The 72,089-nt window shown below is 46.2% G+C and overlaps 1 protein-coding gene across 1 annotated transcript; it reads right to left on the minus strand.

The window, feature by feature from the left end:
- Positions 1–1,010: 1,010 nt before the first annotated feature.
- On the minus strand, positions 1,011–23,287 carry LOC142580052 (cell death-inducing p53-target protein 1-like). Its single transcript, XM_075690820.1, has 4 exons — positions 23,242–23,287; positions 16,228–16,318; positions 3,946–4,216; positions 1,011–2,464 (listed from the first exon to the last, which is right to left on the minus strand). Exons 2-4 carry the CDS (start codon positions 16,313–16,315, stop codon positions 2,356–2,358), a joined length of 468 nt encoding a protein of 155 aa, XP_075546935.1. The 5' UTR covers positions 16,316–16,318; positions 23,242–23,287; the 3' UTR covers positions 1,011–2,355.
- Positions 23,288–72,089: the final 48,802 nt, after the last annotated feature.

Here is a 72,089-nt window from a genome sequence, read left to right on the forward strand (position 1 = left end):
TATTTATGTGTCCTAGTAGAACCCTGGGAGCGTTAAGCCAGCGCCATCACTCACATACCTTGGCGGCGGACGTGGAACGTCCTTTTTGCCGCAGGCGTCACGAGAACGTGATCTTTTTGGGTGAAGACAACTGGTCAATAAACCCACACATGCTACCTGAAGGCATCAATGTTGCCGGATTTGAGACCCTCGTTATGTAATCAACGACAAGAGAGGGGGTTAACCGAGGGTCCCGATTTTTATTAGTCGTATCATGAGAAGCCAACAAACACTGACACCAAGGACAACATAGGGGAAATTACTTGTGCTTAATAAATGAAATAAAGAAACGATAAATTAATGGAAATTAAAGTGGATGAAAAAACAACTTGCCGCTGGTGGGAACCGAACCCGCCATTAATTGTCCATTAATTTATGGTTCATTTCATTTATTAAGCAGAAGTAATTTCCCCTACGTTGTCCTTGGTGTCAGTGCTTCTTGGCTTCTGATATGACTAAAAATCGGGCCCCTCGGTTAACCCCCTTTTTTCTCGTTCATTACATAACGAGGGTCTCGAATCCGGCTACATTAATGCCTTCAGGTAGCATATGTGGGTTTATTGACCAGTTGCCTTCACACCCCCCCCCCCCCAAAAAAAATCACGTTTTCGTGACGCCTGCGGCAAGAAGGACGTCCACGTCCGCCAAGGTCTGCGAGTGGTGGCACTGGCTAACACTCCCAGGGTTCTACTAGGTCACATAAATACCCAAGAAAGTGGATGGTGAAACGGCGCCGCGGCAGCTCAATTTGTAGAGCATCGCACGCGAAATGCGGAGGTTGTGGGTTCGGTTCCCACCTGCGGCAAGTTGTTTTTTCATCCACTTCAATTTCCATTAATTGATCGTTTATTTCATTTATTAAGAACAATTAAATTCCCCTATGTTGTCCTTGGTGTCAGTGTTTGTTGGCTTTTTGCGATATACCACAGTGAAGGCACACAGTTTGTGGGTGCAACAGTCAGGCATGTTGGTGCAAATCAAAAATACTTTTGCTTTATTAAACCACAGTACGGAAACTAACGTCTCTGTCTACAACATACAAGTGCAATAGCAACTCATGAAAGTTGGGATGTGTGATCGTGGGTACACAAAACTGTAAAAGAAAAGAAAGAAAAGGTTAAACAGAACGGTCTTTTCAAGAGATTAAGGCATAGCCATAACATCATTTCACATGTGTGAGCATGTCACCAATCAACTAAATTCTGCAAGGTCCTATTAATCACTTCCAAGTGCCACAGAAGCAGTTGCACTGTGCAACAAGGTTCTTCACCGGTGAACTTCATGATGTGCACATTCCATTTGCCCTCATGTTTCAACTGCTAGCCTGGCAATATAGCCCTTTGTTGTTTGTAGACGATTCTTGCAGTCGCAACATGAGGATCCGTACTTCTGCACTGAAAAAAAAAATGCCTAAGTTCTATCTTTGCTCTCTTGACTTTTCTTGTTTCCATCATTTGTTGCAAATGCTGAGGCACTCCATTTGCAAGAAGAACAAAATTTGGTGCTACCAGTTGATGCTAGTTGCACTGAGTAACTAGGTCCTGGATATGTTGGAAAGAGCATAAATGTTCTGCTGGAACCGTATCATGCTCATTTTGCATCACAATGAAACAGCTTGGTCATTTCAGTGACAAGCACATGAAGTCATATAAAGAAAAAAAAAAGCTTTGCAAGCAAACTAGCACAGACACGGTTCCAAGTTTTCGACGATTCCTTCAAGCCGATTTTCTGCATCTGAAGGTGCCAGTCTCCCTAGGTTCACAAACTTGCAGGCTACGAGACAGCGGCTCCATGCTTCATTCGGGGTAAAAATAAATGCCTTTCAAAAACCCTCTTGCAGCTCTTCAGACTTTTGGATGACACCTACTTATGATGTGCTGTGTGAGGAGTTGGAAAGAACATCATTTTATGCACCTTAGAGTCTCTACACATCTTTTGAAAGACAGACTTCAGTTTCTTATTTTTCCAACCGTCTGTTTCACGAGAAAAATAAGGGCGCACATGGCCACGAAGACTGCCGAAAGGAAGGGGGGTCCTGCCACATGCACCGATGGGCTGGGGAGTTTTACGAAACGGCAAGCGACAAAAAAAATCGCCTATGTTCAGCAAGCACTGTCGTTCAGGTGCAAATTTCTAGTGGCTACCATTTGGTGCTGTTGGGGGGAGAGGGGTGAGCATGGGTTCACGCGGAAGGCTCCCAGCAGCAGCAGCACGACTGAGGTGCGCAAAAATGCTGGAAGGAAGCTGCTGGGTGGCTGTTGATGGTCCCCGTGGTTGCCAGACTGCGGTAAAGTGTCCTAGCTGGACGGACATGCCTCAGAGTCTGCGGTAAGTGCACAGGTGCCGCTTGCAACTCGGGCAGTGGTGGTCCACGTCCTGACACTCGGGGATGCAGCAAGGGATCAGGCAGCACCCCAACCAGCAGCTGAACATGCACCGAGACGAACACCCAAGTCAGTTTCAACATCACGAAAAAGCAAATGGTTCTATCCTACTGGAGCAGAAAAAAAACTTTTTTCTTTAGTGCAGGGATAGTATAAAAGACATCGACAATGGGCTTTTATTACGTCCCTGCATTTTCTTGTGTACTAATAGGCTAAATCAAATACCAACGTGCCCAAACATGCTTTCTTTAAAACTACTCACTTAGTATTGCAAAGTAGTGGGCTGCAATATCTTGAACATTTTAGCATAGCATTACTATTCTACTCACCTATAGATAATTTGTACATTTTGGCAAAATACAAGAATGCTTGTGTACTTAGATTTAGGTACATGCTAAAGTATCCCATGGTGTGAAAATTAATCCGGAGTCTGCCACTATGTCATGACTCATAATCCGATTGTGGTTTTGGCATGCACAGCACTATAATTCAATTAAGGTTTCGGAATTCTGCCATGATGCAATGTGCCGTGTGAGGCAACGACAATGCTAACCTTCTCGGAGGTTATGATAACAATGGCACACGACACCACCTTGAGCAAACACGTCTTGCTGTGTGTTCAGTGCACTACCCAGACAAACAGCAGTGGCGAATGCAAGGTAACGTAACTCACCACTAATCATCCTTAATCAAATTGAACAGCACAGAAAGCTTTGCTTACATCGACTGCCACATAGCATCGGATCCCAGAATTTTTCTTTTATTTCTTTTTCGCCCGGCGATTTAACTCTTTTTTTTTTTTCCTTCGAGCTGAAACATCGACTGCCCACATTTAATTGTTATAACCAAAAATGCGGCATGAGAAAATTGTACTAAGTTCATTTTACCATAGAACACAGAGAAGTTCATGGTGCTGTGGCTGCTCACTGTTAATCTGATATATTGTAAAAACTGGTATTGTAATAAGTGGGTTTGTCTGTGCTGTGTTTGTGCAGCGTTAATAAATATATGGAGGAAAGTAAAATAAAAGTCTTAGTTGAAACATCTAACATCTTAGTTGAAATCAAGAAAAAGAAATGGGCATGGGCAGGACATGTAATGAGGAGGCAAGATAACCGATGGTCATTAAGGGTTACGGACTGGATCCCAAGGGAAGGGAAGCGTAGCAGGGGGCGGCAGAAAGTTAGGTGGGCGGATGAGATTAAGAAGTTTGCAGGGACAGCATGGCCACAATTAGTACATGACCGGGGTTATTGGAGAAGTATGGGAGAGGCCTTTGCCCTGCAGTGGGCGTAACCAGGCTGATGATGATGATGATGATGAAAATAAAAGTAATTGATTTATTGCTTTTTAGCAATTGCTCAACTACTTTCCTGGGGCAGTAATCGGTAACCGTAATTGTACTTTTGAAAGAAGTGTAATTGGTTACTTTTTTTTTCTCTAACATATAAAGTCTTGTGCTGCTTTGGGACACCAAACATCACTGGTCAAGCGAGCGTTATCGCAATGAAGCAGCACTCACCCAAAGAGGACACAGGCACCCGACAGCAGCCAGGTGAGCAGGCCTGGACGTGTTGAAGTGGCCGTCAGCACGTGTGCTCCGCAGTTGGGGCACGTCAGCTGCACAGGGTAGGGCCCCCATTCGGCCACATTGACCACCACGGTGGGCACGGCCGTGCCCTGCGGCAGCCATGTTGCATAGGGGGCGGGGCCGCCATGAGCACCGCCAGGGGGAGCCGACGCTGCAAATCCTGGTGGCGGAGGCTGCGTACCTGTCGGAGGGAAGCCAGAGCCTGCGCACGGAGAGCACAATGTGAAATTTAAAGCGAACTTTCCAGTACTGCAATATAGTACCAACACAGTACTCGACGAAAAGTTTTGTTTTTTACTTTCACAAGACTCTTTTCCATAAGTTATTTTTGTGTAAACAACTGATAATTTCATTGTGCATAAACATCAATGAAACATTGCGTGCCCCTATCTTGCTCTGAAATGAACTAGGACAATTAAAGTTTTCAGACATTTAATTTTACGATGTTTAATTTGAAACATCACCATCCTAAGGCCAGTTGTTTTCTTTACTACTATAGTAATTCACTTAGCACAAATCAGACAGAAAGCTTTCCAGTTTATTCTAGAGCTTGCTATTTGACCGTATTTGTGCCAGCATTTCACATTCATATACTTTACTTGCAGGTTATGAGCTTATGGCCATTGGCACAGCATGCACTATCGTTTTTTTTTTCACCAGTAAAATGCTTAATTTTGAGATTTTACATATTTTTGTACACCTGAACAGCCTTTCAAACTGCCCTCTAGAAGACAGATGTTAAAATAATTTTCATGTCAGAACCAAACATCTTTTTCAGAAATGTTTTTCTTACTCATTAGGGCCTCGACTCTGGAAGCCTTGGTGCCTCTAGGTAGCACATGTAAGCCTATTGCCCAGATGTTTACTCCTAAGTTGACGTACCATGCAACACCTGCAGTGGTCGAAAGAATGTTCCACATCCGCCACCACTGCCATGATTGGCACTGCCTGGCAACCACTGTCTACTAAATGTACACAAATATTCCAAAAAGTAGACAGGGGGTCAGTCACTGCCATAGCTCAAATGGTAGAGAGAGAGAGAGAAATTTATTTACAGAAAGGCAGAGAGGTCGGCCTGAGCTATAACTTGCTCTGGCCTGCTACTCTACTCTGGGGAAAAGGGACGGGGAGGGAAAGGGTTGATGAATGATGATGGTATAAGGAAGAGATGCGTATATACAAATTCACAGAGTTGTGGTATCTCTAAAGGCGTGCGTCCAGCCCAGTGGCTTGGAGAAAAGCTACAGCGGCTTACAAGCATTGCACATGCCATGTGGAGGTTATGGGCTTGGCTCCCGATAATGAAAAGTTGTCTGTTCTTTCACATTAGTTTCCATTTTCCTTCGCAAAAAGCAAGCCTTAGCTTAGGGCCAGCTCCAACTTCCCTATACAAATACATGTGAAATGCAAAAATGGTTACTATTTGTAATGTGGAACACTTTTCAAATAATTTTTAATTCAAATCAACTTTGTAATAAATTCCATCCCGGCAACACCAGCAGCAGCAGACATTAAAGACATCAAGTTGCACAGTGGAGCACACTGCACAACTACGTAGTGTGCCTCCACTCGTAACTCGTAGCGTGGCAACTGCACTACATGGTGGAGTCATGCAGGGAGTCTGGACTTTTCTGGCTAAACCTAGATCGTTCACACTCACCGGTGACTTGTATGTGAAAAAAAAAAAAAAGTGTTTTCTCCTAATGCTCCATTTGCGCTTTCAGTAAACTAAGCGCACTTCATGATGAGCAGCGTAATGACAGAAACTAGGTCACACTGTCAATATATCTAGAATGTGAATACTGATGCCACAAATGGATTGCTCATTGTGCAAGAACTACAAAAAATATATTCAATATTCGATCTGATTAAGTCTAAAAAATTACTATTTGCACACTCCTAAAAATATGCATTTAAATCAGCACAATATGTTGACAAAAAAAAGCACAACACAATGAAATAGGTGCACGTAATAGGCAACAACACAGTTTATGCAGGACAATTTCCGTTGGCAGTCTGTAGATTTCGACAGAGAAACTAAGGTAGCAAGTTGAGTTGAAGTTGTGTTCCCTCAAATTATTTAAATAGCACTGACGGGAATGTGTAATTTATGGACTGTCTACCATAATTTGCACTGTGGGAACAAATATGTCTTTGTGGGGGTTTTCCCTTCCCGAATCCTTGCCAGTAAAAGAATTTCGTTCAGGTTATATTTTAATTACATAGCAGTAACAGTATTGTATTTACTTGTCTAAGGGCCAAATCCAGCCAAAATCCGAAAAAAAAGTCCGACACTTACACAAGGCAAGCTTACGGCTACCCACTGAAGCCTCAAACTGTGCACAAACTGCTACCCTGGCAGCAGTCTATTATGAACACATTAACATTCACTGCCTGATTTCTTGAACATAGACTAGTGTTCTTCCAAAAAAGAAGACTAAAATCTTCCAAAAGATCAACCTGGAAAACATTTGGTGGATGTGTTGCCTGTTCAGGCCTTTCTACGGCAGGCATGATGCATCCAGGGAAGCCAGTGACAAAATGCAATTTCTTTTCTAACCTCATTAATGAAGTGCCCTGTTTTTTTACCAAAATGTTTGTGGTCTACACACAAAATTTTGATAGTTCTACAAGAACATGCTAGCCTGCTCATACCATGTTATTTACCTCAAAGAAAACAGAATCATTGAGGTGGCAAGAAAAATGTTGTGCCTTGCAAAACCAGGTGAAATGCATAAGGCGTAGAGAGACAGTGATGCATATATCATCTCTTTCCCTGCCGTGCCCAGTGGGCATTGCTAGCCTGCTATGAATGGTTTGAAACGCCGCATTCGAGACCTTCTGTGCAGCTCACAGACACACTGCGCTATCGGACGTGAAAGAGGACAACCTTAGTTTTGTTTTCTAAGCAGTTTGCTTTTTTCCTGCCAGGTGGTGATTTTTGAATGCACTCTGAAGTTTTCGTGATTGTCAAAGTATAAAGCCAAAATTTCCACTTCCGGGAGCAGCGCACGCTTCAAAAAGATAGCAGATTTTGCGACTCCACTGAATCTGCATCTGATCTTATCAATGGATCGAGCAGCAGGCTGAGGATGTTGCCTTTTTCTTGGACTGTGGCTCTGAGAGCGACAACGACACAAACCAGCCCGGAACATTGGCGGCCACAGCCCAGCACGCTCAACTGGAGTGCTTGCAGTTAAATTTTTGTAGTAGGATACCTGTTCAATGAAAAATCTTGATTTTTTTTGAGTGAGTGCCTATTAGATGGCAATACATTTTTTGTATATAACAGCTCTTGTTACATTTTTTTTCTTAGTAGATACAAGCGTGTGTTTACAAACTTTGTTCAATTTCATCCCGCAATCTTGATTCTGGCAATTTATACCTTTATTTAAGACATACATCTCGTTAATAAAACTTTATGAGTGAAAAGTGCATTCATTCTGCTTTTTGTTTATATATTACATAAAATATTGAGCGAGTAGCTTGTTCAGAAAAAAATCTGGCGTAACCTACAAAAAACACCTATTTTCCCTGTGGTAGGGAAAAAAGAGTTAAGCTTGTCTAAGAGCGCGTAAAATGCGATCCTAAATGTTTTTCGACTTACACAAAGAATTACAGTTAGGAGTGGGCTGAGATTATTGACATAAATCATCCTTTTCGTGGCATTCTTAGAAACTGCAACAATATTGCCAATGCATTCATTGAACATTTTTCCTCCGTTTTCTTGAATACAGTGCATGCTCCAAGCTCTGGTGATTGGCACTATAGTTTTAGTGACCACTTTAACATTTCATGTCTTTCATAACACGATATTGCGACGACTGTAAGTAACCTGAAACCAAAGCTTTCTCATGCTTACAACCGAATACCAAGCTTTGTTATCAAAGGTTGTTCTGGTTTCATTCCTCTGCTTATGTTTATCTTTAACCTTGCTTTGTGTACAAAAGCCTATCCGTCTTGCTGGAAGAATGCAATAGTTGTGCCAGTACACAAAAGTGTGAGCATGAGCGATATCAAAATTAGTGCCCCCTGTCTCTCTTGTCTGTGTTTGCAAAAGTACTTGAAATAGCTATGTTTACACATCTATCATTTTTCTTTAAGCATAAGATTAGTTCCGTATTTACATGATTGTAAATTGACCTATCTTTTTCAATTTGAAAATCTGAAGTGGGGGGGTCGACTTACAATCAAAACCAAAACATGGCATTGGTAAAACAGCAAGACCAACGAGACCAACGAGACCAAACAGCAACCAACGAGTGGGCACGGCGGCACTACTAGCATGCGGTGCACTCATCCCCTCATCTTCGTTGTGCAGCTCGCCCTTGGTCTGTGTTTTCATGGCACCAAGAGCAGCATCGACCATCCTGGGATAACCTTTGTCACCCCACCGGTGAATGAAGCGCTCGTCCACGTGTGGGATACGCTGACATCATCAGGCCTTCATCAACCAAGTCACCCTGAGACGGCAACGTGCGCAGACTGTTCGGCGCATAAGCCGCTGCGAGCGCCACCACAAGAGTGGACCATATATATCCCGCATGGGCACTACATCGGCAGTGGGCACGGCGGCACTACTAGCATGCGGTGCACTAATCCCCTCATCTTCGTTGTGCAGGTGAGAAGGCCTTTTGGAAAATGCTTCCGCTCTAGCAGCCGTTTTTGGTGGTGCTGCCGTGCCCGCAGCTATGTCACGGGGTGTTTGATATGGCTGTGTTTCTGTGGAAGTTGCTGCTATTATCGGGAGACGTCGAAACAAACCCCGGCCCTGAACTAAAGGACATTGTTAAGCAACTAAAGGAAATTGCTGCTGATATCAAAGAAATAAAGGAAGAACGTCTTGCAGATATAGAGACCAAATTAGATGCCATTGCACTTCTAGAAAATAAAGTACAATCTTGTCAGACCGAGATTTCCAGCATGAGTCGCGTAATAGAAACAATGGAACAAAAAATCGATGACCTTGAGAATAGAAGCAGGAGAGCTAACTTAATTGTTTATGGCATACAGGAATCAGAAGAAGAAACGAGCGACAGTCTTGAGCAGATAGTTAGCAGAGATATCATACAAGATATCCTAGAGCTGGACCCAGTTACCATAGAACGCATACACCGGTTGGGCAGACTGCAAACGAAAAAGACTAGGCCGGTAATTTTTGAACTTCTAGATTCCCGTGACAAATCGGCAATATTGAAGAAAGGTCTTAAACTTAAAGGTTCAAAATTTGCCATTGGGGAAGATTTTTCTCCTAAAATACGGGACATTAGAAAGAAACTGTGGAACAGTGCCAAAGAAAATCGCGACAAACATGACAAAGTCTCCCTCGCCTTCAACAAACTGTACATTAACAGTCGCGCCTTTGTTTGGGACGAAGAAACCAATGACAAAGTACCCCTTAAAAAAAACGAAGCGGAATCAAGCAAAATAAACGGCCCGCCAATGACGCGGAGAAGAGCTCGATAAGACAACTAACAATCATAAATGTAAATGCAAGAAGCTTATTAAACAAAATAAAATCTTTCGAAAACCTGTTAACTGATCACGAACCTGATATAGTCGCCGTCACGGAAACGTGGCTTTCACCGGATGTTTCCAACCATGAAATCATTCCACCTAACTATTCAGTCATTCGAAAAGATCGGGGTTCCTGTGGTGGTGGCGTGGCTCTTGTGATTAAGAAAAACCTTCCATTTGTTTTACTGCCAGATGTGTCAGGTGCTGCAAGCGTGTTTTGCAGGATTCTTTGTAACTATACTACTATTTGTGTGGGTTGCTTCTATAGAAGCCCCTCTTCGGGGGATGAGAGCATTTCTGCCATTCATGAATTTCTACACCGATATGCTAACAACTCTAGAATCATCCTTATGGGAGACTTTAACCTTCCAAACGTAGACTGGGTAACTATGCATCACACATCATCTTTTTCAGAAATTCTGTTTGACCTAATGTTATCATTTAACCTTCACCAAATAATCCTAGAACCGACGCGTAAGCAAGGTTCTGCAAACAATATCCTTGACCTTATACTAATCAGTGATCATTTTTCAGGGCACCAAGCACAGACAGAAATTATTGAAGGCATTTCAGATCACAACATACCGCTATGCTTGTTGCCTCTGGACTGCTCAATAAGAACGCGTTATAATACGTCTATAGTACCCAACTTCGAGAAGGCGGATGACGCCAGCATACTAACCCACCTTGCGCACGAATTACAAGCTTTTACTGAAATAACCTCCGACTCGTCAATTAATGTAAACACAGCCTGGATTCATTTTAGGAATATGGTTTGCTACTGCGTGACTAACTATGTTCCGTTAAAAAACAAGCGACCACCAAGAACAAGCCCATGGATAACTTGGGAAGTCATCCACGCAAAGCGTCATGTAAAAAGGATACGTAACTCTATTAAAAATCATGGATCATGCCCATCCAAAACTAACAAACTAGCATGTGCAGTAGCACATTTTCGACAGACAGCCAAAGAAGTTAAAGAACACTATTTTCATGTAACGCTGCCTAACTTTCTGACAAACAGCCCTCAGCGATTCTGGAACCACTTCCACCCTACTAAAGGCACGTTATCGGACTTGTCTCCTGAGGAAAAAACTAACAACGCTAATGCATACAATAACTATTTTCACTCGAACTTCACAAAAGATGACGGTAACCTGTCAGACTTGAGTAGCAGTTCAACATCGCACATCGATCCTTTAATCATATCTGACGCGGGTATCCTTAACATGTTGCTCACCCTTGACCCTAAAGAATCATGCGGACCAGATAACATTCCAAACCATTTTCTAAAGAGATACGCAGAGTGGTGCAGCCGATACTTGGGCCTCATATTTCGAAAATCCCTATCACAATCATCCTTACCCGACAACTGGAAAAATGCTAAAATCATCCCAATACACAAAACAGGAGACACCTCATTGCCCTCTAACTATCGACCAATATCTCTCACTAGCACCGCTTGCAAGATGCTCGAGCATATCATACTTAAACACCTAACAAACTTTCTTGACACTCACAACTTATTAACGCCGCACTAGCACGGATTCCGCCATGGATTGTCAACCGTCACGCAGCTTACCGAAGTTGTGCATGACCTCGCATTTAACATCAACAGCTGTAGCCAGACTGATATAATATTATTAGACCTTTCGAAAGCATTTGATCGCGTATGCCACAGTAAATTATTAACAAAATTGTGAGGTGTTATTGGGAATGGGGAAATTTTAGACTGGGTAACAGATTTCTTAACAAACCGGACACAATTCGTACTATTTCAGCATGTGGAATCTGCGACAGTGCCTGTCACATCACACGTCCCCCAAGGATCCGTGTTGGGGCCACTGTTATTTTTAATTTTCATTAATGACATAACCAGAAATATTGACTGTAACATCAAACTGTTTGCTGATGACTGCATCATCTACCAAACAATTAACACCTACAAAGACCATGTTTCGCTTAGCAACTCACTAGACCAGCTAAATGAATGGTGCAAAAAATGGCAAATGACGATAAACACAACTAAATCAGTTTGCATGACGGTAACAAGAAAAAAACAACCTGATGACTTTCTGTACTTTATTAACGGCACAATGCTAACGAAAGTTCACCAGCATAAATACCTAGGCATCACTCTAACTTCTGACCTGAGATGGGACGAGCACATTGCCAACATGACCTCGAAGGCATTACGCAAGCTATGTTATCTCCGAAGATGTCTCCGCCTCGCACCAACGTTGACTAAGCTTCTCGCGTATACTACTTTCGTTAGACCGATTTTAGAGTACACTAACACAGTTTGGTTTCCCCATTCAGTAACTAACATAACGAAACTGGAAAAAGTACAGCGAAAAGCGCTGCGGTTTATTTACAACAAGTATAAGCGCACAGATTCACCCACTAACCTTGCGGCTATATCGGGTTTAGCGACGCTCTCATCAAGAGCAAAGCGAGCATGGCTCAAATTTTTGTTTAACTTGATTCACAACTATTATAAGATAGACCTAACAAAATACATATATTTATCGCAGTCACAATCATCGAGACATAAACATGTACACGCTTTAACAGAATATTGATGCCATAATGACACATTCATGTACTCTTATTTCCCCCTTGTGATAAGGGAATGGAATCGCCTCAATCCTTCAGTCATTTCTGCAGACTCATTATCTCAGTTCACATCACGGTTAGAATCCATATCAAGCAATCAGTAATGCACTTTTATTCACATAACATGCTTTGCAACTATTGTAAGCCATGCTGGTTATCGTTAAGGTGTTTACTATTATTTTTGTTCCCATTTACTGTCCTTTTCATGATGTATTCTCTGTATTGCTGCGCATGTCTCCTAGAAATGTGATATCTATATTTGTCGTTTTTTTGGTGTATTCTTATCTTGGTTCTTTTACGTTCCTTGTTTGGTTTATTGACACACAATTTGTATGTGCCCGTTTATTACCATGTATTTCATTTTTGTATGTCCACCTGCTATGGTCCCTGATGGGACTGGCAGTATTGAAAATAATAATAATAATATCAGGGGAGCTAAAACATGGTTAAAATTTTATGTTTTCCCTATGGCCCTACCTGTAGCTTTTTACTATCCTGCGATTTTGTTCACTTTTCGGAAGGGTTTTTCAACATTTTTAGAGTTTGACAGTTCACACAACACTCATGGGGGGGGGGGGGGGGGCGTCGATAGGTGATGGAAGAGAGGCACTGCTCACATGGTCCTCTTTACCTGTAGCTTTTAGTTTGATGCGTTCGACTTGACTGCCGGCCACATGCTACTTCCATGTTTCCTCGGTCGTCATGAGTGCTCCAGGCCCACTAAACATTCGGCGATCGTTCACAGCAGCGTTCAAGAGGGCTGCCATCCTTTACACTGAAGAAACAAATCACTGTGCAGGGGGCCTCAAGTTCGATGTTTCTGAACAGGTGGTTTGAGAGTGGCGACTGCAGCGAAGCAAAATTTTGACCCGTGACGGCAAGCGAATAATTTCCCACAGGCCGAAGACGGGTCGCTTTCCGGAGCTGTAGGCCAAGCTTGCGGCATATGTTGCTGAAATGCGTGATCGGTCCGTGCCAGTGAAGTGCAACATGGTCATGAAACAAGCCCGGATGTTCGCCTTTTAAAACCTGCTTCGCTGTGAATACGAGTGGCTGGAGGCAGAAGACCACGAAATTACGCCAACCGGACCTGTCGAAAGAGCCTCCCTGACGGGTGCGTGTGGTTGGGTGCATTCGGCGTGGGCGTTCCACAATATGTCATGGTGCGGTCGTTTGCTATTTCGCTGGATGACGACGTGCCGTGGGACCTTAGCAGCGATGATGATGGCAGCACTAGTGAGGATGATGGCACAAGTGCAGATGAGCAGTTCAGTGACCATGCCACCTACAGATAAATTTTCATTATGGAATGCGCCCTTGGGTATGCTCTTTTTTTTTTCTCTCTGTCACACGTGACATAGAGGGGTCGACTTACTTACATTCGAGTCGACTTACAGTTGCGTAAATACGGTATATGCCAACATGGTTTTGTCCATGGTAGGTCTGTGGAAACAAACCTTGTTTCTTTTCTTGATACTGCGGGAGCCACTGTTGCTAACCGGAGACAGTTAAACACAGCATATTTTGACCTGTCAAAAGCACTTGATATTTTTTCTCATGACCAGCCTGTGCATGCTGATTAAGGACTACCTGTTCAATCATTTTAATTATGTTTGTGGAGGCGAAGTGCTCTTTGCCTTATGAATGAACTTTCTGTGTTCCACAAAGGTCTATCTCAGGCCCATTATTTTTCAATATGCTTAATAAGCGTGAAGAATGTTTGTGTCATTTGCATCTCCTTGTGTACAATGACAATATTAAACTTTATCGTAAAATACAATCAGCGCAGGATGGTGAATTATTAGAGGAAGATGTGAGTTCTGTCGCGGAGTGGGGCGCTTCCAACTTTTTTTTGTATTAATCAAACCAAGACACTTGTTGTTTTCTTTAGCTGCAAAACGTCCATTTTACTGTATGAATAGTCACTTGATAACAATCCATTGAAAAGAGCAAGTTGTATGTGCGACTTAGGAATATTGGTCAACTCCCAAATAACTTTCGAAGAACATGTTTCAAGCATTGTTAATGCATCCTACAGAAATTTAGGTGTCACATCAAGGATGATGTGACATACATCACATCAAGTTTACCAATGTCAACTGCGCTGTTCTCGTATATTCTTTGTCCACTCGAAGTTAAAGTTTAGTTCTGTCGTATGGAACTGTATTAACCCTTTGAGGGTCAATGACATAAATATACAGCGCCGCAAACAAGTACAAAATGGTCGATGCCGTATATTTATGGCACCATCTGGACATTTAAAACACGTGCCAATTTTTTAAGTTTTTCTTTTCTGGCATGTGCTGCCATTATGTGGGAATACAGGGAACTTTTTTCTCATGCCTCCCTTCCTCGGTTTTCGTTGCACGGTTTGTTTTAGAGCTATAGTTTGCTCTGGCACATCTTTATACTACCGCTCGCACATTGGTGCGCACGGGCGGGCGGCGGTTTGGGTTTTGTCTTGCGGGCAGTTTTGGCTTCTCGCACTTACAAAACTGATGGCTATCTCGCTACTAATCGCTCAAAGGGCGACCGCATGCTTCTTGTTCATTTAGTGCTCACAGGGGTATGCATAGGAAGGATGCCGCCGTGCATGCGTTTCCTTATCCTTTTTTTGGAGACTGGCGAAAACTAATTGCATCTGTTGGCGATAAGATGAAGTTTAGTGAAAGTTTGTTGCACATTCTGCATTTTTGATGGGCACACAACCACAGTTTTCTTGAGTGTGCTCACCTACGCAGTTCGATTAGGCTACGGACGTAAATATTAGTGTAAGAGCAGGAACATTTGACACTTGCGAAATATTCTCGTGTGTGCATTTTCTAAGCCTTTTGTGTATAACAATGCATCGAATTTTTAGTTCTTATAAGTTTATTTCCCTTTTGATTGTTGTTATTCATGAATAAACAGTACATATATACCAACACAAAATATATTTTTCTCACTTTACGGTCACTCTAGAAAAATTACGTTAAATTTTTTTTCGAAACATGTTCCTCAGAAAAATTGGAATCTACAATAAAAAAATCTAACCTTGGGATATGGTGAAAAAAATCGACCCTCAAAGGGTTAATTTTACCAATATGGCAAAAATTGAACGTGTTCGACTGATTTATGGGATGCCGTGTATTTTATGCCTATGAGCGTCTACTGTGCATGCTTAATATTAAACTCCTAGAAATTGGGCAAAAATATTGTGATTACTTATTCTTGTATAAACTAATTCACAACTGCATCTCATGTCAGCATTTACTGTCAGTTGTAATATTCATTGTGCCTCACCAAAACTTGCCTAATCCCAGCATTTCTACGTGAATTCAGCTTGAACCTCTAATGCTACAGGACATCTTGCAACAGAACATGATACCTTGCGTTAGGACTGACATTTCCAGCCTTTGCATTTGCTCTTTATCTGATTTTTCTCTTTGACATAATTCAATTTTTTGTTGCGTCTTGTAACACTGTTCTTTCAGGTTTTCTGTTTCTGTTCTTTGCGTAACACATTGGTGCACCAAAACTAAGGCGTAGAGCTGTTCTTGGGCACTTTCAGAAATAAATTAAACGAAACAGTGTAGTGGCTTGCCGGAATTCACCAGCAAGCAAGTGTATGCGTGGCACTTTTGTGAACCTTTCTTTTTCTATATTTTTGCACTCCAAACTGTGGGTGTGGGCCTTACATGACTAATTACAGTATAATGCAGACAGAGCGAATTACTGAATGTACCAAAATGAACCTAAAAATATTTCTCGCCAATACCTACATGTAGCAAATATAAACTTATAATGAGCATCAGATATAATGGAGGCATTTTTGTGCTGTATGAGGCATTGCTATAACAAGGTTTGACTGAACACCACCTTCAGCGACCGGATAAGTTGGAGTGCGAGATTGTGCGCTCAAGTTATTACTTGCTAAAGCTGCACAATTGCTCACGCTTCATTCGTACACAATTATACACGAGTGTAGATTGTTTTTGAGAAATAAAGAATCAAGCTGATGTACATGAAACAAAATGACCCGTGAATTAAACGCATGATTATCTTCCATCGAGGCACCAGCAGTGTGCAGTGATTACTCACTGGGTTGGAAGCCCTGCATGGAGGCCTGGTAAGATGGCGGTGGCTCAGCATAGCCAGGGGGCAGCACCTTGGTCGGATGTGCTGCCATGTCCTGCATTGCACCCACAGAAAAGTCACAAAGTCACAAAGGCTCAAGACTACCTCGCACAACTACGGGCATCCTGCTGCATAACGCTCGCAATCTAATTAAACCTACGTTTATCTTTTAGTGCGTGTGCATTATAAATGGGTTTAGAAATTTATGGACTATTCTTGTGTCAATATAAGTGCCGGCTGTACCGCTGCTTTTGTTACCTAGGGGTGAGAGCATTGTCAAGCTGCCTACCTAATGACCACCTTTTTTCTTTCTCACCTCTTTCTTCTGCACTTTCAGAGCACAAAATATGACATTAACTGTTAAATGCATTGAAGTTTAAAGCCATTTGTGTGGTGCTATAGACCTTTCATCGGGTGAGGAGGAAAGGGCAGGTGGCGAGCCTTTCCTCCTCTCTGGATTGTGCGATCCGGAGCGGCGCTGCTTGAAAGTATTCGTCACAGGCGATGGACTGCTCGAAGGAAGCAACCACCTCCGCAATGTGTCATTCACGCTGCCGGTGGGAGCAGTATAACCTTCCTTACTCAGCGGTGGAACACATCCTGCACCCTTTGGGCTGCAACTTCCCTCTCAAGGTGCTGTTCCATGCTCTGCTAACCTTCGCCAATGATGCTGGTTTTGCTAAGCGTCTTTGAGCTTGTGACATGCCTAAGCATCCTCTGTTGTCGCTGCTGCAGCCGCCCCACCTTTCTCTCCCTTCCCCCTTGTGCAGTGCGGCTGAGGTGTCCTCTATAGAGAGACAGTTAGCACTGCGCTGCACTTAGCCCCACCGTTCACTTCCCAACCAAGAATATCTTTCTCTTGCAAGTATTGCTATCGCGTGCTGCGGAATGATTTCGAAATGTTTCAGATTGTACTTTGTGAAATTTACACAATATCTGTTCATATAAGGTCGTCAGGGAAGCCTCTCAGTGAATCGGTAACTACAGTATGCAGAAATATCTCTTGGGGGTGAAAACATCAGCCATGGTGTGTGTATGTGTCGTGAACTATTTCGTGTATATAGGTTTTAATTTAATGAAGAGAACCAGTGTCTCAGTATTACCAGCATGAAATGGTAAATCTGCTCACTATTTGATCGCTTGGCATAAGGACTAAAACATAAAACATAAGAGCGCATGCTGATGTACGGCCAACCTAAGGCAACCAGAAAAACATCTAAGCTGCAGGCGCTATCAAATATTTGTGATACACCGGCATCGATCTCGCGCATTTCAAGTATAGTAGGCTTGAAATCACTATATGTCTATGCTAGCCTTCCTGCATGAAGCCGATGGCGCTGCTCAACATAGCGATCACTGCATTTGATGAACCAGCATGACACATATATAAGCATTGTGCTTCGGTATTGCCTTATTGCGCTATAAAGCCATAATATATGAGAGGGATCGCATAAAAAGAATGTGATGGCTATTTCTGAGGACAATATTTCTGTAGTATGTGTGAGTGCGTCGTAGAGAATGAAACAAACACACCCAAAAAAAAAAAAATTGGTTATCATCCTCTTTCTCGAAAAAGAAGGAGAAAATGGGCTAACGCCGCAATAGGACCTCGCATAGTCATGCTGCGAAACGTCCATAGATCTATAAATGTTGATGTCATATGTTTGGACCATGCCCTATATAGAACAAAACTATCTAATTCAGCACCTACCACTCCTTAGGATGCTAGCGCAGTTCATAAACAGTAGCTTTGCTGGACAAGTGTTATTTACACCGTAAAGTGTGCTGTTATTACTAATCAAAACTATTTTATTCATGGGTGGAAACCACGTCCACTGAACCAAGTAGTCGCGTAATGCTATATACAGTTAACTGTTCTAGTGCTTCTCAAAGTATAACAGCACAACTTCTACCGTAGCAGAATGGTACCCACGCTGCTACGATCGTCACGTATGTTTCATTGCTCCTAAACCACAGCTTAGAACTAAAGGAGAATACCGATATAAGGTCACATAAGTGAATGGAATTTTCAAAAATATAGAATTGATCTCCGAGGATGATTGTAAGTTCGAATACGCGCACGCATCGCGGCTGCATGCTCCGCGTCCATGTCAACACCAGCATAAAGTCCGGTCATGCCGACTTAAACTACTTCAGTACTGCTCACAGAACTGTTTTCCACATAGACGACACCACTTCATACTAAATAGACCGCATGAGCGCAAAAACAAAGGCCGGAAACTACCGCCGAGCATATACCTGCCATGCAAGACAGAGCATTCGCCCAAGCCACCATGCCAACTGCCCATAGATGGCACCACTGCGTAGCAATATGGTGGTGCCCATGAAAGAATGGTGTATATGAACATACCTAATGACAATGTTGATGCCACTCGTGTTCTCACATTTCATTTGGCTGCTGAATTCGTAGTCTGTGGCCACAATAAGTACCACAGAGAAGAACTTGACAATGAGGCTTAATCTCAAATGACTAATAATTCAAAAGATAAATAACACAATCGATAGATCATCTGGCACTTTAAACAATGTGTACTCCCAAACTTTGCATCATGCACTCAACGCTACTTCAGAACCTTCTTCTTAGCTGACATTCTATTGGGAACAAGGGATCCATATGAACCCCGAAACATAATTCTAATTTTACTTTGACCTTGGTCAGTGACCTGCTTCATGTTTAACAATGCTTTTACCTGACCAAACGGTATTCAGTCGAACTCTTGACTATAACCTGAGCAAATGACATATGTACAATATGCGCCAACGTGTGATGTTATATAGATGAATAAATATATATTATAGCTCTCAAATCTAGGCATCCTTCCCTTCCTCTCAAACAGTGCTAAAAATACTTTTGTGCATGAATGCAGGCACCTGCTTCTGTTCTACAAGACAAACTGTGACTGCCTCCGCTGACTTGGTGGAAAGGTCCTTTTAAAGTGTCATTAACACATTCAACGAAACAATAGAACAATTTATCACGGTATACTGACAGGAGGTACAGCAGCTTGAACAGCCACAAACGAGACTGCACGTGAAGTGAAGGTACAAACAAATTACACTAAGCTGGGCGTCAAAGGCACTTGTATCTTATGAGGTCTGTCTTGAAAAGCAACTGATTTATGCAGTATTCCTTGCAAACATAATTTCCACTTATCTGGCCAAAAAAAGTTTCAATACTAGCAGAGAAAATGAAGTCCGAGCTTCCCTCCTGAATTTTGCAGCCAAGAAATAGTGCTGGTACATCAGTGTGACATCATGGATTCCAAAGTGCAGTTACACCTATATCGGCAGTTTGTTGTGCATTCATTATGCCCATCAGCCTATTTTATGTCCTCTGAAAAATGAAGGCCTCTCCCCATCAATCTCCAATTAACCCCGTCCTTTTTCTGCAGTAGTTCTCAAAATGCTGCAGACTGAGGTTTTGACTCCTTTAGAGCGCAGCACAATTCTCTTTCATCCACAAACAAGTATAACTAGTTACAAGCTCACACTTTCAAATTTGTTGACACTGCAGCCCATTCCCCTCCTCCCCTCCCATTTCTTTTTGTGGCTCTGCTTGCAGTAGGAGGGACCTTTTTGGTTTTATCAAAAGCAGAAGGTAATGCCAACTTCATAAATTTCTCCCTCACAGTTTAAGTGAAACAATAAAAACCAGTAATTCAATTCTGAAGCTTCACGTGCCAAAACCACAACCTGATTACAAAGCACGCCATACCGGACAACTCCAGATTAATTTTGACCACCTGGGTTTCTTCAATGTGCACCTAAATCAAAGTACACAAGCACTTTTTTTGCGTAACACCCCCATCGGTATGGGCCTGACACCGCTGGGATTGAACCCGGGACATTGAGCTCAGCAGCTCAATGCCATACATCCACCGTGCAACCGTGGTGGGCCGGTGACACTACCCACCACAATGGCAGCATCCATAGCATTCTGGTGCTAAGCCTGGTATTGCGAGTTCTGCAAAAACCTTTGCTTACTTAGATTTAGGTGCACATCAAAGAACCCGCAGGTGGCTACCATATTTTATCCAATTCTGACACACACTTTCTTTCAGCAAAAGTTTGTTAAAACCTGACATGCACATTAGAATTGAGCAGGAAATGGAAACTGCAATAGGCAGTATCCAAATCATACGCCAATCTCAAAGGGCCCGCTTTGCCGTACTGCATGTTTCAAAAGTTTGTCATCATTGGACACCACCTACAACTGGGGCCCCAAGTCGGGGGCCCCAGCCCTTTAAAGATCTGTAAATTCTCTTTCACCAAGTGAGAACAAGTTGCTCATTCTCTGTCCTACAATAAAAATCTTGTGAGGGAACTAATAAGGGCATTGGTAATTTATATTCTTTGAAGTATTCAAATTAGAGTGGATGTAATAATCGAGAGCACTTCAGAATCAAGCAATCTGGATCAATATGGTAATCCGAAGACACCCATTACAATGTCCCTCATAGCCAGTGTGATGCTTTAAAATGTTATACCCGATAATTTCATTTTGTTCTGATGAAATGAAAAATTCAAACATACGGGAAGTTTAGGCAAGTCAACAAATAATTTCATACAATTCGAATTTTTCTGCTGTGCCAAACATTACATGGTAATGTTTATACTGCCGCATTCTAAACCACTACTTTCAACAAGAGCAGTGTTTGCACAACATTTCATCAGCTGCAAAAAACATTTATACACCTGAATATTTAGGTGTCACATTTCACGATGTACATTTGCCATCTCCTATGCTACAACACATATGACAGCAATGCAATGAAGCATTTTGCCAGGCTCATCATGCGTGAGAATAAGAAGCATCTAAAAACAGGCACTTCTTAGCCTTAGGCATTACGTCAATTTTCTTACATATTATGTATTTTTACAACAATTTTAAATACATTTCGGAAATGAGGTAATAATGATATCTGGCCCTACTTTCACCTGCACATAAGTCATTTACAGTGCTACCAAACAATTGTCATGAAACTGGCTGCAAATACCGCAACAAAGATACTCCACTTTATACGTAGCATGAAATGCTGAGGAGGCTGCACAATTAGTGCAATCATGCAAGTTTCATTTTGCATGTTTTGCAGTGCAGTTGCTTTTTTTACTGCTTCGTATATTACAACTACAACCTGTGGACATAAGTTACGTTGCGTCAAATCACTCATTATATGTGCACCTTCGTGCTTCCAGTATGTGATATTCTGTTTTTGTCATGAGCACAAGTACTGCGCTATGGCTGCAGAAAGACGTCACTCCATTCATTTGTTGGTGCAAATCTGCAACGCCCTGTGCGTAAATAATCATGGCACATTTTCCAACAAAAAGCACAAGACTTAGAGTTGCACTGAATTACATGTCACATACCTAAACCTTTCTTTCTTACGTGATGCAATATTTTTTGGTTGCATCATCATGAGCAACACTAATCAGGTTCGTGCCATCTACTTCACCCTTCTGCGGAAAGAGTTTTGTCCTCAATTCAAACCTTTTTCTGCTACACCATCATCCCCGGTGTGCCAAAACCTGTTCAAATCACTCAGCCTGTCATTTAAGATGATTTTCAGTAAAGACACCAAGGAAGAAAGACGTGGCTTCTTGATCTCTTCACAGCAACACTTGTTCACTGTGCTACAATTCTGGCAAGTGACAGTGGTTTGCGTTTTACCACCGTTCAGCATAGCCTTCCTCACATTGTCCTTAATGAAAAGATTTAAAAAGAAAATCGAAACGAAACGGCGCAAGTCGAGTCACAGGTGAAGAGGGGTGGGCAAGGGAATGACAGCACTGCGAAAGCCGTCGCAACAGCTGGCGTTAAGGCCGTCGGCGAGTGGGCAAGCTATGCAGGTGCTTCGACTTGCGGCACCTTATTGTTCAACGACGCCCACATAACATGCCTAGCTGTGCAAACCGGATGACGCGAAAGTACACGTCTGGCAGTAACGCCAAGCAAAGGACGCTCGCAGGCGCCGCGCTTGCTGCAGCACAGAGTTCACTGTTCACGAGGGAACGCCTTGCGCACGGTTGTTAAAGAAACGGTCGTGCCTCGCTCCAAACGAAACCGAACGGGTCAGCTGCAGTAGCTTGTGCAGTCAGCCTGCTGCGCCGGGGCGATATATCGCTCGGCGCAAACTTCCCGGACGCTGCGTCAGCGCGGCGATTGCCCTCCCGCTAAGCAATCACAGCAGACGCGGCTCCCAATCAACATGTGGCGCTTTCCATGTGCCCGGAGCCGCGAAACTGTTAATCCGCGGCACCCAGCGAGCCCGTCTGTCACGTACTATCCGCGCGAACTACGTTTATTCGCAGTCGAAAGCGAACGCATCATTCCTCGAAGGTCAACCTATCGCCATTCTAGCTATCGCGGAAAACGAGCGAGCGGCGAAACTGTTCAGGGCGATGAGCGCCACGAGTAGCGCGTAGACGTAAACACGTTGGTCACAAACAGTCATGACTCACAGCGGACCACTCTGTGCGCCACACGTAGATCTGACAGCCAGGTCAGTAGCCTGATCGAAGCGGAAACGTAAGTGGGGCACGTCACGCACTACATGTGCGATTCGGCTGAAAGCGACCGTTGTCACCTCCACCTGCTTACAAAACAGCAAAAAATACCGGTCAGAGAACGTGCGATTATCCTGCAACTGCATTTGCTACTGGAGATCCGCTCAGCTGTAACCACAACCGAAAACTTCCCGGATCAGGCGTTGTGTGACAAATCCCTTTCACTCGTCGACGGCTGTACAGGAAGTATCTTGTCCTTCATGGACTCAAGTTTCGGAATGACAGAGCGCAAATCTTGATTTTAACAGAGCAACCAAATTTGCCTGCGAGAAAGCTCGAAAAGAAACGAAGCAATGCATGGTTAAAATAAACCTTACCAGGCTAACGTAGTTGAGCTTTCAAGCTGTTTTCCGACTTGCCGACACAACTGAAACACAAGCGCTTGCTCACCGCACTTGCACACGCACTTGTCTGCTCGTACTCAACGTTGGTTGCCATTCATTGCCCCACATCTGAGCTAGAATTGCACGGCAAACAGACTTTCTTTACATACCATTAGAGGTCAGGCCAAGTCAGAGCGAGTTAAAAACTCACCGCTTAACTACATTGCAAGCTGGCAAAGCCCATTTATTTCCTGAATAAAAAATGAAATAGACATTGTAATTGAAACATTTTTATTTTTAAATTGCCGAAGAGCCGATTACTTTAATGGCGGCAGCGCGCAAAATATTCAAAACGCGACACGGCACAGTATTTTGCTGCTGTCGATGGGAGTTAATTTCTCCACGAGTGTATGATGGCTGCACTAAATAATACTGTAGGAACTACGAGCTTTTTAGAACTATCATAAGCACGAATGCTTGCTACCCTGTTCCGAAGCACGGTATTTTACGGAGTGCACATATTCTAGAGGCTGGCTGCCAATCACGAATTCTCCTATAGCTGGCTATTGGACCTTAAGTTAAATTTGTCCACTGCGTTTAATTCTTCAGAACTTCTAGGGCAATATTTTTTACCTACACTAGAGTGTACTAGAATGTATGAATCGGTCCAATGGAGGCCACGGCAAGCGGCGAGAGTGAAGCAAAAAACTTTGAAATTTGCGGCGACGCTGCAGTCGCCTTCTTCTTAAAGCTCCTCCTTCTTCGGACGTTCCGGCCAATCCGGTGCCTCGGCGCCCCGGCGGAACCACGCCTACCAACGGTGGTTACGGCGGTGCCGAGCAGTCGTCTGCTCGACGCGCCGCTGTCTACTGACACACAATCGTGCTTATGTTTGTTTCGTCAATTTTTGTTCCTAGTATGTGCGAAAAAAAAATACAATAATATTACTGCTATGCCATGAATTTAGGTTCCTCGCTTCCCTCAAACGATGCCGTCTGCACGATGTTTACGTGCGCAGACGGCCCTCACATATGTCTATGGCTTGTCTCGAAACTCGGCGACTTAGCAGAGTGTTCGAAGAATGAGAGGATGAGCACACCTCGGCGAAAGAACTACTGTTGTATAGTGGGTTGCAAAACCGTATACTGTAGATTGAAAGGTCAGGCCAAGCTCTCGCTCTTCCGAGTCCTTAAAGATGAAGAAAGGCGACACGTGCGGGAGCTCTATCTTCATCGCACCGATCGGCCCTTTGGAAGTCACCGACTCCATTTGTGAGCTGCACTTTGATGCAAAGTGCATACTGAGGCATAATGTGCGTATCATCGAAGGCCTGGGAGTATCTACACAGCGTGGAAAGCCTGCGCTTCGGTCTGATGCGGTACCCACAATGTTTTGCCGTATTTTCCGGAATATCTCTACGAGCAGCCTACACCCGAGCAGCCCACGCGAGAGAGAACGGCCTCATATGCAACAGATGAATGAAGGCCAGTCATGAAAGAGAACGCTCCCGCTCGCAGTTGAACTGTCATTCAGATTGGAGGCATGTGACAATGGAAACCTGCGAGAGCTCGACGACATAGAAAACCGATAACATGCCTCCTAATCCAAGCAAATATAAACAGTGTGTTTGGTTTATTCACCCAGGGGATATGGAAAACCAACTACATCTCAGGAGTATGACGCATAAGAATATGGAAGAAAACGGCTATTCCATAAATATTTTCACAACACACAATTAACCTACAAAACAATGTGCTGCACGTAACGAATAATGTGATCCACATGCTCCCTAAATGTCAAATTGCTGACGTTATTAGGGCATCGGGGAAATTTTGTTAGCATCAATATATCGCCTTGAGAAAGGGAGAAAACAAAGGTTTACCAATTTTTACTTGACCCCCGATTATGCCACACAGTTCATTTATTCCTGTACCTCGTCCCATTACTGCACGTGATCCACATTTCTTCGGAATATGAGCTCTGCATTTCGTTATCTCTTGACACAGTGAAACACGCTCATAAGGTTTAAAAAGGAAAGCAAACTGCAAACGCGATCCATCTGACTGCGTGGCTCTGGCTAATCCAGGCGCAGTCATCCTCGAAGGCAACTGTAACGCTGCGCTCGATCGCGGCCGCCGCGCGCGTGGGCGTGGCGTCCAGATGGATGGATGATTGAGGCTCAACCCTTTGAATCGGGCGGCGGCGGCGCGCGCCACCTAGCCTTTAATGGTTCTATATGCATGCATACCTATGTATTTACTCCTTTACTTTTGCGTTGATATTATCCACCAATCAGATAGTCTCCGTTTAGTTATTTCTACCTGTTCAAAGTCTATTCTACTTTCACTGTCTTTAAAACCCAAAGCTTTGAATAGTTCCCCGTTAGATTGAACTGCAGGGTGAAGTTGTTTACAAGCAAGTATCAGGTGTTCAGCCGTTTCCTCCTCCTCTCCACACGCCTCGCACACCAAATCTATCTCCTGGTATACGACAGTGGCGACAGTGGCGCCATCTGGATTTTAAATAAAGAATGCCTCAGTGCGGAGCCCTCGTTGGACCCACTCTCCCAATCTAGTACACTCTACCTACACTGGCTACACGAGGTAGCTAGTGTAGGAAGTCGCCACTTTTTTTTCTTTGTGTAGAAAAGTGTACTGGCTACACGAGTGTAGCTAGTGTAGGAAGTCGCCATTCCTTTTTTTTTTACTTGGTGCAGAAAACTGCAGCCCCGCCAACGCACACGAAAATGTTTTTGTATCTATAGTGCAGCATGAAAACTACGCTTTCTACACTACGGCCTCGATGAGTGTAGGCAGCCGACGACAAACAAGTAGGCTAGCGTTGCAAAAGCGTGGCGCCATTTTGTATGTGGCTGTAAACTCTGATACAGCGACGATGGTATGATGACGATGGTATGGCTATTTTTTCTTTACGTACACTTCATGCAGGCTCGTGCAGACGAGTGTAGTGCCGGTCAGAGGCTATGACGTCGTGTGCTGCACTTGGCTCGCTGGGCTGTAGCCAATCAGAGTAAACTGCACGTCGTCTTCTGCATCAGCAGACGAAAAGCGCTTTACTCCGCACTTCGCCTGACTTCGCACTTACTGGTTGCATATATGCCCTTGTCTGAAACGTAACGCCAATGTACGAGTTTTCTTTCATCAACAAGTCTAGATATACTGCAGCGAAATACATCGCGAATGCACAGTGCACGAAGACAACTTCCCAACGTTTATGATACAGCGTGGACTCTGAAACAGCCTAGCCGCACAATCCGTGAGTAAGATAATTTTATCTTCTTGGAAGACTAGCTCGCCGTCCTCTGTGACACATGGTCACGCAAGCAGTCCGCTACCATCCTTGCAGCGAATATTTTAAATCATGGGATTTGCCGTAAGAACCCCGAAATAAATATTCTAGGTACAATGGCTACATTATTGCTCCAAGGAAACAGCATGCAGGGCTCGTAGCTTTTCAGGAAAGAATTCAAGAGACTTCAATGACTTTCAAGGCTGAAATCATAGGTTACCGAGTGAGCGTATCATGCTTCAACCTCCTTCACTATGCTGGGATCGGCAAAAAGTATGAAATCTATATCATTTCTTGTTTCACCGTTATGGCTTTTCTTTTCTAGGTCCACTTTCTGTTGATACGCTTCCTGAAGGTGTTCATTATTCGCAGTTTATTCCTTTCCGCGAATTCTACCAGCATCTCTCCTCTAGCGTTCCTAGAATCGACGCCGTAGTTTTGCTTGTTCACCAGCCTGCTTTCCCCTCACTTTTGTATTAATTGAAGTCGCCCATGACAACAGTATAGCGAGTTTACACTTTTCTGATCGCTAATTCAACATCTTAATAAAACTGATCTATCTCATCATCATCATGACTGGAGGTTGGAGCGTAGGCTTGTAGGCCTTGAGTCTATATCTCTTTTAAGTTTTGTTACTACTGCTACCCGCTCATTAAAGGGCCCCTCACCAGGTCTGGCCATTATGAGCTGACAAGCGCAGAGAATACATTTCGCGATAACGATCGTGTGGAAAGATCTGAAATTTCTAAAGAATACATTGTTGCGCCAAAAAGGGGACACACGAGCACTCGTGTGTCCCCCTTCACTGTGTCCTTGACAATTGTGCGTGCAAAAATATTTTACTATGAAGAGAGATGTACTTCCGCTTCGTCTACATGTTCCCACAGTCGTACGGTCACGTGCGCAGGCACCGAAACTATGCCATTTTCTACCGTGTTCCAGGGCGTAATCATGCTCTGAGATCCGCTTGTTCTGCCCCAGTATTCGTGTAGCACTGAATTATACCACTAGACATGTTTCCTTGTGCACAGCGCGCAAAATCGTGCGCTGCGCGAACGAGACAACAGCTCGCGCGCGACGCCGCAGTGCACAAAAGATAAGCGAGTAGAAAAGAAATGAAGGCGGGGCCTGTGACGTATCCGTCACGCGATCCTCGAGGTCCGATTTGGGAGAACGCAGGAAAGGAATTTCGCTTGTGGAGGCTAGACGGGGCGAGTGGGGAGAGCGTCTTGCTTGGCAGTGGAGCCCGCTTGCTGAAATCAAGGGATCGCAGCACTTTTATCTCGCCTATTATTGAGCAGATTTGAAAAATTTTTGCGGCAGAACGCTCTCTAGAGAACACGTAACAACTTCCTGCGTATAACTAAAATTTGCTGCGGGGGCCAGGTGAGGTGTCCTTTAATGCTGTAGAATTCGTCAATGTTGCCTGCTATGTCCTTATGGATTTGAAATGCTACCCCGTATTGCTTCTTATCTGGGGGACCTCTATAGCAGAGGCCATGGCCATTAGTAAGCACTGTATAAGCCTCACCAGTTCTTCTAATTGCACTAGGCCAATGATATCCCAAACAATGCCTGATAGTTCCTCAAACAGTCTCGCTAAGCTAGCCTCACTCGACAGAGTTCAGGTGTTAAAGGGCCCCTGAAATGGTTCGGGCAAATTTTGTAGAGGCGTAGGGTACAGCTAAAGTTAATCATTCGCACCACAATTTGTATGAAACGTCGCATATTAAGAGAGCTACGGAAGATGACAAGTTACCCTCCTCCACAGTCATGCATTTCCCCCTCAACTCGTTCGCCGAGTGATTGGGGCTAAGCTCCACCTTCACTGGCTCTGCGTCATGATGGCACGTCGTGTCGTCGACTTTCGTTTCTCCGGGAGCGAGCGCGCGAAGCCTCTCCAAACTCTCCACCAGCTGCTTGGCAGTCGACCCCAAGCGAGAGCTATCGAAGCAGTGTGCATTGAGAGCATTCTGTCGCAGCCCCGAACGTATCTGGTATTCCGGTAACCACAGGCGATCTTGGCGTTTCGACGGAACGGTGGAGGCACACACTCAAGCTGATGAAGGAACTTTAGCGTAGACGTACGTGAGCTGCCTGATCCGTCTGCACGGTCCAGCCACTTGTTGGCGCAGAGCTTACCCAGTCAAACAAAGCGCTAATATTGCTTTCACCAAGTGTAAAACATTTTAAACATTTACAAAAGCAACGTTTTGATTATTACACTCCTGCGAAAAGTTTACACCCGCAGCAAAGAAGAATACATATCGTTACTGCTACTGTGCATGGTTGAGCTCTGTGCCACCAGTTGGCTGCACCGTGCAGACCATTCACATTTGCTAACGCCGCAGTCGAGCGGCCAGGCCCTGTCCCCTGGCGCTTGTGTTTGCCCTAACACCGCATTCGCAAAAGGCTATTGCGTTAGTAATCTTCCGGTGTACAGTGACGGCCGCAAACGCGCAAATCCTGCCGCCGATCGCATAGCGGCAGTCCGATGCGCTGCAACCAGTTCCCTCGTCTGCTGCCTTGCAGAGGAACACGATGTCGCAACTTGACATATTGTCAGTCGCTACGTTTGCAGTCCACAACACAACGAAGTCGAATCACGGTGCTCCCGAAAAGACTGAAACCGACACTGACGGCGAAGCTCTTGTCAAAGACGGAGCACGTTGTAATACAAGCAGGCGACGCTTGATGTGTGCCGGAAGTGCTTAAGTGTAGTGAGAAATTGTTCTTGTGCATTCTATTTCTGTTACTTTCTTTTTATGGAAACAAATTAACTAACATTCCTACTATTACGAACATGATTTGTTTAACATAAAGGTGGAAGAATTATCGATGACGCGCTCTGAGCAGCCAATAGGATAGTTCGCCCTACTGACGTCAATTGGGTGATTTACGTCATATGGGTAGGGGCGGCTGAAAATTCCGCCGAGCAGTGTGCTGCGATTGGCAGCGATGTACATATTTTAAAACCTTATAATAAATTACACGCTTTACGCGGATCACTTAGGTCCATCAATTAATGATCAGAAGGACCTACTGTAACGACTCAATACATTTGTAGAAAATCGTCAAAATCGTTTCACGGTCCCTTTAAAGGTTGCTACGCTAAAGTTCCTTCATCAGCTTGAGTTTATGCCTGCACCCATCCCTCGAAAGGCTCGGCTCGCCTGTGGTTACCGGAATACCAGACATGTTCGGCGCTGCGACGGAATGCTCGCAACGCCCGCTGCTTCGATAGCTCCTGCTTGGGGTCGACGGCCAAGCGGCTAGCGGAGAGGTTTCGCGCGGGCGGGGGCGGTCTCCAAAACAACCGGAAGTGGACGATGTGGCGTCGCATCGTGACGCAGAATTAGTGAAGGCGGAGCTTAGCCGCGATCGCTCGGCGAACTAGTTGAGGAGGAAAAGCATGGCTAGGTAGGAGGGTAATACCCCTGTCACACTGGGAGTTTTAATGTGGTATAAAGTTTGTAAACAGGGATAAGGTGCCTCAGAAAGGCTGGCCAACATTTCGATAGGAGGACCTATTTTCGTCAAAGGCGGCCTGTCATCCTCGACATGTTAGTTTTAAAGGGTTAGTGCAGTGACGTCACGTGCGGGTGTTGTCGCTGGTAATGAGGTCATTAGCGCTGTCGTACGACGTCTGTGAGCTTCGCTCCCAAGACGAGGGGACAAGAGCGGGAGAGTGGGAAGGCGGGGAGAAAAGAAAAGAAAGAAAAGCAGAGAAAATAAAACCGGGGCTACACCAAGACGAAAAAAAAAGAAAGAGGTGAGAACAAGAAAGCACAAAATAAAGACGGGGGCATGGGAGGGCGTTGGGGAGGCGAGAGGTTAGGGAGCATTCAGGGGTGCCGTTGGCGGCGTGTTCTTGTGGCATTAGAAGAGCCGGTCAGGCGGCCAGTGCGCGAGGAATACCACAGTGACCGCCTGACCGGACGACAGCGCTAATTACCTCTGCAGTCTCTCCCTTTATAACCAGCCGCCAGCGACAACACCCGCACGTGACGTCACTGCACTAACCCTTTAAAACTAACATGCCGAGGATGACAGGCCGCCTTTGACGAAGATAGGTCCTCCTATCGAAACGTTGGCCAGCTTTTCCGAGGCATCTTATCCCTGTTTACAAACTTTATACCACAGTGTGCTATTCCATCGCTTGTAGCTCCATTAATACGTAACGCTGCACTTAAATTGTGGTGCGAATGTTCTACTTAAGCTGTACCCTACGCGTCTACAAAATTTGTGCAGACCGTTTCAGGGGCCTTTTAATTAAAGGGACCCCGAAACGATTTTGACAATTTTGTACAAACGTACTGAGTCGTTAGAGTAGGTCCTCTGACAGGGAAGCTGAAACACGTTTCGAAAAAAATTAGTTCCCTGCGGCATCCTACATTTTCAGTCCATTGAACACGAATATCTCGTTCAAAAAGGGCGGAAAGAAACGCAAGCTGCTGTTTTTTGCAAGAAAACGCGCACCAGCGCCTCAGGGCATCGCGCGAACGCCGCTGTTACCCGTGGTTAATTGGGACCTATGGTTGGGACTGCTGTGACGTCATTCACGGGGATCACCGGTCGGCGCCGCCGTTTCAGAGCAGCACGCTGTTCTGTTCTGGCTTCACAGCTGAGTTATAAGCATTAGGGAACGTTCTCGTGTCTCGTACAGTTTGTATTGTCGCCGTACATGTTCGAACCGACAGCCGATACAGAAAACGATGGCTGCAACGGGGGCAACGACGATGTTGAGTGTGCCAACAGCGAGAGCGATGTGTGCACCTTGTCACGCGCTGGAAATCTTAGCTGGTACGCATGTTTTTTCATGTAGCTGCAAGTTCCAATGACACGACAAAAAACGCGCAAAAGTGTCACTGGGAACTTGCTGCTGGTAGAATGCCGAAGCACTAACTTCTCATTAGATTGTAAACACAGGTGCAATTCCGCGATGTCAAGCACCTAAGTTGCGTGGTTTTTTGCATGTTGATAAACGCCTGCAGCCTGTGCCACAGTGGCTACTTCAAGCTCTTCTACATTATCTGCCTGTGTCACACTGGCTGCTTCAAATTCTTCAATTGGTGATGGTGGTGGGACAGGTTCATCAAGGGCTCGGTTCTCAAGGAGCTCTGCTAGAACCTGAAAGAGTGCAAGGCATGGATGTAATGAATTTCAGCATATCATGCATATCAGCAAGCATGCGAGCAGTTGGATTACTTACAGTAATTGAAATACTTTTTCAATAATGTGTGTGATCGATTAGTTGTCTAGTGATTTAGTAATGCGAATTATTTTGTCTGTAATTTCATGGCTAAAGTAATTTATTAATTGCGGTAAATATGCACCAGTAAGCTGTGTACGGCGCCAGAACGTTGGTAGTGAGGTGAAGTGTCATGGAGAAACATGGGGGGGGGGGGGCATGAAATGCTGGCAAGTGTATGTTACCTTGAAGAAAGGTTGGCGCCCCTTTATACTTTGCTTTTTGCACATGCGTGAAAACTTTTTGTAAGCAATCGTAAAGTAATACCATTACTTTTTTGAAAACGGTAATTGGTAATGTAATTGAAATCAATGAGCGTAAGAAGAAAGTAATGAGTAATGTAATATAATTACTTTCAAATAATAATTTTGCCATGTGTGGTGGATAGCTAGTTCTCTAGGAACAAGGGCAAGAAAACATTTTTTTTTGTCCAGAAGCGATGCCTGCATTGGGCTATACCACGTCGAACGCTCACAAGTTGAATACCTCATAACGTTACTTCATTATTTGAGCCCGTTCACTTTGCCACGGGCGCGGCTGTGCCGACGCTCGTTTTTGCGGCATTTCGCTGCTGGTAGCAAGCTGTGAGCGCGAAACCTACGGAACGAAGTTTTTACACGCCGAGTTCTACTCTAACGCGAGCATGAAAATATTACCGTAACGCCTCATGTCGTGCGATTTGAACATAAATGCTGAACAGCTAAGCCTGCGGGCACCGCGTGGTAGGACGAATAACAAATATCACTGGATGCCAGGCACGTGTGTGTGTGTGAAAACATTTATTCGAATGAGGTCCGGAGGCTCGACTTCTTAAGTCAAGGCTGGCCGCTCCCACGTTGGCAGTGTCAGGCCAAGCCTTTCAGTGACATCATGGGCCCTCTGGACGGCCCTTAGTTGATCCTGAAACAATGGGCTTTGAATCCTTTTCTCCCACTGTGTCCATTCTTCAACGAGATTGGGGAGAGTCGCGGGACACCCCGCCAGCATATGTCTGATTCCAATGATGCCATTACAATCGTTGCAGTCCATCCTAATCTCCCTCTCTGGATATATTTTATTAATGGTGTACGGTGTGGGATATGTACCTGTTTGCAATAAGCGCAGTGAGACTGCCTGAGCCCTGTTCAGTTTTGAATGTGGCAATGGGAATTGCCTGCGTCCTAAATAGTAGTGTTTGGTAATGTCATTGTATGTTATTAAATGACCTCTAGATTCCCTGGCTTGATGGTGAACGGCTCGGTTGTGACTGTCACGGTTAGCAACTCCTCGTGCCAAGTCACGAGCAACCTCATTGAGGTTTATCCGAGTCTCGTCCACTTTTCCCATGTGCGCAGTAAACCATCGAATTTCAGTTCTTATAATCCGAATGTTTTCAAAAAGTTTCGCTGCAACACCAGCTACGTAGCCTTTATCAAAACACTTTATCGCGGATTTCGAATCACTGTAAATGCAGGCCCACTTATTACTCCTGATGGCTAGAGCAATTGCCACTTGTTCCGCCACCATGGGGTCCTTGGTAAAAATAGTGATAGCATCTTGCACCTTCCCTTGATAATTTGAGACAATGGCCGTATATGCTTCTTTACCTTTCACCCAGGCTGCATCAACTACAGCTGCCAATCGGTTCTGTTGTTCTATTTCCTGCAAGAGTGCTTTAGCTCTTGCCTTTCTCCTTTCGACATTATATTCTGGATGCATGTTTCTGGGGAGAGGGTTGGTTCTGATCTTGTTCCTAACGTCAGTCCTTAATTCTACTTCAGCCTCTATTGGGCTCCTTGATGTATTCAGTTCTGCACCTATTGCCTGTAATATGTTCCTGCCAGCTCGTGACTTTGTCAACCTTTCGTGTTGCGCTAGCTGTTGGGCCTCCGCGATTTCCTCCATTGTGTTGTGCACCCCTAGACTCATGAGTTTGTCAGTTGCAGCGTTACTGGGTATCCCTAGGGCTACTTTAACGAGCTTCCTGAGCATCACATGAAGTTTATTAAGTTCTGCCTGCTTCCATCTGAATAATCCAGCCACATAAGTGAAGTGACAGAGAGCAAAGGCGTGTATTAGCCTCAAAGCGCTGTCCTCTCCTAAGCCTCTGTGCCTATTGGCAATTCTCCTTAGTAACCTAATGACTTCATCTGTTTTAATCGAGATATGTTGTATTGTTCTATAGTTAGCATTGTTTCCGTCTATGTGATACCCAAGAACCTTGATTGTTTCAACTAGCCTGACTGCGGATCCTTCATGAGTGTATAAGCACACTCTTGGCTCATCTTCCGGAATGTAACCTCTTGGTTTGCGACCTTTTCTGCGATGTTTAATGACCAAGAGTTCTGATTTGGCTGCCGAGCATTTCAACCCCATGTCTTTCAGTGTGTTCTCTACAACATATAAGCTTTCCTGTAATCTGGTCTCTGTCTGTCCTACATTACCCTTGGCACTCCATATGGTTATGTCGTCGGCATATACCACATAATGTATGCCCTCAATTTTCTCCAGATTTCTTGCAACCTTGGACATTGCTAAATTAAATAGCATGGGTGAGAGCACAGCCCCTTGTGGAGTGCCCCTATTTCCCAAATTCTTACCTTCTGATTTAAGCTCACCCAGCATGAGTTGTGCAGTTCGATTTCTAAGAAATTCCTTAATCATGTTAAACAGTCTCTTACCTAACCCCATCTCCGAGAGGACGCCAAGTATTGCCTTATGCTTTATACGATCAAAAGCTTTTTCCACATCCAATCCCAAAAGAGCTTTCGTATGCGCTGGGCTGGCCTGTATAAGTTGGTGTTTGATCAGCAGCATAGCATCCTGAGTTGACAGCCCGGGACGAAAGCCGATCAAGTTGTATGGGAGGATGTCGTTCTGCTTAACGTATTTAGTGAGTCGATTTAGGATGACATGTCCCATAGCTTTGCCTAGACAGGACGTTAAGGAAATAGGACGGAGGGTGTCCAGAGTGAGTTGTTTTCCTGGCTTTGGTATGAGGATAGTATTGGCCACCCTCCATTCCTCTGAGTATACCCCTTTTCTCCAACACTCATTGAAAAGTTCAGTTAGATAAGAAATTGATTCATCATCCAGATTTCTTAATATCTTGTTAGTTATTCCGTCAGGTCCAGCCGCCGATCTACTATTAAGACTGTGAAGAGCCGCCCTCACTTCACTCTCAGTGAAGTCCCGGTCAAGTTCTTCACATAGGCCACCCGTATATTCGAGGCTCTCGTCTTCTTCGTTTGGTTGTTTAAGTGGGAGATATTTGGCTGCGAGACTATCCATGATATTCTTCTGTGTTTTATCTTGGCTTTCCTGATGAACCAACTTAGATATAGCTGTTCTCTTGCTTGTCCTTGTTTCATTCTCGTTGAGCAAGTGCTTGAAGAGGTTCCAGCTACCTCCATGCTTGAGTCTACCATCAGCCGAATTACAGATCTCATCCCACTGTTGCTTCACGAGAGTCTTCGAGTGATTATCAATTTCTCTGTTTAATTGCGCAATTTTTTTCCTTAGCCTTCTGTTAAGTTTCTGCGTTTTCCATCTCTGTAATATAGACTGTTTGGCCTCAATCAGATGCGCCAGCCTGCTGTCCATAGCCTCAATATTTTCCTCTGTCCTGATTTCTTTAGTGGCCCCTTTGACGTCCTCTCTGAGCTGGGTGACCCACGTCTGAAGGGGATCCTGCTCGGCATCTAGAAGCCCCACTTTCCTTCTGTTCGCCCTGATTTTTCTGAACTGATCCCAATCAGTGAATTTGAAGATTCTAGTTTCCTGTCTCGGTATGCGTATGGTTATGTGTATGATATAATGATCGCTCCCGAGATCCATGTTTGAATTTTCCCAATTGGCTCCTCCTGAGTTGTTTACGAAAGTAAGATCTGGTGTGGAGTCCCTGCTTGTGGACGTGCCACAGCGGGTTAGATACGCTGGATCAGTAATCAAGCATAACCCCAGATCCATGGCAAGACTCCATAGCTCCTCTCCCTTCTTTGTGTTCCAAGTGTATCCCCATGTGTGATAGGGAGCATTAAAGTCCCCTCCAATAATGAGCGGGGAGTTTCTGGCAACCGAAAGCACCTTGTTGAAGAGTGCTTAAAGCTCTGTCTTATGTCGTTAGGACTGCTGTAAATATTCAAACAGAAAATGCTTTGTGTCTTACCTCTGTTCCTTTTAAGTATTATCTCAACTAGAATAAATTCAAACCTGGAATGTCTAAGATGAATATCATGCTCAATGTATGGCAACTTTTTGTCAATGAGGGTCGCCAACCCCCTCCCCGTTTTTTTGTCTCTACATATAACTTTGTACCCAGTAAGCATAATTTCGTCCGCTAAGGTTTCCTGCAGCATAATTACTTTTGGTCTGGCCTCAGATGACCTGATCACCTGTCGCAGTGCTGCTTTTTTGTGTTGGAACCCGCGACAATTCCATTGCCACACGTTAAATCCATGATTACTGTCCATTGTTATTAGGTGAGGCTGCTTTTCTATTACCCGCTACTTTCCTCTTTGTGATGGCCCCCGACAGTCCAGGAATGGACTTTATACTATCTGCCTCCGATGGCAGGTACTCATCGTCGTCATCCCCTCGCGTCTCAATTTTCCTAAGTCTTTTCTCCGCCGTTAGTCTCCATTTCCACAATTTGTCCACTTTAAAGTTGGTCGTTTCCACTGTCTCTCTTATCGCTTTAATTGCATCTTTTATTTCACTGAGGGCTGAGAAGACTGACTCATACTCGGAACTCACCGCCCTCTTTTTAGGGGCAGGAGAGCTGGATTCTCCTGGATCGCTGCTTTTGCTTACAGGTCTATCTATCTCTACTCTAGCAGGGCTCGACTGCTCTTTTTTACGAAGCTCTGCTACTTGCCTTGTCAATTCTTCATTTGCTTTTCTTAAAGAAGTTACTTTTTTAATTAATTGCTCTATTCTGGCATCATTGTCATCACCAACAGCCGCCGAGGCGCCCCCAGCAACTCTCGCCATACCTTTTACTTTGTCAGCCCAAGTGCTTCCTGGCGTCTTCTTCTCGCCAGGTATTGAGTCCCTTTGCACGAAGCGCACCTGTGCTTCCCTTGACTTGGAGCGCCTTCTCTCCCTGGATAGTGAGCGATGCCTGGATCTGGTGCGACTCCTGGAGCGTGAGTGCTCCCTGTCCTCGGGGCGATGGTTGGGCGCAGCTATTGCGCCTCCGACTGCGCTTTTGTTGACGACCGAGTCCTGTTGCGCTCTATTCGACGGAGTCGTACGACATAAGGGACTTGAAATCTTTGCTTACAAAACTTGTCGCCGGTAGGGCGATCGCCTTCACAAAATTTACACTTAGCTACACACACATGTTCATCTCCTGGGTTGCGAGTTCCACATCCCCTGCACTGAACAAAGCCAGGTGTTGGACACACATCAGAGCGGTGCCCGACCCTTCCGCAGGTGAAGCAGACGTCCAATTGCTTCCTGTAAAGGTAGCATCTCAATAGTGTGGATGCTACCATACCTGACAAAATTGGGCATTTTGAGTCCATCGAGAAGTACAATGACCGATCCCGACGTCTTGATGCGCTTAGCAGCCAGCGCAAGCAGGTTCAAGTCATGCACGATATTTCTTGTTATCATAGCTTGGGAGTCTCTGATGTCCACTCTTCGGATGACGCCTTTGCATGTGGCATGTGGTGCCGCTTCGTATGCATTTGCCTCGTATTCCGCTTCCATAATCTTGAAAGACTTGATTCTAACGTACTTCGCAGCATGTTCGGGCTTAGGTGTGATGACTACGATGATATTTTGAATGAAGTTCGGGCAGACAACATCTTCACGGGCCTCCTCTTCCGTTAGGCCGGACGCCTCGATGACTGCGGAACCAATCGTGGTGGTGCTCACCTTGTTCAAATTGAGCCCTCCTCGAGGTCATATAATGATCTTTCTGTGCTCCTCGGGCAGTTGAGGCATCCTCGAAGCTTTGATAACCCGATTCTTGACCATTCCACCGACGGCGGTTCCCTTGACTCCATGCTCTCGCTGATTACGTGGCAATGTGCTGTCCTCATCCACAGCCTTTGTGCTAGCTCGTGATCTTCGGCCAGCCACTACTTGCCAGCCGTAGTCGTCCCCACCATTGTTTCCTTCATTTCCAGTAAAATCTTCATTTTCCATGTTTGTATCCGCCATGGCTGCGGTCAGGGGGGCTTACTAGGCCCAGCAAAGGCCCTACTCCTCACTAAGGAGCTGAAAACGTTCCGTAAGATTGTGGAAAAACAAGCCCCACCTCGAATCTTGGTGTCAGTAGATTCGCCGTCGCTTCGCGGATCCAATGGTATGCTTCTTTTCGTTGCACTCTCAAAACTGACGAGCGGAGCATGGAAAAAGAAACGGAGGCGATGCTTCCACCATCATCATCAGCCTGTTTTATGTCCACTGCAGGACGAAGGCCTCTCCCTGCGATCTCAACTTACCTCTGTCCTGCGCCAACCGATTCCAACTAGCGCCCACGAATTTCGTAATTTCATCGCTCCACCACGTCTTTTGTCGTCCTTGATTGCGTTTTCCTTCTCTTGGTACCCATTCTGTAACCCTAATGATCCAACGGTTATCTAACCGGCGCATAACATGACCTGCCCAGCTCCACTTTTTCCTCTTGATCTCAATTAGAGTATCGTCTATACCCGTTTGTTCTCTGGTCCAAACCGCTCTCTTTCTGTCTCTTAATGCTATGCCTAGAAATCTTCGTTCCATCGCTCTTTCCGCGGTCCTTAACTTGTTCTCAAACTTCCTTGTCAGTCTGCAAGTCTCTGCCCCATATGTCAGCACTGGCAAAAAGCACTGATTGTACACCCTACTTTTCAATGATAATGGTAAGCTTCCAGTCAGGAGCTGGCAATGTCTGCCGTATGCGATCCAATCCATCTTTATTCTAGTGTGAATTTCCTTCTCATGATCAGGGTTCCCTGCGATTAATTGACCTAGATAAACGTACTCTTTCACAGTCTCTAGAGGCCGACTGGCGATCCTGAACTCTTGTTCCTTTGCCCGGCTATTTATCATTATCTTCGTCTTCTGCATAATAATATTCAACCCCACTCTTACGCTCTTTCTGTTAAGGTCTTCAATCATTTGTTGTAACTCGTCTGCATTGTTGTTGAATAGAACAATGTCATCGGCAAACCGGAGGTTGCTGAGATATTCGCCGTCGATCGTTACTCCTAAGCTTTCCCAGTTTAATAGCTTGAATACTTCTAAGCACTCAGTGAATATCATTATTTGAGAAATTGTCTCTCCCTGTCTTACCCCTTTCTTTATAGGTATCTATTTTTCTTGTGTAGAATTAAGGAAGCTGTAGAACCTCTGTAGATATTGTTACGCGAAGGACGAGTCAGTAAGACGAGCAACTATTTACAGGTTATATTTACAACAACGGTTGCAGCGCTGACCGGTTAGATTCACAGCGCGAGCCCAGTTCGTTCTTCCTCCTCTTTTCTGGAGCGATGGAGCCCACGCGCCTCGCTCTAACAAACAAATACCACACGCGTGTAGCAATATTTTCCAAGCTATTTACGTAAGCGTTCTGTACTTCTTGATTACGTAGTGCCTCTACGACTGCTGGCATCTCTACTGAATCAAATGCCTTTTCGTAATCTATGCAAGCCATATAGAGAGGCTTATTGTACTCTGCGGATTTCTCGATAACCTGATTGATGACATGGATGTGATCCATTGTAAAGTATCTCTTCCTGAAGCCAGCATGTTCCCTTGGTTGACAAAATCCAGTGTTGCCCGTATTCTATTGGAGATTATTTTGGTAAATATTTTATATAATACTGGGAGCAAGCTAATGGTCTTATAATTTTTCAATTCTCTAACATCTACCTCTTTGTGGATTAGTATAATGTCTGCATTCTTCCAGTTTTCTGGGACTCTTGAAGTCGATAGACACTTCGTATAAAGAGCCGCCAGTTTTCCAAGCATTATGTCTCCTCCAGCTCTGATTAAATCGACTGTTATTCTATCTTCTCCTGCCTCTCTTCATCATTTCATGTCTTGCAGGGTCCTTCTGACCTCATCGCTAGTTATACGAGGAGTTTCTGTATCCTGTTTATTACTGTTTCTAAGTGAGGTATCCTGACTCCTCTGGGTACTGTACAGGTCAGCATAGAATTCTTCCGCTGCTTTTACTATATCTTCGAGATTGCTGGTGTTATTACCCTGCTTATCTTTTAGTGCATGTATCTTGCTTTGTCCGATGCCATGTTTCTTTCTCACTGATTTCAGGCTGCGACCATTTTTTGCGGCTTCCTCAGTCTTTCTCAGGTTATAATTTCGCACATCACTTATTTTCGTCTTGTTGATCAGTGCTGACAGTTCCGCGAATTCTATCTTACCTCTTCAGTTCGACACTTTCATTTTTTGTCCTCTCTTTATCGCGTCCTCTGTTACTTGGCAGAGCTTGCCGACTGGTTGCCTTCGCGCCTTGCCTCCCACTTCAATTTCTGCCTCCGAAGCCCACCTAGTTACGGTTTCATTCATTAGCTCTATGTCATCATCATGTCTTTATTCTAAGGCTGCATATTTGTTGGTAAGTACCAGCCTGAATTGGTCTGCTTTTACCCTTATTGCCTCAAGGTTGACCTGTTTCTTCTTGACCAATTTTGCTCTTTCTCTCTTCAAATTCAGGTGTATCCTAGCCTTATTAACCTATGATCACTGCACTTTACCCTACCTATCACTTCTACATCCTGTACTATGCTTCATAGCATGGCAGAAAGTATGATTCAGCAGAAATTCAGCAGAAATGATTCAGCAGGATTCAGCAGAAAATATGAAATCAATTTCATTTCTTGTTTCACCATTAGGGCTTTTCCAGGTCCACTTTCTGTTGATACGCTTCTTGAAAAAGGTGTTCATTATTCGAAGCTTATTCCTGTCTGCGAATTCTGCCAGCATCTCTTCTCTAGCTTTCCTAGAGTCGACGCCGTAGTTGCCAATTGCTTGTTCCCCAGCCTGCTTTTCCCCACTTTTGCATTGAAGTCGCCCATTACATTAGTATACTGAGTTTGCACTTTTCTCATCGCTAATTCAACATCTTCATAAAACTGATCTGCTTCCTCATCATCGGATGTTAGAGCGTAGGCTTGTACTACCTATAATCGATACCTCTTATTAAGCTTGATTACGATTACAGCTACTCTCACATTAATTAATGCTGTAAAATTCGTTAATGTTGCCAGCTATGTCCTTATGGATTAGGAATCCTACCCCGTATTGCTTCTTGTTTAGAAGACCTCTATAGCAGATGACATGTCCGTTATTCAGCAATGTATAAGCCTCACCAGTTCTTCTAATCTCATTAAGGCCGATAATATCCCAAACGATATCTGATAATTCCTCAAAGAGTCCTGCTAAGCTAGCTTCACTCGAGAGGGCTTGGGTGTTAAACGTTGCAAGGGTCAGTTTCCATTGGCTGCCTGTCCGGACCCGAAGATTCTTAGCACCCTCTGCTGCGTTACAGGTCTGACCGCCGCCTTGGTCAGTTGCTCCGCAGCTGCTGGGGACTGAAGGCCATTGGGTAATTGAGTGAACCATGCGGGAGGGGGTGGCTGAATACTGCACCAGGCCAATACGCCAATTCCTTTTCTGGTGAGGGAATGTCTTGTTGAAGCTTAGTAGGCCTTCCTAATTTGGTTGTACCTGAATTAGTATAGCCCCACTCGCTCTCGTCACGTTTTGATTGATTTGATGTTTTATGGCGCAAGGGCCAAGTATGGCCAAAGATCACCATGTCCGTGGTAATGAGTTCGCAGTGTAATTATAAGTTTTATGAAGATGGTGGGAGGTGGCTGTAAAGGGGCCTTAAATATGGTCGCTCTAAAGTGCGTAAAATCTGTATAATAAGATTATGGCGATGAGGTATGACGTGTACTATGAACATTAAGATGCATTTAAAAAGAATGATACGACAGTTAAAAATATATCAGGTTATAAGATATGTTAGAGCACTACTGCCTCCTTAGGGCCCTTGAAGCACAAGGGCCTGGAGGCATGTGCTATGCAAAACAATTATCGCAGCGGCATCCTCTGGAGCGAGGATGCTCTACGAATTTAATGGGCTTATAACGTGCAGAACGACATCAATTAAGAAGTTGAGGACTGCCTTGGTGTTAAAAAGCGGTTCCTTACCAAGAAACATAGCCGAGTGTAGAAGGATGTAACAACGGTATGCAAGTGGAAAATGTTTCTTTCTTTCAGATTCGGCTTTCCGACACTCCAAGAGGACGTGGAGGACGGTCAGCCTCTCACCACATCGACCACAGGTTGGCGCTTCATTTCCAGTAAGCAGAAAATTGTGGGCACCAAATGTGTGCCCTATTCTGAGGCGACAGAATAAGACATCTGTTAGCCGAGATTTTATTGGGGAGGGCCAAAAACCAAACTGTGGCTTTATAACGCGCAGTTTATTATTTGTTTCTGCGTTCCACATGCGCTGCCAGTGTTGTCGTAGTTTCCTTCTTAAGAAAGGCCTCAGATCTGTGACAGGGACAGCAGCCGTAGGAATAGTGGTTACTGATGTGAGTGATGTGGCTATTTTGTCAGCTAGCACATTACCCTCGATGCCCCTATGGCCAGGCACCCAGCATATTACTACGTGTCTATGTGATAGATAAATTTTGCATAAGAGCGAGTAAAGTTCAATGAAAACAGGATTTGTATGCTTTTGTAAGGAAATTAACGCTTTTACAAGACTTAACGAGTCTGTAACTACTATTGCTCTGTCGAGTTTTAATTTATTTGTGTATTTTACTGCAGACAGTACTACATAGGCTTCTGCAGTGAAGATACTTGTTAAAGGATTCAATACGTCAGATTCAGAAAATGAGGAACCAACTGCAGCAAAAGATACGCCAGAATGTGATTTTGACTCGTCTGTGTAGAATTCGCTGCAGGAGTACTTCGATTGAAGTTCACGGAAATGCATAGCGATTTCAAGGTCAGGTGCATGCTTTGTGACCTCTACAAAGGATATGTCACTACGTCAAACACTTGCCTTTGCTTCGTGTTGTCGACAAATTCGACTTCGCCCTGCCATCTGCTAGCCGCCTGGTTAGCTCAGATGGCAGAGCGGCTGCCCCGCGGAAAGGCGGTGGTCCCGGGTTCGAGTCCCGGACCAGGACGAATTTTTCTTCAACTATGAGGCGTTTTCTTTCGAGGAACCCGTATGGGTTTCCTTTGTAGCAATTGCTACGAACGGGTGGATGTCTGATTTTCCCTTTATTGATATGTCACAGTCTATCACCTGCCACTCCCAGGGTGGTAATAGCTTAGCTGCAAGCATTAGGCGATATTCTAGAACTGGGACATCCATTTCCGTGCTAAGTTCTCTTGCACGCTGTGAGAAAGGAAGTCTCATAGAGGGTGTATTCCGAAAAAGTGTTTCACACGTGAAGTCGTTAGCGGTTGTGAAAGACGGATGTTCCTTATTAGAGCAAACCTTGAGAAAATACGTTAAGCTGATGTATGTTCTCTGAAGATGGAGTGACCACTCATCTGACTCTACGTATAGCCTTTCGACAGGGCTTGTTCTAAATGCGCCAGTGGCCAGACGGATATCCAGATGATGAACGGGGTCTAACATCTTAAGCGCGCTCGGTGCGGCAGAGTGATACACTATGGCACCATAATGTAACCGTGATCGAACTAGGCTCCTGTAAATATTCGATAAACACTGTCTGTCGCTACCCCACGTTGTGTGGGATAGGATTTTAAGTAAGTTCATTGTTCTAAGACATTTTTCTTTAAGATATTTTATGTGAGGAATGAAAGTAAGCCTGGAGTCCAGTATAACACCAAGAAATTTGTGCTCTTTGTTTACAGGAATTTGTTGTCCGCCCAGTTCTACGCAAGGATCTGGGACTAGGCCACTCTTTCTTGTGAAGAAAACGCAAGAACTTTTCTGGGGGTTGATTTTAAATCCATTTTAGTCTGCCCATTGGGACACCTTGTTTAAGCCCTGCTGTACCTGTCTCTCGCATACTGTGAGGTTGCAGGATTTGAAGCCTATTTGTATATCGTCTGCGTATACGGAACAAAAAATGGCCGGTGGTAGTGAAGTACGTAGTGTGTTAATCTTAAGGATAAAGAGAGTGCAGCTGAGCACGCCTCCGTGGGGTACACCAGTTGCCTGCGTAAAAGGATGTGACAGTGCATTGCCGACCTTTACACGGAACGTACGACTGGACAAATAGCTTTCAATTATTTTCAACACATTTCCACAGATGCCTATTCCTGACAAGTGTCGCAAGATCCTGTAACGCCATGTTGTATCATATGCCCTCTCCATATCGAGGAATATCGAGAGGAAATACTGTTTGTGTACAAAGGCATCGCGGATATATCCTTCAATGCGCACAAGATGATCGGTTGTCGACCGTCCTTGTCTGAAGCCGCACTGATAGGGATCGAGCATATTGTTGAGTTCAAGGAAATTTATGAGTCTGTGATTAATCATTTTTTCAAAAAGCTTACACAGCTTGTTAGAGCTATCGGACGATAACTTGCTGCCAAGGAAGGGTCTTTTCCCTGCTTCAGAACAGGTACCACAATCGCTTCTTTCCATGTAGATGGGAGGTATCCCGCAGCCCAAATAGTGTTAAAAAGTGTGAGTAGTGTAACTTGTGTGTCAGTATGTAAGTTTCTGATCATGTCATCTCTGTCAGGTCCCGGTGCAGTGCTTTTGCATGTGTTCAAGGCAGCTCTCAACTCGGCAATACTGAAAGGTCGGTTATATAGGGTTCATTGTCTGGATTTTCGTATTCTTGGATTACATTCTTCTATTTGTTTATATTTGAGAAAGGATTGAGAATAATGGGTTGAGCTCGACAGGCTCTGAAATTGCTCCCCAAGTGCGTCTGCCTGATCTTGTAGGGTATCGCCTTGTGTGTTTACCAAAGGGAGTGAATATGCTTGTCACCCTCTTATCCTATTAACCCTGTTCCAGGCTTTGGCCTCATCTGTATAGGAGTTGATACCGGATAAAAACTTCTGCCAACTCTCTCTTCTGGCCTGTCGGCGGGTTCGCCTGCCTTGGGATTTTACTTTTTTAAAATTGATAAGATTCTCCGCAGTGGGGGAGGCGTGTAGCAACCCCCACGCTTTGTTTTGTTTCTTACGAGCGATCCTACAATCGTCGTTCCACCACGGGACACGCCGTTTGCACGCCAAGCCATTTACTTCTGATATGCATTTAGATGCGGCATCTGTTATGAAGGCTGTAAAATAATCCACTGCAGCATCAGTTCCTAACGAAGACATGTCAACCCATGAGATACTAGTAAGAGTTCGAAATTTTTCTCGATCAGCTGTCTCAATCTTCCACCTAGGAGCCTGTGGTGGATATTCGTTTTCTTTAGGTGATATTAGGAGTATGGGGAAGTGGTCGCTCCCGTAAGGACTGTTGGTAGCATTCGAGTTCAGGCAGTATAGACGGGGAAACTAGGCTAAGATCAATTGAAGAAAAGGTTCTGTTTGCAAGACAGTAATATGTGGGTTCCTTCTTATTCAGCAGACACGCACCGTACAAAAAAAGGAACTGTTCAACGAGACGGCTTCGCGCATAGATAAGAGAGTCTCCCCACAGACTGCTATGTGTATTGAAATTGCCAAGAACAACATAAGGTTCTGGCAATTCATCTATAAAGGACTGAAATTCATGTTTGTTTAATTTGTAATGTGGGGGTATGTAAAGCGAGCAAATAGTGATAAGTTTGTTTAGCAAAACAACTCGAGCCGCCACTGCTTCAAGGGCCATTCGTAGCTGTAAACGTTGACACGCTATGCTTACTTAAATTACGATGGCAACACCGCCCGATGATGCGATAGCATCATCGCGATCTTTGCGAAAAGTAACATACTGTCGAAGAAAGCTTGTGTGTTTTGGTTTTAAGTGTGTTTCCTGTAAACACAGCACTTTTGGATTGTGTTGGTGGATGAGTTCTTGTACATCATCAAGGTTTCTCAGAAGACCTCTGACGTTCCGTTGAATGATTTGCGTATCCATATTTAAAGTAAATTGGTGCTGTGTATACAGAAACAGAAGTGATGCATTAGATTACAGAGCTCTTTCGAGGCCCTGTAATCGGGGTTTTACCTTTTCCAGCTGAAGCGTTCGAGGGAGCCTCGCCGCTCCTTAGGCGTTTGGTGCGCCGTGAGGATAAGTGTTGTGTCCATTGCCTTTTGTGAAGCGCCGGACACGCGCTCTTGCGAGCGAGAAGTTTTTCAGGAGAGTCTCACCTCGGAAGGCAAGACCCCTGCGCCCACCAGCCCGTAGGTCGATGGGGCTCCCTGTGGGATTGGCTGCGCTGGCGGTTGCCAGCGCTGGAAGGGGCCGGGGAGGTTGACGGAGCCTCGGCTGCGCCCACCTTCGGGGCCGCTATCGCTCCTGCGGGATCGCTGCGTGTAGCGCAGGTTGCCGCAGATAACTCTTGTGGGGCCGGCAACCCAAGGGTAGCCTGGCCTGTTTGCTGGTTGGACGGGGTAGGCTTACCGACTTCCACCCTAGGGGCAGGAGCCAAAAGTACCTGCTCGCTGCACGCGGGCTGGGCACTTGGCAATGGCCGCTGCGACGCTGCCCCCCGACGCGTAGCATCAGCATAAGTAAGGTGTGCTGTGGAACGGTGAGCACCTCTTACGGGCTTCCTTAAACGAAAGGTTTTCTTTGACTTTGAGGGTAATTATTTCTTTTCCTTTCTTTCAGTTCGGACAGGAGCGTGAGTAGGCTGGATGGTCACCACTGCAGTTCACACAGTGAGGTGTGCCACTGCAGTTGTCGGAGGGGTGGCCCTGGACTCCGCACTTCGCACAAGTTATGGCCATGGCCGAACCTTTGACATTGGAAACACCCTCTAGGGTTGAGGATATATGGTCGGACAGTTAATCTGATGTATCCTGTTTCGATGGTTTCTGGCAGTACGCTGGATGCAAATTTTAGGACAAGATGCTTAGTGGGGATTTCCTTATTGTCTTGTCTAAGCATAATACGTTTTACATTAGTGACATTTCGTTCTTTCCACCCTTCGAGGAGTTCAGCTTCTGTCAAATCTTAGAGGTCTGCCTCTGACACGACTCCTCGTGAGCTATTCATTGTGTGGTTTTGTGTAATAGAGATTGGTATGCTACCAAATGTCACAAGACTGCTAAGCTTCTCGTACTGATGTTTCTGAGGGATCTCAAGAAGAAGGTCCCCGCTAGCCATTTTCGTTACTTTATAACCTGACTCTATGGCTTCGGTTAAAGATTTTGCAACTATGAAAGGAGAAATGAATCTGGCCTGATTTTCGGAGTTCTCGCTGTGCACAACATGATATTTCGGATAGGTCTCTCTTGTTCTGTTAAAGCATGTGGTTAGGTCATCGGTGCGTCCCCTCTTTTGAGGGTGACGATCAAGTATGCGGGGAAATGCGGGTGTTCCCATAATACTTTTTCTTTTCGGCGGCAATGGCGGCCACCCACCACGGAGCCCAACTAGGAGACGCTGCAGCACTTAATGGGTAAGGCTGCAGGCGCCAACCGTACATCGCCACTATAACCTAATATATTATATCCAAGGGAGGGCACATACACAAGGTTAACCCTAGCCGCCTAGGAAAATTAGGAAGTGACAGAAGAGAAGAGAGGAAAGGACAGTAAAAGAAAGAAGATAGGAAAGAAAAAGGTTGAAGAGGTGGACCGGAAAAGGCGACTGCCGATTTCCCCCGGGTGGGTCGGTCCGGGGGTGCCGTCTACGTGACGCAGAGGCCAAAGAGGTGTGTTGCCTCCGCCGGGGGGCCTTAACGGTCCGAACACCCGGCATTGGCTCAACCCCCAGGATCCCCCTTTCCCCGGACACGGCTAAGCTGCGCACGGCTACACGCGGGAGGGTCCGACCCTCATGCGCTCGGGTCCATGGTGTCGCAACACACCAAACGCCTGCCGACGCAGACGCCCCTGCGGGGTCGTCATCTTTTGCCGGTGACAGGCTTCAAGCCTGCAGATCTTGTGCAATAGGGGGGGGGGGAGCAACCCAAGGTAACTTTCTATGCAAATTAGAGGGGGGTACCTTTACTAGTACAAATATGAATAACGCCTACCATTCGTCACAAGGACGCGTAAACGGGCAAAAGAGACATGAAATAAGTCGTATCTCAAAGGTATACTTGTGAGATACACCTCTCCTTTACTTGGCAAACAAGGAACGACATCAAATGGACTCACGCAGGAAACAAGCGCAGAACAAGTAACGAGCGGAAGTCTAAAACAAAGATTTCTACAGTAGAATACAACTTAAAAAAAAACAGCATTTAGCAACTAAGGGAAACGGACCGTGCGGGGTTGTGTTACTCCGCCAGTTAATCACAGAAGCAAACAAAATCACCGTCATGCAGCCTTTTCAAAATGACGTCGGGCTTGATAGCTCCGGATCGTCCGCTGTTCTTGAAGAGTCTTTTCATCGGCGGAAGCAATGAGGTGTGCAACAGACATGGACAAAGAGTATGGAGCCTGAGCATATTTCACTCTTCAAAAGTCTGCGATACAGTTCATTTCACTGCTGAGCCCGTTTTACTCCTGAAACTTCACTGTCAACTGAAGTGAAACTTGACAATAAATAGTTGCAGCAAAGCAAGCATTTTATTTCAGTTTAATAAAGAATTGGGCTTTCGTCATTCCACTGTAATAAGCGAAGGAAAACGTGTAAAACTAAGCGCTTATAATTTAACTTTTTTGGTTACCGCCTTATTTGGGTAACAGGAAAAGTTGAAGTACGCGTATTATTTGCAGCCTCGTGGAGGAAGAGTGGCTGTTTGTAATGAGGGCGTGGGCGAGGCTTCACTGCAGACTTAAGTACTATCCGACTATAGTAGTTTTTTGTATTAGCTCTAGAAGAATTATAGCGAAATATATAATTGCGGAACAATCACAGTTCTTTTGGATTCCTCGTTTACTGCTCAACCAAGCGCGAAAACCGACTCGTATTTTTATTTGGGAAGTTGCTAACGCTGTGTGGTCGCCAGTCTCCTACAATTAACCGCGTAGAGCGCAGGACACTGATTCTAGACGTATTGCGCCCACCGCGAAAGGTTAGAAAAACACTCACATAAGCACAGCAGAGAAGTGGCTACGTGAGGCGGTTCGACCGATAACTGTAGAAACGTCATTCAAAACATGCACGTAATTGTTATCCACTTCCGGCGGCGTTTTCTCTCTTCCTTTATGAATAAAATGATGTTGATCCATAAATATTGTTGAGTGTGGAAAGACACAGACAGAAGAGGCTATTACAGGCTAATTACACTGGAGCCAGGCAGCCAGGCCGACACTCGCTCGCGCCAAGCGCACCGACCAACTTCATCGTCGTTCTCGCGGCGGCTCATCTCTTGAGCATCGCTCGATGATATCGTAATACTACCCCCCCCCCCCTCCCCCGGCGGCAAAAGCACCGTCACGGTGCTGTTAAATATCCAAGGCGCATGTAGAGTTGTAGGGCTTGAGTCAGGCGACGTGGACAATGTCACTGCTTGTCACAGCGGAGGACGTAGTGGGTGTGGCTACAACGATTTCATAGGTGACATCGGTCATTTTGCGGAGCACGCGATATGGGCCTGCGTAACAAGAAAGCAGTTTTTCACAAAGGCAAACTTTACGCGAAGGAGACCAAAGCAACACGAGGCTGCCGGGCACAAAATGGACATCACGGTGACAGAGGTTGTAGCGTTGCCTCTGCTTGTCTTGAGGCACTTGTAGACGAGTGCGCGCCAGTTGGCGAGCGTGGTCAGCATGGGCGATTGCATCACGGGCATAATCGCTAGTTGAAGCTGTGGCGGACGGAAGCACAGCGTCCAGTGGTAACATTGGTTCGCGGCCATACAAGAGGTAAAACGGGGAAAAGCCAGCAATTTCGAGACGGGAAGAGTTCTATGCAAAGGTAATGTAAAGTAGAGCCAGGTCCCAGTCACGGTGGTCTTGGGAAACGTATTTGGATATTTAGATAGCATGTCTGTAAGGGTGCGGTTCAAGCGCTCAGTGAGGCCGTTCGTTTGGGGGTGGTAGGAGGTGGTAAACTTATGCCGTATCGATCAGGCACGCATGATGTCGTCGATGACTTTGGCCAAAAATGTACGGCCACAGTCTGCTATCAATTGACGCGGAGCACCATGCATCAAAACGATATCATGTAGGAGCAAGTCCGCAACATAAGTTATGCAACTGGTCGGAAGAGCACGGGTTACGGCGTAGCGGGTCGCGTAGTCCACCGCGACTCCAACCCACTTGTTTCCTGATGTGGATTCCGGAAATGGGCCGAGAAGGTCTAAGCCGACACGATGAAAGGGCTCGGTAGGCATGTCCAGCGGCTGCAGGTAACCAGTGAGGAGCTGGGAAGGCTTCTTGCGTCGTTGCCAAAGTTCACAAGCGGCGACATAACGTCGTACGGAACGGGCAAGGCCCGGCCAGAAAAAAACGGCGACGTACACGGTCATAGGTTCGAGATACGCCGAGATGTCCTGCCGTTGGTGCGTCGTGGAGCTCTTCTAGAACGGTGAAGCGGAGGTGTTTAGGTATTACAAGTAGGAACTCAGAGCTGTCCGGATGAAGGTTGCGACGGTACAGAGTACCGTCGCGGAGACCGAGAAGAGGCGTAGAGTAGCATCGGCCGGAGAGTGCTCAAAACGGTCGATGAGTGCTCTGATGTAGGCGTCACGGCGTTGATCGTCGGCGAAATGAAGCAGCTGTGATACAGAGAATACGCAAGAAGCACTGGCGATATTGGAGGAGTCAGAGTCGTCAACAGGGTAACGCGACAAGCTGTCAGCGTCTTGGTGCAGGCGGCCAGACTTGTACACCACGGAATATGAAAATTCTTGTAGCCTCATAGCCCATCGACCAAGCCGGCCTGTAGGATCCTTTAGCGATGAGAGCCAGCAGAGAGCGTGATGGCCAGTGACTACGGAAAAAGGGCGACCGTAAAGGTATGGACGGAACTTTGCAACCGCCCAGACAACAGCAACGAATTCTCGTTCCGTAATGGAATAGTTGCACTTCGATGGTGCTAGGAGGCGGCTCGCATAAGCAATAACGCGATCCTGGCCACGCTGACGCTGGGCTAAGACGGCACCTACGCCATGACCGCTGGCATCTGTACGCCATTCTGTAGGGGCACCAGGGTCGAAGTGGGCGAGAATGGGTGGTGAGGTTAGAAGAGTGACGAGAATTGTAGGCCTTTCTTCGGAAGACTAGTTAGCGGTCTAGCAATTGTCGCAAAATCTGGAACAAAACGTCGAAAGTACGAGCATAGCCCTACAACACTTCGAACGTCTGCGGCTGTATTCGGGACCGGAAACTCTCGGACAGCGCGAGTTTTGTCGGGATCGGGCTGTACGCCAGAAGCGTCAACGAGATGGCCCAGAAGAGTAAGCTGAGGGTGGCCATAACGACATTTGGATAAGTTAAGTTGCAGCTTCGCCTTGCGAAATACATCAAGTATAGTTGTTAGACGCTCAAGATGAGTGTCGAACGTTGGCGAGAAGACGATGACGTCGTCGAGGTAGCAGAGGCATGTGGACCATTTGAAACCTTGGAGCAAGGAGTCCATCATGCGCTCAAAGGTGGCAGGGGCGTTGCATAATCCAAACGGCTTTAAATTGGTATAGGCCATCAGGTGTGAATGCGGTTTTTTCTCTGTCCATATCGTCAACAGCAATCTGCCAGTATCCCGAACGAAGATCAATAGACGAGAAATAGCTGGAACCGTGCAGGCAGTCGAGGGCGTCGTCTATACGTGGGAGCGGGTAGACGTCCTCTTTAGTAATGTTGTTCAGATGACGGTAGTCTACACAGAAGCGCCACGTGCCGTCTTTCTTCTCAACCAACACCACAGGTGACGCACAGGGATTCGAAGGAGGCTCAATGATGTTTTTATCTAGCATTTTGTTGACTTCGTTTTGAATTACTCGGCGTTCCGACGCAGAAACTCGACACGGTCGTCGGTGAATAGGTAGCATCGCCAGTAAGAATCTGATGCTTGACCGCGAGCGTCTGGCCTAAGGGGCCGATCGTCGATGTCGAAAATACCTCGAGAGGACGATAATACTTGGCAAAGCTCTTCAGCCTGCGCAGAGGACAGGTCCGTCGCAACCTTTCCTTATATTGGGATCGGCACCCGAGGCTGGCTCGAGGGGCATGCTAAGCTCGCGAGAACCATCGGTCGATAATGCTGCCACGTAGTGGTCGCCGAGACAATCAACGGTGGAAAGGCAAGACCTTGCGATAGAATTTGCTTTGCCAATCCAAAGTTACGGACAGGCATGCAGGTGCGGTTCCAGTAATATTAAGTATACTGTGAGGCGCTGTAACGTCATACCTTATTGGAATGTCGGGCAGAGGAGTGACGAGGTACTCGCCGTCAGGAACTGGTGGGAAAGACAACATTTCAATGTAGGCTATTGACTGGCTGCAGGCGAAGAAAGCCGGTGGGACGTAAGCGGCAGTGGGGTGCGTCAGAAGGTTCTGCGAGCATCGGCAACTCAAGGCGAAGGGTACTGGAGGAGCAGTCAATAAGAGCAGAATGTGCGGAGAGAAAATCGAGGCTGAGAATGAGATCTTGGGGGCAATGAGCAATTACGGTGAAGAGGACAGGAGTGTGGCGGCCGGTGATACTGACGCGTGCCGTACACATGCCGATGATAGGCACAGTACCGCCATGCGGAACGCGGACGACGCGTGCCGACGCTGGGGTGAGGAGCTTGTTCACTCGTCGTCGGAAGGCAGCACTCATGATAGAAAGATGTGCTCCTGTATCGATGAGTGCCGTGACAGGATAGCCGTCAACGTCAACATCAAGAAGGTTTCGGTTAGTAGGTAACGTGAGCAGAGGATTTGAGGGCAGGGTCGACAACGCAGCCACACCTCCAGAAGCTGCAGTGCCTACTTTTCCGGCTGGATCCGGGAGGCGATAAGCGGCGAAGAGAAGCGACGGGGTTGGGGCGAACGAGACTGATGGCGTAGAGGTGAGGGCGAGCGGCTGTAGCGAAGGTTCGGAGCAGGAGCATCAGCGGCAGTGGATTCATGGCGGGTGGTATAAGGAACGGAAGGTCCAAAGGTGCGGGAATAAACGGCGGCGTATGTCCGAGGAGGTGGTGGCCATCAGTTGCGGCCGTGACGAGCGACGTGGCCGATGCGACAGTAGTGGAAGCAGATCGGCCGGTCATCAGGGGTACGCCAATCGGATGGGTTGCGGCGAGATGTGGCGGAAAAGGACTGCCGAGGACGAGGAGGGCCGCTAGAGAACTGGGGAACGCTGGGTTGAGACGTGGAACACACGGAGTTCAGACCCATGTTCTCAAATTCCTGTCGGACGACGGCTTGAATCATCGCAATGGTGGTTGCTGGCGGATCTGGAGGCGTAGTGGAGAAAGCTGGCGAATAGGCAGCCTCGAGTTCACGGCGAACAATACGGGTGACGTCGTCACAGGTGGTGGTCTGACGTAGTCGACCCTCACGTGTCGACGTAGCAGCAGTGTTGGGTAGCCGCGTAATGTGGTGTGTGATACGGGGGCTCTTAGCTTGTTCGAGGCGACGGCATTCTTTGATGATGGCGTCGATAGTCGAGACGTTGCCGAAAACAAGCAGATTGAAAGCGTCCTCGGCGCTGCCTTTTAGAACATGTGACACTTTATCTGCTTCGGACACAGCATCGTCAGCTTTGTGGCATAGAGCCAAGATGTCGAGGATGTAGGAAACGTACGGCTCCGTAGATGACTGAACGCGAGACGCAAGAGCCTTTCTCGCGGCAGCCTTGCGCCCAATGAGGTCGCCGAACAGTTCCCGTAGCTTCTCTTTGAAACTGTGCCAAGTGGTTATTTCGTCGTCATGCGTTTGGTGCCACACGCGTGGGGTGCCGCCGAGATAAAAGATGACATTGGCGAGCATAATCGTTGGGTCCTACCTGCTATGAGCACTGGCCTGTTCATAGAGCTTGATCCAGTCGTCAACATCCTGTCCCTCCAGGCCAGAGAACACACCTGGGTCGCGATGTGGGGCGACCATGACGATTGGAGCAGCGGTACAAGCCGAAGCCGTTGCAGAGGTGGGCGCGTCACCGGGAGGCATGGTGACAAGCTCGGTGTGCCGGCCACTTCGGAGTTCCGTAGTGAGGACGGGGATCGCTGACCTCCACTAGAATGTTGCTTGTGGAAAGACACAGACAGAATAGGCTATTTACAGGCTAATTACACTGCAGCCAGGCAGCCAGGCCGACACTCGTTGTTGTTGTTGTTGTTGTTCTTGTTGTCCTTAGTGGCCGTGGCACATACTCATAGTGGGGGATTGGCCAAGAATCGGGTGGTTCAATTAGGTGCATAAACATAATAATGATAACAAGGGAGTTAACAATTTGAGCGTTGGAGCTTAAAAGTAAACGTTTTGTGTTTGGAGAAAAAATGAAATAATCAGATGAAAACCTGGTATAAAATAATAATAATAATAATAGATAAGAAATAAAAGAAAGCTATGGTTGGGAGGGAGAAGGATCAATCTAGCATGAAAATCGATTGGTTTCAATGAGGTAATTTTGGATTGCCAAGCAAACATTTCTGTGCCTGAGCCCAACAATGGAGGCTCTAAAAGATAGGTTCACAGGCACTTATAAAGTTAGACCAATAGAGCGAAGCGGGATTTCGAGTAGTCGTTTTCTTATAATAGAAAAACGTCTGCAAGACAACAAAAAATGGTCTATTGTCTCCGCTTCGCCACAGAATGAGCATTATGGTGAGGGGACCAGACCAGACCTGTGGAGGTAGAAGTTCAATGGCGGTATACGGCAGCGCAGCTTCGTGATGGACACTTCAATTTTCCGTGTTCGGCAATATTCTCTGTTCCAAGGGTGTAGGAGATGTCCGTAATCCACAGAGTTAGTAATTGCGGAGCCTGATACTGTCTGTATAATGATACTCCTGCGAAATCTAGCAGCAGTAACATAAGCAGTCAAAGGGCAGCAAGGGAGAATAGGGCCACTTATCGATGCCTTGGCTAGAGAGTCTGCAATTTCATTAATGATTAGTCCTTTATGGCCAGGCACCCAAATCAAACGCACGCTTCTCAAGTAACCAGGTACCAATGAATCAAAAGTCCTCATCACGTGAGAATCACTAGAACCAGTGAGGGATGAGCACAATGATAACGAGTCAGTGACTATCACGGCTGACGTAATTGATGGTCCTAATTTGCGTAATGCCAGCACCACGGTTATGAATTCAGCTAAAAAGATCGGTATGAAATCTGGCAGCCGAAGAGAAAATGTCCAATCGAGAATCGAGAAAAATATTCCTACACCTGACTTTTCTTCACATTGTGAAGCATCTGTAGCAATTACAACGTTTGTTTGAAGGTTTCTTCAGGTGATCTTGTAATATACCGTCTAGAATACGGTGTGGAAGTAATTTTACATTATTAGAAAAGATGTCATCGAATTGAATATCTGTGGCAACAGCTCTGTCGGGAATAGGAAGTACATCGCATATGCGCACGCCCAAAGAGTCAAGTAATTTTTGCACGAATATAATTTGCGGAGTATGTGTCGCGGCCAGATGACACCGAAAAACAATGCAGGTTGTGAAATAAAGATTATTTGGGGATGACGCAGTGGTGATTCATAAATCCTTAAGAACGTCTGCACCGTCGAAAGCCGGAACCTGCACGAAAGTGGCGGAACACGGGATTCTAGGTAAAGAATAGAATTTGCAACAAATTTAGGGAGACCTAAACACAGACGTAATGCTTCTCTTTCTAAGAGTATTAGAGGACGGGACATGTATGCTGGAGCTCCAGAGAAGAGCACGCAACCAAATTCTAACACAGGGCGAACGTACATAGGATATATCATTAGAAGTGTATCTTTCCTCAATCCTATTCGACGACTGCTCAGCCTACGCAATATGCCAATTGCACGGGTACATTTCCCAGTCACATGATCTATGTGTGAGCGCCAGTTGAGAAAGGCGTTATAAATAATTCCGAGGTATTTAACAGATTACACCTGTGGTATGTCTTGAAGGTGGTAAGACAATGAAATGTGCACTATTTCACGTACCGGAATAACGAGAACAGCACATTTGCTGGCATTGAGTGTGAAGTGACTAACACCTAACCACCTCTCCAGATCATACAGGTAAGTTTGAGGTCGTTGGTATAGCGTGTGGATGTCGTTTGCAGATGCAAGAAACGCTATATCGTCTGCATAAACATAAGTAGTTATTTCTTGATGAAAAGGTAGTGTGCTCATGTGAATATTAAAAAGCACCGGGGAAATAACTGAGCCTTGCGGTACGCCTGTCGTTTGTTTGTGTTTAGAAAAACAAACGCCGCTTTCATAGCAATAGAATTCTCTTTCACCTAAGGATGACTGAATCCACGCTACTATATACCCAGGAACGCCACATGAAGTTAACCGATTGATCAATACAGTGTGCTCCACAGTGTCGTATGCTTTAGCGATATCGAGCGTCACTAAGGCAGCGTAATGCTTATGACGTCGGGCGAGTTGTATTCAGCTTTCTAAGTCGACGCGGGCATGCCAGATGGAGCAGCCGGCCCTGAAACCAATCTGACAGGGACTAAGAATGGAATTATCATTAATAAATTTCATGATACGACGGTGAAGAAGCCTTTCAATGAATTTTACTACGTTTGATGTAAGCGCAATGGGCCTAATGTTCTCCAATACATACCTTCCTTCTTGTTTCTTAAGCATCAATATTACTTTGGCGAGCTTCCAGTGCAACGGAATCCAAGCACATTTGATTGGATAATTCACCAGGTCTAAAAGAACGTTAGGCGATTCTTGTAACAATATTTTTAGCATTGCATTTGTGAAACCATCAGGGCCAGGGGCTGAATTCGGTAAACATAGTGCAGTCTCATTTAGTTCAGCTAAGGAAATTGGTGTAAAGCCATCCCAAGGATCTAATGTGTAATGAATAGCCGGAAGCATGGCCGTAAATCGATTTTCTAAGCCTTCGACAATCTCTTCTAGGGAGGCGCTCAGTTCCTGCGGGGCCAAAACAATTGAGTCTAATCTCAAGGGTGTTGGTAGCACCTTCCTAGCACGAAGGAATGCAAATAAAGCACGCCTATTTTTGAATTAGATAGATAATGGTAATGTCTAATATGGTATTCCGCTTTGGCTCGATTAACAGTACGCCTAAATACACCAGCGTGAAACTGATAATTTTTCCAATTTGTCGGGCACTGATTATGCAGAAGCATTTTCCAAGCGGCCTTTCTTTTTCTATAGTCCCGCGTACACTCATTAATCCACCAACGAGAAGCGGTGCCTTTAGCCGAAGGGATGACAAATTCAGCTTGCTTCCGGAAATCCTCTAGAATTGAGCAAATGGTTGAAGCGATTTCCTTATCATTGGCATTGGCAAGTTTCGAAACGGCAGAACGCAAGAAAGTCCTAAATTTCGTATGGTCCACAAATGTGCATGCCTGGTATTCTAAAGATGTTATTGGACAATTGATTTCGAATGACACAGGAAGATGATCAATGTTGGTTGCTGAGTCAACCGCTACCCACGAGAAAACCTTGATGCCAGCGCTACAAAATGTCAAATCTAACGCTAAACGGAAGGGTCGTCTAGCAAACGTTACTTGTCCTGTGTTCTGACATGAAAGGTGAATATCAATAGTCCACTCCCAAAGTCGCTTACCACACAAATCTGTTTTTAGCCCCCACGACACGTGATGCGAATTAAAATTCCCTACAAACAAAATTTCTTTTCTACAGGCAGCCACAGCCCTATCAAGGTGACATGCACTTTGCACACCGCTGGGGAAGTAAGCATTTATAAAAGAAAATGTATGATATGCTGGGAGACATAAATCTATGGCCAAAATTACACAGTCGCAGTCCACGATTTGAAAAGAAATTTTTGCCTTGTGACAAATTTTACTGGAAAGAAGTATCATTAATCCTCTACCTCGCGATTCTCTATCTAATCGGAAAGACCGAAAACCTTTTAAATGAAAATTTTTCTCTGGTGAAAGCCACGTTTCTTGAAGAAGTAAGATATCTGGATTGAATTGAATAGATAGGCAAGATAAATCTGTTAAAGCTGAAAATATAGAACGACAGTTCCACTGCAGCACTTTCAACTGTCCAATGGTATTGAACGCACAGCAGCGGCAACTGCCGCCTTTAGAATACTTTCTGTAAGCACAGGAGTTGGTTGACTCTTTTTTGATTTTGGTTTGATAGTTTTTGAAATTAGGGACCCAATACGTCAAGTGTCAAGTTTCATGTCTGTGACAGTAACAGTGTCTGAATAAGAGTGCTCATCCTCGCGTGTTTGGACTAGCGAAGTAGTGTCTGTGGAATGTTCTGCAACTGTGGAAGGCGTCTCTACCTCGTTGCTAGGCATTCGAGGTGTGGTGTTAGATACTGGGCACTGCATTGGTATCTTAATGGTCTGCATTATTTGCATCATGTGATTGGAAATGATTTGCGCTAAGCAATCGGAGAGGCTGGATATCAATTTATCCATAGCTTTAGCCATTGCTTTTTCCACAGCAGAGTCAATTGCTCCTGAAAGATTAAGATCCATGCTTGGAGAGTTGCGCGCTGTAACACCAGAGTATCCGAAGGCCCTGTCTTTGATAACTGAAATTGCATCTCTTCGGGAGCAGCGACGGCGGTCGATTATTTCAAGAATTTGTATTTCTTGAGCGCGAGCTGAGCAGTTCGAATAGTCTGCTGGGTGTTCTCCCGCACAGAGGCAGCACTTTTGAGATTGAGTAGAGCATTCACTTGAAGAATGACCATCCCCACAGGTGCGGCAACGCAAGCTAGACTTGCATCCTCCTGCGCTGTGCCCTAATCTCCAACAATTCTTACACTGGATTGGAGGTGACGCAAGCGGCTCTACACGGAACACAAGAGGCCAAACCTTTATTTCAGATGGACATGATGTGCCCACAAACGTTGCAATTACAGATTCTGTTGGAACCCTCTCGTTATTTGCCAGTCGGTTGCAACGGTAGATAGCAATGACGCCTGCTGCGGATAGCTTTTCCAGGGTTTCAGTAGGACTTAATCGGGAGTCTACGCCCCGTACAAGACCCTTGGTGCACGCAAGGTGAGGCGGAATGAAAGCACTCACCGGGGTAGAAGCGAATGAAGTGCATTTCAAGAGGTCTTCAACACAGGTCTGGTCGGGTGAACGACGCACTATACCTCCCCGTCCGAACGCTCGCACATCAGTGATGGTCTGGAGGTGGTTGGACGTGGCGTTAAGTGCCTTCTGGACAGCCTGTGGATTCGTGATCCTGATGGAACCTCCATTGGTAGGCACAAGCGCCACAGGAATGGTGCTGACGCCACTGCGAAAAAATAAATCTATGGGCAATTCATTAGGTGGCAGGGATGCTGACCAGGCGGATCGCGCCTGGCCAGGAGAACTGGTCGACATCAGCTCAAGACGGCTGACGCAAGGAATTCCAATCAACCAGGAACTAAAATAAGGTTATTGAGACACCTGAAACCACCCGATACTCAGCCAAAACACCACTGCAGGTCAACGAAACGGTCGCTTTGTCGAGGCCATCAGGAACCAGGGAACCTGGGAACCAGCACAGTACGTGGCAGGGTACGTGGCAGGGAACGTAGGCGGCCCCAGAACCGCTCGGCAATCGCTTGCGCCAAGCGCACCGACCAACTTCATCGCCGTTCTCGCGGCGGCTCATCTCTTGAGCATCGCTCGATGATATCGTAAGATCATAAACAACGGTTAAATTTATTATTCGCTTTTCCTTGCAATTTGGTTGTTGCCTTGACTCTCTCCCCTAGTAGATCGCTTAATTTCTCAACTCCATGAGATTTTTTTTCCAGTTGCCAATTTTTCACGAGAAGTGCTGTACAATTAGGGAAAAAGCGGACGAGGTTACGGGTGACAGTCATATTGCTTATGGGTTTAAGGGTTATTGCAGGGTTTCACGGTGGAAGCTGTTTCACATTTTTTATTTCCCGCCTTATCTAACCCATATCACGTGGATATGGTTTCGGGCATCTGCCAGCGTCGCGGCGAGCCGTCACTGTGTCTTGTTCTGTGTCTGTGAAAAGCTTTCGACAAGGTTCCTCATGAACGGCTCTTCCTAAAACTATCATATCTTAATCTTAACCCTCGCGTTCTCCAATGGATCCGCAACTTTCTCACTAACCGTCAACAGTTCGTTTACGCTAACCAATGCTCGTCTACCTTATCACCCGTTATCTCTGGCGTGCCACAAGGCACAGTCCTGGGACCACTACTCTTCTTAATATACATTAACGACTTACCTATAGGCTGTTCTTCCAAAATTCGTTTATTTGCCGATGAGTGTGTAATCTATCGTCCTATTACTAACGACGCTGATTCTCGCGCCCTCCAGTCCGACCTTAACGTCATTGAAATTTGGTGTAACAATTGGCTAATGTCCCTCAACGTCAAAAAAACATCACTACTTACTTTCCATCGTCGCCAATCATTTATGTCAGCTAATTACACTATCGCCGGTTCGGAAATATGTGCTGTGACTTCATATAAATACCTAGGCGTTAACTTGTCCAATAACCTCAGTTGGTCCTCACACATTTGCAACATTAGCAATGATGCCAATCGTGTACTAAGCTACCTGCGCCGTTTAACAATCGTTCGACCCAAACTAGAATACGCATGCTCAGTATGGGACCCACACCAATCTAACCTGGCAACAGCACTAGAATCCATACAGAATCGTGCAGCAAGGTTCATTCATTCTGACTACTCTTACCACACTAGCGTTACTAAACTTAAATCATCTCTGAAACTTCCAACCCTCGAGCAGCGCCGCAAAACAGCAAGACTGTGCCTCTTTTACAAATTTTATCACTCACTACTTCATCAGACCGACATCACGCCTGCGCATCGCACTTCATCCCGTCATGGCCATTCAAAGGCTGTTTATCCCCCTCCAGCTCGCACCTCCGCTCATCTTAACTCTTTCTTCATTCAAACAGCGAAAGACTGGAATCATCTACCTTCTGAAGCGGTGCACCACTCCAGTCATTCATCGTTCAAGGCATTTATTTAAAATATTATGTAAATATGCCCACCCCTCATGTAAAACCCCAAATGGGGTATTTGAGGTACCAATAAATAAATAAATAAATAAATAATGAAGCAAAATGAATAGTTAACCGCAATTGCCGTTTTCTCCGGCCGCAACTCGTTCCACGAAGTACAGACCAGCTGACTAACAACCGAATCCCTTTCCTGGTCCCAGGATCAGCCTAAAGAAAGAAGGTTGAACTAACAAAAGCAACAGCTATGCTCGTGACAGTTGAATAGATGGTGACAACTGAACGCATCTCGAGTTAATCGCGCGGGCGCCGCATCTATGATAAACTGCCGTTCACATCCCAAGAGATGCCGATAACTACCGCCATCCAAAAGAAGTGAAAAAGGCAGCAAAATGCTGACCGATGAATAGCTGCCAAGTCTCAACATTGATCTGGCGTCGTTTTAGGAATGTGAGGATTGGTGACGTGGGTGGGGAGGGAGGGGGTATGCCACTTGATTTCGCCCCCCCCCCTGGGTACGTGCCTGCTGGATGCGCAAGCGTATACCCCCGGTCAGTTATTTCACCGTATCAAAACAGCGCCGAACAAACAGCCGTAGTACAGTGTTCTGTGACAAAGCGGAGTGGCAAAACAGGATGAAAACGGCAAGCACTATGCACGCGTGTGCATATTCCCGGCTGTGCCTCCACCTCGCTTCGTCATAGGCCGCTGTAAGGCCGTTTGTTCAACACTCAGGTGATCATCTGCTATAATTGCCCGCGTGCACATTAAAATCCGGCCTTACCTCATGCTTTCTCCTCTTGGCGAAGGTCGCTCTTGGAGGTGGCTAGGTGGTTCTCTTGTGGGAGAATATAGACGGAATCACGCCGGGCTTCAGTCGCGCCGATCAAAATGGAATACCGGTTCCCCGCATCGTTGTCAAGCTCCGATGATAATCAATGTCGTGGAAATGGTCCGAGCACAACACAGTTGATTTCGTCGGCACGAAATTCTCTCTCCTCACCGCACGGACTCACTGCGCTGCAAGCTTCTTGTGCTTCGGGAACATGTGCAACACCACATCGTCTCGCCCGCCTGTGTTCGCACAGCCGAATGCTGCACCGAACGAGGGCATGTTGGGCGCCCTTGGCTGTAGGCACTCACGCAGCACAGAAAGGAAGCACAGTTCACGAAAATCGCAAAAGAAAACAAACGGCGGCGGCGGCAGATTTCTCGTAGCGTCGTGTAGTAAAGAGGACGGAAAGGAACACGCCTGCACATGCCAGCACGCCGGTCCGGCGGCATGTTCCCCGGGAATGACGTCACTCTCAATGGTTCCCTCCTCCGGCTGCCTCCTCACCCGGCGCTCCGGGAAGCGACGGGGACGTGTCCGCGGGGAGGGGGGGGGGGTTAGAAAGAGATTTCCGCCCCTTATATTAACAAAACGAAGAAAAAAATTCAGAACCGTAAATTAATAGGTCTGTTCTTCCCAACCCCAGCAATTCATGGAACTTGAAAACCGTTTCAGCTTCCCTTTAATTGACGCATCTAGATGCTCCGCGTAAAGTGTGTAATTTATTATAGTGCTTCAAAAATGTACATCGCTGCCGATCGCAGCACACTGTTCGGCGGAATTTTCAGCCGCCCCTACCCATATGACGTAAATAACCCAATTGACGGCAGTAGGGCGATCTGTGCAATTGGCTGCTCGGAGCGCGTCATCGATAATTCTTTCACCTTTATGGTAAACAAATGATGTTCATAATAGTTGGAATGTTAGCTAATTTGTTTCTACAAAAGGAAAGTAACAGAAAGAGAATGCACAAGAACAATTTCTCACTACACTTAAGCACTTCCACCCGCCGCGGTTGCTCAGTGGCTATGGTGTTGGGCTGCTGAGCACGAGGTCGCGGGATCGAATCCCGGCCACGGCGGCCGCATTTCGATGGGGGCGAAATGCGAAAACACCCGTGTGCTTAGATTTAGGTGCACGTTAAAGAACCCCAGGTGGTCAAAATTTCCGGAGTCCTCCACTACGGCGTGCCTCATAATCAGAAAGTGGTTTTGGCACGTAAAACCCCAAATATTATTATTATTATTATTATTATTAAGCACTTCCGGCAAACGTCACCTGCTTGTGTTACAACGTGCTCCGTCTTTGACAAGAGCTCCGCGGTCAGAGTCGGGCTCAGTCTTTTCGCGAGCCCTATGATTCGACTTTGTTGCGTTGTGGACTGAAAACGTAGCGACTGGCAATATGTCAAGCTGCGACATCGTGTCCTCCTGCAAGGCAGCAGACGAGCGGACTGGCTGCAGCGCATCGGACTGCCGCTATCTGATCGGCGCCAGGATTCGCGCGTTCGAGACGACGCTGTTCAATATGTTGTCACCTCAGCTCTGTGATTTTATTGCGAAAGCAATACTACTCGCACTTTCGGCCCATCGGTGGTCGTGGCGCCTCCTTACACAGCTGCGCGTCACGTGACCGTGTGACGTCACGCCAGACCGAGAGACGGGGCCCCAGCTCGCGGCATCAATGGTGGAGGCGAAGCCTTGGGCACCGCTGCTGCGGCGCTACCGAGAGAGGGCGCTCGCTCGTGTGACGTCACGCTAGGAGGATAAATGGGGCTACAGCTCGGCTCCTCGCAGTGGTCGGCGCGCTGCCTTGCGCTATGTCGGATGATGTATAGCCATAAGTTCAATAAAGGGGAACCATGTCCACACCATCAGCCGAACCAAGGCGCAGCCAAGGGTATTGCTTTCGCAGTCTTCCAGGCGTAACCAAGCTAAGCCTTCAGCCAATTTTTTTCCATAAGTTTAGCTATTCATTGAGTTTGTTATTTATATCCTTGGAAGATGGCCGCATCTTTAAGGCGGTACTGTCCCCATGGAACGGTTACGGCTGCTCCGGCGCCGGCATCTTTAAAGGGACAGCGCCATCCGAAGAAAGCCAGCGTGGCGGAGGCGGCCATGGCCTCGCAAGGCGTGGAGCTGCTAGTCATCAGGGACGATCAGCAGTCCAGTGCGTTATCATCGCTGAGTGAGGACGACTCAACTATCGTCGACCCTGACGAGGAAGTGGCTGATATGGCGGAAGTGGGCAGCGACGGCTCAAGGTGGTATCATCGGAAGCAAAGAACGGTCGGAATCCCAGTGGTAGCTTTACCAACAGAGAAAGGTGTTGATTTGAGAGAGCGGAACCCTATCAGGCTCTTCGAAGCCATTAAAGTACTGCTGTGATCTGCTCCGATTCGCAGTCGCTTCACAACACAAGGTGCTCTTCATCTAGATATCGCAACGGAAGAGCAAATTGACATTCTTCTCCGGTGCTCTCAGATTGGTGACATAAGAGTTAAAGCCCGGTTGCCCCACTCCTACATGACTAACACATGTGTTATTAGGGGAGTACCAGTGCGGTATTCGGAAAGCGACCTTCTTGACTACTTGAAGCCGCAAGGTGTTTTGCACGTGAAACGAATGATGCGCCGGGTGGAGACTCAAGAAAAAGAATGGGCAACGAAGCCTAGTAACTCTGTTGTGCTAACGTCTGCTTCCAACACCGAGCGCCTAGAAAAAATTGACTTCGGTTTTACCAAGCATGCAGTCAAAGAATTCGTTGAAACTCCTACCTGATGCTTTAAGTGCCAACGCTTTGGGCATGTAGCCACAGTTTGCATCAAAGATCAACGTTGCAAGCGATGTGGTGGCACCCACGATTACAAAGCCTGCAAGGCAGATTTTGCTTGCGCTAATTGTGGCGGTGACCATCCAGCGAGTTTCGGTGGCTGCCCCTTCCGTGTAAGCACCTTACACCATCGAGTGTCCTTCTTTAGTGGTCCCAAACCACAACCTACTGAAAAGCCGATACCTGGAAGTGACAAGTTCCCTGCGTTAGAGTCGGAAGTTCGTGGCCTGGTAACAAGCAACGTCAGTGAGCGACCTCACCCTAGCAAGACGGCAAAGTCCTCTGTGGGTGAGCCGGTTGTTCGATCTGCTTCAGCAAAAGTGTCCAAGTTCCTCAGCGACCAGATCACAGTCAGTCTCGAAGACAAGGAGGACATTCCCTTCCCTCAAAAGAGACGAAGAAAGAGCTGCAGCGGCCAAGAGTAGCTCCCAGTCCGCATCTTTTGTTGAAGTTGTGAGGCAGTGCGTCCAGCAAAATAAGGAGCTCAAAAATCGGGATCTGTCCGACCTTCTGCGAGTTTTGTTTGAAGTCCTCCGTTCATATGTTCAAGCGATGCAGACTGGCACCCTGAATAACTTTCTACAGCTCGTTCTTTCCTTTGAGTCCATGATTACCACCCTTGTAGCTAACTTTACCTTATAATATGGCTAGTTTTCTTCAACATCGTGCAACTAAACATCACCGAAAAGTGCCGTTTATTATGCAATGGAAGTGCGCTGGGATTATAAGTTAATTAGCAGAACTGAAATTATTTTTGAAAGAAACTTGTGTTCCAGCATTGGTCTTCTCTGAGGCTGGCCTACCAAGGGGGAGATCTTTGACTGGATATGTCGCATACAAGAATTGCAGCATAATGTCATTTCCCGCAGGAAGTGCCGCCCTTTACATATGAAGAGGGATTTCTCATGTGGCTTTGAACCTCACCGGTCTTTGCACCGATAGTATTGAGGTAAGGGCTGTGAGGATACGGCTCGGCTTCCCAACTCTTTCTGTTGCATCCGTATACGTGTCTCCGCGGAAGACGGTAGCAATGGATTTGTTTCTGCAGCAACTTTGTGACCATTGCCCAGCGCCCCGTATTATCTGCGGTGACTTCAACGCCCATCCCTCTGTCTGGGGTGACAAGAACACAGACTCCCGCGGACGCAAACTTGTAGAAGTTATCGAGAGTTGGGACCTGTGCGTGGGCTATGACGGAAGTCCCACTTTCTTCCGGCCTCCAGCCTCAGCCACATCTATAGCATAACCTTGCATTCACCTGACGTCCGTGTGAAGTGGTCAACTGCACATGACCGCAGGGGAGGTGATCACTATCCAATTTTAATGTTTACTGCCGACTTCCATATGCGCGGCGCTAAAATGAGCCATGTTGTTAATTGGGACAAATACAGGGAGCAACTTGCAAGTGTTTCTGGTGATGTGATAGTCAAAATGATTTATGGTAAGATGGCTGCTAACATGGCGGTCAAGTTGCCTAACCATTTTCCTACTCCGGATTTGAAACTCAGGAACCTTTGTGCAGCGCGCAGAAGGGCGGAGCGACAACTGATGTGGAAGAAGGACGACAAATCCTTGAAGACGACCCTCAACAGGCTTAACTCTGCCATTAGACGCCATAAGAACAAGCTCTGTAGATCGCAGTGGGCGTCCTTTTGCGCTAGCTTGATTGTTTTTTCACCGAAGACGAGGATTTGGCGAGTCATTGGTAGCCTTGCTGGTGATTCTAGTCTTAGTCAGCCTTTCGAAGCGCTTGCACTGCGCAAGCAGAGACCTCTCGCGTGCTTGGCAGAGGAATTTGCAGATGCATTTGTACGCGCAAGTTCAGGAATTCATCCATGTGCTCTGCCTGCAACGTCTACGTCTGTTATGGACGCCCCGTTCACACTTCGAGAGCTACAGACAGCACGATCAGTAGCCTGCGGCGTCGATGTGCACCAGGTCCTGACGGCATTACCAACCAGATGATGCAGAACCTACCTCTAGAACACCGGAAGATGCTCCTAAGCTATCTCAATCGAGTATGGGAGACTGGCGACGTTCCTCCTTCATGGAAGGTGGCTTGTGTTGTCCCAGTGCTGAAGCCCGGCAAATAAATGACAGACTTGGCCTCGTATCGTCCTGTATCACTGACTTCATATGTGGCTAAGCTCATGGAGAAGCTGGCAAGTAAGCGTTTGTCATGGTGGCTCGAAGATAGAAAGGCTCCGCCAACATGCATGACTGGATTCCGCACAGGTTTAAGCGCGCAAGATAGCGTCTTGGACTTGATAAGCCACATTGAACATCAAAGAGCTTTCGGCCTCTCAACACTAGCTATTTTCCTAGACGTATCAAAGGCTTATGATAGCGTCCTTCAGAACTCAATACTAAATAGCTTGCAGGCCATCGGCGTACAGAGCTATCTTCTGCGATTCATTCACTCACTTATCAGTGATCTTAAAATTCAAGTGCGGTTAGGAAGTACCATAAGCATCGAAAGGGTGGTATCGCGAGGTGTACCTCAGGGAAGTGTTCTTTCCCCGGCGCTGTTTAATGTTGTAATGGCTGGTTTTCCCGCTGAAGTGCTAATACATTGCAGGCATATCCATATGTCGATATATGCGGACGACATTTGTATTTGGTTAAGCGGATATCAACACAAGCGTTTAGCTCTGATAGCTCGAGAGGCATTACTTTCAGTTCAAAATTACCTAGAAGGTGTTGGGTTGACTCTCTCGGTGGAAAAATCTGGCTTCATCATGTTTCCAGGTAGAGGAAGACGGTATGCGCGGCTGAAGATAGACCTTGATCAATCTTGCCTTCGTCAATTGAAGCAAAATCGCTTTTTGGGCGTCATTATTGACTACCGTCTACAGTGGCGACAAGCTGTGGACTCTATTGTGACATCACTATCTCCGCGTCTCAATGTGATCCGTAGAGTTGCAAGTGAGCAATGGGGAAATCACCCTTCTTCAATGATCAGGCTGCACGATGCACTAGTGACGAGTCGAATAATGTACCAGCTTCCTTTAATTTCCCCCTCACTGTCACAGCTGGAACGGCTTGAGGTTTTGCACAGAAAGGGCCTAAGAAGGGCTCTTGGCGTTCCGCAGACTGCTCCAAACAATGCAGTACTTTATGAGTCTCTATCGAGACCTCTTAGCCTAGTCGCTTCACAAAGGTTATTGATGCAAATTGGCCGCCTCAAACAGCCGATAGCAGGGCGAGCCCTTCTACAGAACCTTCGAAAGAGATCTGTATCCCGAGCGTACTTGGCCCTTAATACTCTTGGTTACCTGGGTCTTGACGCTAGAGGTCAAACTAAGAGGTTGAAACCACCTTGGTATTTCGCGAGCCTCGAGTGATCGTTGACAATTCCTCACGTTCGTGCTAAGCGCAGTTCTCCTTTGGCGGCAACGCGTTCGCTCGTACTGGAACATCTTGAGACTGAATATGCCCGTCATCTTCAAATCTTTACTGGTGGCTCTGTGGACCAGGTGAGAGGATCTAGTGCGGCTGCTTTTCACATTCCCTCTTTGAAGTATGATTGGTCGGTTCGCTTCACTGCAGTCGTGTCCTCCACAACGGTCGAAAGCGTTGTCATTGAGGCACCTCTAAAGAAGCTACGGTTTTGTACGCCTCAACCTGTTGTCATTCTTACAGATTCGAAATCCGCCCTTCAAACGTTAGAGCACGGGTTCCCTACTGATGCCTTATGTCTAAGCTCCCTACGCTCGGTGCACAATCTCCATATCAAAGGCTTCTCCATACGATTCCAATGGGTTCCCTCGCACATAGGTATCATAGGCAACGAGATGGCGGACAGCCTCGCCCATAGAGCGCTGTCTGGGAAGCCATTGAGAAGAGTGGCTCAAGACGACAAGAGACTCTTCAGAGAAGCGGTGTCGCGCCACTTCAGTTCTTTGTAGAGCTCACCTCACAAGCCATGTGTGACCATGGGTCTCAAAAGGAACCAAGCCACTTTACTGCTCCGCATTCGCACGGGCTCTGCTCGTACTCCTGCGTGGATGTACAAGACTGGCTTGGCGTTGTCTCCATTACGTTCAACGTGTGGTGTGTGAGGTGACATAGAACATTACCTTATGTGCTGTACTCTGTATAACGCGGAAAGGAGTGTGTTATTCGGGTCCCTCAAGAAGACAGGAATTCCTCGCAGTTCTCTTCAGGACATTGTTTTCCCGCGCGGGAACCAGTTAGATAGGAAGGAGGTTTCTCGCCTTCTTTTAAATTACCTGCAGGACACGGATTTGGCCTCCACATGGTGACCTTAGGAGTGACTATGTGTAGTTGTGAGGTCTGTGTCTGACTTATACGATTTATGTATTTTAAGTGTCGCTACGGTGGAGCAATTGCCGGCAGCAACTGCAAGGCTAATCCCACCAGTAGCCTACAATCACTCAACTCAAACTCGCGTGTTTGCTGCCGTCACTGTGCACCGGAAGGTTGCTAACGCAATAGCGTTTCGCGAGTCCCATATTAAGGTAAACGCAAGCAAGGGGACAGGGCCTGGCAGTTTGACCGAGTCATTTCACGGGATGAGCAGAAGCGCAAATGTGAATGGCCTGCACGGTGCAGACACCTGGTGGCACAGAGCTCAACCGTACACTGTAACACAGTAACGAAATGTATTCTTCTTTGCTGTTGGTGTAAATTTTTCGGAAGAGTGTAATCGTTCACATATTGTTTTTGTAAATGTTTAAAATGTTTTACACTTTGTTAGAGCAATATTACGCTTTGTTTGGCTGGTTACGCTCTGCACCAACAGGTGGCTGGACCGCGCTGACCGATCTAAAGACCGATCAGGCCGCTCACGTACGTCTACGCTAAATTTCCTTCATCAGCTTGGGTTTTTCCCTCCAGCCATCCGCCGAAACGCCCAGATCGCCTGTGGTTATCGGAATACCAGACACGTTCGGGGCTGCGACAGAATGCTCGCAACGCATGCTGCTTGGATAGCTCTCGCTTGGGGTCGACTGCCAAGCAGCTGGCGGAGAGTTTAGAGAGACTTCGCGAACTCGCTCCTAGAGAACCGGAAGTCGACGACACGACGTGGCATCATGACGCAGCTGAACCAGTGAAGGCAGAGCTTAGCCCCGATCACTTGGCAAACGAGTTGAGGAGAAAATGCATGACTATGGAGGAGGGCAACTTGTAATCGTCCGTGGTTCTGTTAATATGAGATGCTTCACACAAACTTTGGTGCAAATGATTACATTAGCTGTACCCTACGCGTATACAAAATTTGTCCGAACCGTTTCAGGGGCCTTTTAATTGAAATTGCCTTAATTGACGTCATCAACTGCCTCGATTGGCTCACTTGACTTTTTGGACCGCCGGTGTCACGCCAACGCCGACAACGCCGCCTCATATGAGCCATATAATGCTTCCGCATTAATATCCTACATGAGATAAAGGTGTGCGATTTGGTACAGTATAGAGGCTAAAAAAATCAAACACAAGCTTGTCAAAACATAACAAGACAAAAAGAAAGCACTTCCAGTTAAGGGTCACCAAAAACAGAGCAAATATCAACACATAGTAATAGATCAATGTGCAAACGGCAAAAGTAAACCAAACGAAAGAAAAGTAAGCACACACGTGCACGCGCGCACGCACTCACACACACACCTAAAGTGCCATTACGAGAGCTTTGTCCCCCCACGCAGCGAAAGCTGTCAGAACAGCGAAGCTGGTGGTCGTTTTCTGAATTTTTAACTCGTGTTTAGCGCGATTTTCATGAAAGTATTGTCGCAGCCTAGTAGGAGACGGGAAAGCCGGTGCAGAGGACGTATGAAAGCACTTTATTAGAGCAGTCAACGCGACATCGTTGTCGTCTCTGTTTTTCCACTCGCGTGCTACTTCAGCGTCGTTTTCATCGCCTGGCACGTACCCGCGGCGACCATATAGGATGTGGCATTTGCCCCCCCCCACCCCCTTTGAAAAAAAAAGAGGCATCGTCCCGATGCACCAACCGCCAAAAGCTGTGCACAGACGGTGCAAAGTTGAGGTCATGAGGAAATGTATGGCTTCATACGAAGCACGTGCACAACCTCGGGCAGATGCAGCCGGCGTTTGGAGCAGTTATGGCTGTCGGGGACAACTTCATAATTCACATCGCTGATGCGGCGCAGAACTGTGTACGGGCCGAAGTACCTTCGCAGGAGTTTTCAGACAGCCCCCACCGACGAATCGGAGTCCAGACCCACACCTGGTCACCGACGTTGTATGTGACGGGTCTGTGCCGAAGATTGTAGTGTCGGGCATCGTATTCCTGTTGTTCTTTGATTCGCAAACGCGCAAGCTGCCTGGCTTCCTCTGCGCGTTGCGTAAACTCCTCGGCACCAGTCTCGTCGTCACCGCACTCGTGTGGCAGCATTGCGTCCAACATTGTTGTCACTTCGTGTCCGTAAACGAGGTTGAAAGGCGTCACGCGTGTTGTCTTTTGGCGAGCCGTGTTATACGCAAATGTAACATATGGTAAAATCTCGTCCCAGTTCTTGTGGTCGACGTCGATGTACATACTCATCATGTCTGCCAGAGTCTTATTCATACGTTCTGTCAGCCCATTGATTTGGGGACGATAAGCCGTGGTCTTTCGGTGAGTGGTACCACTTAGTCGCCACACGGTATCCAGAAGCGCAGCCGTGAACGCAGATCCTCTGTCTGTTATGACCACTGCGGGAGCGCAATGCCTTAGGAAGACGGCTTCGACGAAAAATCGTGCTGCCTCGGCTGCTGTTCCACGTTGGATAGCATCTGTTTCGGCGTATCGAGTAAGATAATGCGTGACGACGATTATCCATCTATTTCCGTCAGTAGACAGTGGAAACGGATCTAAAAGGTCCATGCCAATTTGTTCGAACGGCGCTTGCGGTATCTGAGCAGGATGCAGCAGTCCAGCTGGCTTTGCGGCGCTGGCAATGCAGGCATGTCTGCGTGTAACGTTTCACGATCGACGCAAGTCTCGGCCAATAGTACTTTAGCCTAATTCTTGCCAATATCCGAGTGTAGCCTAAGTGACCAGCGGTCGGCTCGTTGTGACAGGCCTGTAGGACTTCGTCGCGAAGAGATGCGGGAATGACGAGTAGGTAGCTGCTGCCGCTAGGTGAGAAGTTCTTTTTATAGAGAACGTCGTGGCGTAAGCAGAATGAAGGCAGCCCTCTGGCGAATAACCTAAGCACGCTGTTTGTTCTTCCCTCTAAGTCATCGAAAAGAGGAACAAGTTCTGCGACTTCGCGTTGCTGGCGTGAAACAGCCATCTATCTAGCACGCCTAGAAAAGCCGCGTCATCATTTTCGTGCACGGCAGTCTCAACAGGAGACCGAGAAATGCAGTTGGCGTCGGCGTGTCGTTTCCCCGATTTGTATACAACAGTGAAGTCGAATTCTTGGAGCCGAAGGCTCCAGCGCACAAGCCGACCAGCTGGATCTGTTAAATTAGTGAGCCAGCAGAGTGCATGACGATCACTGACAACGGTGAAACTCCGACCATACAAATATGGCCGAAATTTCAGGACGGCCCACACCAGTGCGAGACATTCTTTTTCTGTAGAGTAGTTAGCCTCCGTCCTTGATAGCGTCCTGCTGGCGTAAGCAATCA

This window comes from Dermacentor variabilis, chromosome 4, assembly GCF_050947875.1.
Source record: "Dermacentor variabilis isolate Ectoservices chromosome 4, ASM5094787v1, whole genome shotgun sequence".
Lineage (NCBI taxonomy): Eukaryota > Metazoa > Arthropoda > Arachnida > Ixodida > Ixodidae > Dermacentor > Dermacentor variabilis.

What these genes read in the sequence shown, in the direction of transcription:
- LOC142580052 (XM_075690820.1), bottom strand. Translation starts at nt 16,315, where the DNA reads ATGGCAGCACATCCGACCAAGGTGCTGCCCCCTGGCTATGCTGAGCCA. An exon ending in CATGCAGGGCTTCCAACCCA is followed by an intron (nt 4,217 to 16,227) that starts GTGAGTAATCAC and finishes CTCCGTGCGCAG; the next exon opens with GCTCTGGCTTCCCTCCGACA. An exon ending in GGTGCCTGTGTCCTCTTTGG is followed by an intron (nt 2,465 to 3,945) that starts GTGAGTGCTGCT and finishes GTGCATGTTCAG; the next exon opens with CTGCTGGTTGGGGTGCTGCC.